General features: G+C 41.2%; 1 protein-coding gene across 2 annotated transcripts; it reads left to right on the top strand.

Annotated features, from left to right (window-relative positions):
- The first annotated feature begins 18,422 nt into the window (after window positions 1-18,422).
- On the top strand, window positions 18,423-68,603 carry GCGR (glucagon receptor). Of its 2 annotated transcripts, XM_075216814.1 has the most exons (14): window positions 18,423-18,667; window positions 42,267-42,404; window positions 44,997-45,093; window positions 45,453-45,560; window positions 45,635-45,738; window positions 46,587-46,693; window positions 46,859-47,012; window positions 49,228-49,390; window positions 52,045-52,105; window positions 57,273-57,342; window positions 57,659-57,747; window positions 57,876-58,014; window positions 58,110-58,151; window positions 62,728-68,603. In XM_075216814.1, exons 2-14 carry the CDS (start codon window positions 42,351-42,353, stop codon window positions 63,010-63,012), a joined length of 1,473 nt encoding a protein of 490 aa, XP_075072915.1. In that variant the 5' UTR covers window positions 18,423-18,667; window positions 42,267-42,350; the 3' UTR covers window positions 63,013-68,603. The 2 variants fall into 2 exon arrangements, with proteins under 2 accessions (XP_075072915.1, XP_075072917.1); XM_075216816.1 differs by lacking the exons at window positions 18,423-18,667; window positions 42,267-42,404 and having other exon boundaries at window positions 45,006-45,093; window positions 45,640-45,738.
- Window positions 68,604-72,089: the final 3,486 nt, after the last annotated feature.

The following is a 72,089-nucleotide window of genomic DNA, read 5'->3' as shown; positions in this document are numbered from 1 at the left end:
ACACACTGGCATTTACTTTTGTCCAAGACTTTACTTCTCTTTATGCCGGTAGAGTGAGCTGGTGCAGCTGCACTACGTTACAAATAGCAGATTGGTGACATTTTTGCATAGCTCCACCCCCACTATAAAATGATGAAATGCACGGCACTGAATATTGGGGCGGAGCTTAATGACACAATTAAGCCCTGCCCCATATATTCAATATGTGAATATTTTTTAGGATCCGGGAGGTTTGCCTACTCTTCCGGGAGTCCAGGAGTACTCCCCGAAATTCTGGAGCCTCACGGAAATCCTGGGAGAGTAGGCAAGTATGACACTCTTGTCTTAGAATAAAGAAGTGCTCTGATGTTAAATCCGTCTCGAAAGTAAACAAGAAAAGGTCGGGGCAACTAGAATTCTGGCATAAGCAAAAACTGGAGCCCAATATATACAAAGTCAGGGTTCTCAGCCTAGTCCACGTCACTCAGGCAAAGAACTGATGGAAGTAACATGTCTAAATTGATCATGTTGCTGAGGATGAGACCAGGACATCCTAAACATGCAATAAAATAATATGCAATACACAGGTAGGTGTTTAGATTTCATGCTGAGCATTGTGAAAGTAAATGCCCTAAATGAATACATGTGCGCCCCCACCATAGATCTATCTTCACCCCTTTCAACATTGTTTTTCATCATCATCAATTTATATAGCACCACTAATTCCACAGCGCTGTACAGAGAACTCACTCACATCAGTCCCTGCCCCATTGGGTCTCACAGACAGAGAGAGACTTCATAGCAGCCAAGTAACCTACAAGTATGTTTTTGGAGTGTGGGAGGAAACCGGAGCACCTGGAGGAAACCTACACAAATATATATATATATATATATATATATATAGAAGGAAAAAGGAAATAACATGAATCCGTTTCTGGGTTACTTCCCTCTAGTTTGTCTATATGGTAATACAGCCCTGCACCTACTAGTATTATCAGTCTGCTCATACCTCTGCGATCAGAACTATCTATGTAAGAATCACTTACATATAGTGTATTAGTTGCCATAACCACACACTACTGAATGCATACAACACAATATGATGTGCTGCACATAACTAGGAAACTTGCTGAGACTATTTTACCTAGTGTCATTCTTTATCATCAGCTAATTTGAGAGTAAATGGGAACTACAACAATGTTACAGATGGGCAAGTAATAAGGCTGCACTGCACAATATAAGAACACCATCCCACCTTTCCCCATGCGTTCTCTACATACAAACATGACAGTCTATGCTCTGTCAGTCACAACACTGTATGTTCTCTGCAGGGCTTGCTGCTGCAGATAATGGCTTTTGTATATGATCTTAGTCTGCTGTAGTCCATTCTATGGACACTGGAGCCTGAGCAACTTAGGTCTGCACCAGGGGGCGCTACTAGCAGTCTTCGGGCCCCATAGCAATGATTGTGGGGAGCCACTTACCACTCTGCGGTAGCCATGTCCCTGTTCTGTACCAACCATCAGGATTAACACACTAGGACCTATTTACTAATATTGCATTTAGGTGGAAAAATGTCCCCTTAACCACAACATCATTTCTTAAATATCTAGCACTATAATATATATAGATAAGAACAAATTCATACTTGCCTACTTGTCATACCTGGCTTCAGGGTATCCAGTGGTAAATTGGGCAGAGCTTGCTGACACGATTCGGTGGTATGGCAATTGCATCATCAAGCCTAGTTCACACTGAGTGGCAGGGATCAACCCTGTCACTAGGTGTTTACTGTGGTGGGCTTGGTAATATGGTTCGTGTCATGCCCCCCCCCCCCCCCCACCTTGAGGAAGGTAAGAATTTGGAATTGAAGATCTGGGACCAGATTAGACAAAGTTTTACTCAGTAGAGGAGATTTAGTGCTTTAGTTGGGAAGGCAAATGCAGCAACTCTTTTCCTAATAATCCTGTTAAGGGTTCTCCCCTAATGGATGACATTCCCCCACCCTGTGTAACAAATAGAGAGGTCTTCTCTTAAGGAACCCCCCTTTTCAGTGATTTTCAGTTCATAGCTGAGTGTTACAATCCATCCAGTGTTCTTCAATAGAGCACCATGAGCGTTGACATGATCTAGCTCCCATTTGATATAAAGTGGGAGCAGAATATAAACTAATAGAGGTTGTTGAGACGTGGATCACCCTTGTACTCTAGATACATCCGGGCTCTGATTTCTAGTATTTCTAGTATCATCACCATTTTGAGGTAAAGTTTTGAATTCAAGTGTTGTCCTGTGAAAACCAGCAAACACCAGCCCCCACCAGGAGCAGCCGCCCATGTGTGCAGATATTCATCACAGATACCTATGACATCTTCCATTCTTTAAGTAAAACATTTTGCTTACCAGCACAGCTTCCAGTCATCTGCAGTGCTAGACATTAACTTTCAATGTGTGTTGTGAGCTAGGAAATTGAATTCCTACATACAGGAAGCACAAATCACAGTCATAGTTTCCTCAGATCACGTACTACATTTGACCACCAACACTGTTACTTAAAGGGGATCTAGGGTATGGATCGGCTTCTGAGAAAAAGTCACATTTGTACACTGATACAGATCTTAAATGCGGAACATAGTTTAGTCCACAACAGGAATTTTGCAAAGTGCCTGGTTCGGGACTGTTCAGACTGATATTGCAAGATTCTTGCCTTTGGTTAAACTGCTGTATAGGCTAAATGAGAAAACTTATCACAAAAGAACTTCAAAAGAACACGGTGAGGGCAGACATTTTCTAGGCTTAACCAATATTCATGAAAGTGCATCTAATTTACTAGGAACCAATGACAACACTTCATGACCTATGCAATGTGATGATTTTTTTTTCCAATGGTGTCAAAGTGTTTTTCTCCCTATTAGATACTATTGTGGAGCTACACTTTCCAGTAGTACCTGGCTGCTATGGCATGGTGGTGCTTTTAGTTCCTCGAGGGCCCACATTCCCAGGTTATCAATGACTGTCAAACATTGCTGGGACCTTAATTTTCACAGCAATGTTTGACTCTAAGAGGACGTTCCTAAGTCTTATGTTTTTAACATCTTTTCCCTATGAACTACTAAAAAGGTTTTCATTTTAATTAAAAAGACACTATTGTGAATCTACATGTTCCTGTGGAACCTGGCTGCCAGTGCATGCTAGTGCTTGTAGTTCCACAAGATCCAACATGTTCAAGCAGTCAATGGCTGGCAAGACTTGCTGGGAATTAGTTCCACAACAATTTTTAATCTGTTTTTACATGATGTGATGACATATTCACTGACATGAGGCTGGCAGCGGCTGATTTGAAAAAAGCGGTTCAAGTGGAAGAAGCAGCGCTACGTTGAGGAGCGACAGTGTACCAAAAGAAAAAGTAAACCTTACTCTCCCCTTGTCTCTGGTGGTTGTCCATGCTCCTTTAGCAGTGCGCCCTCACAAAGAATCAGCAACCACGCGCTCTTTCATGGGCCTCTACAATTGCATTTTGCCAGTGGTACCTGGCAAAATGACAATTGTAGTAGGACAAGTGGTGCCGTGGCGGTGTAGCATACCACCGTATACACCCCTACTATGACCATTGATTTCAGGAATAAAAAGCTGTCAGTCATTTGTTATTTTGGAACAATTGACTGACAGAGAAAGTTTTGATGGACAATACAATTCTTTCTGGCAAACAGACGAGATGAACATCCATGGCAGAGATCATCTTACTTTTCCATTTCCAGTACCATGCTTCAATATTTAGGGGCCTGCCACACCCCTCCCAATCATACTGCCTGGTGAATGGTCTATAAAGCTTGAAGTGAAAAATGATTAGTGGAGTTCTGAATTGTGTGAAGGAATTGAAGACTATATGAAGATAACATTGGAGTAACAGCTGACTGCGGGGCAGGTGACATAGGGGACTACTTTGGGCTACCTGCATTTTTTATACCTTTAAAATGTTCCTAGTAGGCTGCTGATCCGTGTCTCACCCCACCACCCAGTAGTCAGCCCCTGCTCCTAGTCTCCCATGTGTCCTTCTCATAAAACCTGAAGATTTATAGACACAAGACCGACATTTATGTAACTTCAGATTAGAGTTTTAGCAGCTCGCACAGAAGTATGAAGCAAGTGAGTCAGTTGGTGGTCAGTTGTTGAGTAGGTATGGCCAAGCAACCATGGGTTAATTTGTTGTTCTGCCTGTGTAAACACACCAAGCTGGTGCTCTGATGTCAGAACTGCTTGTGTAGAGAAATCTATTCTGTTTAGAGTAGGGATGAGCGCGCTCGGATTTCTGAAATCCGAGCCCACCCGAACGTTGCGGATCCGAGTCGGATCCGAGACAGATCCGGGTATTGGCGCCAAATTCAAAAGTGAAACTGAGGCTCTGACTCATAATCCCGTTGTCGGATCTCGCGATACTCGGATCCTATAAATTCCCCGCTAGTCGCCGCCATCTTCACTCGGGCATTGATCAGGGTAGAGGGAGGGTGTGTTAGGTGGTCCTCTGTGCTGTTTAGTTCTGTGCTGTTTAGTTCTGTGCTGTTTAGTTCTGTGCTGTTTAGTGCTGTGCTGTTTAGTGCTGTGCTGTGCTGTGCTGTGCTGTGTTCTGCAGTATCAGTCCAGTGGTGCTGTGTGCTGTGCTCTGTCCTTCTGAGGTCAGTGGTGCTGCTGGGTCCTGTGCTGTGTCCTGTTCAGTCCAGTGGTGCTGTGTCCTGTGCTCTGTGCTTCTAAGGGCATAGTTATTTCCCCAATATTCCCCTGTGTTTAAAAAAATAAAAAAAAGTTTTTTTTATAAAATACCAAAAACTACTTTAATATTTTTTAATTACCACAAAATTTTCACAACCAATCCTGCAGTATAAGCCCATTGGTACTGCAATATTACCAAGTTCACACATTCAGCAGTAAAAGTCCAGTGGTACTGCAATATTACAAAGTTTACACATTCTGCAGTATCAGTCCAGTGGTGCTGTGTCCTGTGCTCTGTCCTGCTGAGTTCCGTAGTGCTGCTGGGTCCTGTGCCGTGTCCTGTTCAGTCCAGTGGTGCTGTGTCCTGTGCTCTGTGCTTCTAAGGGCATAGTTATTTCCCCATTATTCCCAAGTTTGTAAAAAATAAAAAAAAAGTAAAAAAAAATAAAAAATTTAAAAAAAAAAAAATATATATAATAATTATAACCAAATTTGCAAAACCAATCCAGCATTATAAGTCCATTGGTACTGCAATATTACCAAGTTCACACATTCTGCAGTATCTTGTGCTACATATAATGGAGACCAAAAATTTGGAGGATAAAGTAGGGAAAGATCAAGACCCACTTCCTCCTAATGCTGAAGCTGCTGCCACTAGTCATGACATAGACGATGAAATGCCATCAACGTCGTCTTCCAAGCCCGATGCCCAATCTCGTAGTACCGGGCATGTAAAATCCAAAAAGCCCAAGTTAAGAAAAAGTAGCAAAAAGAGAAACTTAAAATCATCTGAGGAGAAACGTAAAGTTGCCAATATGCCATTTACGACACGGAGTGGCAAGGAACGGCTTAGGCCCTGGCCCGTGTTCATGACTAGTGGTTCAGCTTCACCCACGGATCTTAGCCCTCCTCCTCCTCCCCCCCCCTACAAAAAATTGAAGAGAGTTATGCTGTCAGCAACAAAACAGCAAACAACTCTGCCTTCTAAAGAGAAATTATCACAAATCCCCAAGGCGAGTCCAAGCGTGTTGGTGGTTGTCAAGCCTGACCTTCCCATCACTGTACGGGAAGAGGTGGCTCGGGAGGAGGCTATTGATGATGTAGCTGGCGCTGTGGAGGAACTTGATGATGAGGATGGTGATGTGGTTATTGTAAATGAGGCACCAGGGGGGGAAACAGCTGATGTCCATGGGATGAAAAAGCCCATCGTCATGCCTGGTCAGAAGACCAAAAAATGCACCTCTTCGGTCTGGAGTTATTTTTATCCAAATCCAGACAACCAATGTATGGCAATATGTAGCTTATGTAAAGCTCAAATAAGCAGGGGTAAGGATCTTGCCCACCTAGGAACATCCTCCCTTATACGTCACCTGAATAACCTTCATAGTTCAGTGGTTAGTTCAGGAACTGGGGCTAGGACCCTCATCGGTACAGGGACACCTAAATCCCGTGGTCCAGTTGGATACACACCAGCAACACCCTCCTCGTCAACTTCCTCCACAATCTCCATCAGATTCAGTCCTGCAGCCCAAGTCACCAGCCAGACTGAGTCCTCCTCAATACGGGATTCATCCGAGGAATCCTGCAGCGGTACGCCTACTACTGCCACTGCTGCTGTTGCTGCTGTTAGTCGGTCATCTTCCCAGAGGGGAAGTCGTAAGACCGCTAAGTCTTTCACCAAACAATTGACCGTCCAACAGTCGTTTGCCATGACCACCAAATACGATAGTAGTCACCCTATTGCAAAGCGTATAACTGCGGCTGTAACTGCAATGTTGGTGTTAGACGTGCGCCCGGTGTCCGCCATCAGTGGAGTGGGATTTAGAGGGTTGATGGAGGTATTGTGTCCCCGGTACCAAATCCCCTCGAGATTCCACTTCACTAGGCAGGCGATACCAAAAATGTACAGAGAAGTACGATCAAGTGTCCTCAGTGCTCTTAAAAATGCGGTTGTACCCACTGTCCACTTAACCACGGACATGTGGACAAGTGGTTCTGGGCAAACGAAGGACTATATGACTGTGACAGCCCACTGGGTAGATGCATCCCCTTCCGCAGCAACAGCAACAGCTGCATCAGTAGCAGCATCTACAAAATGGCTGCTCATGCAAAGGCAGGCAACATTGTGCATTACAGGCTTTAATAAGAGGCACAACGCTGCCAACATATTAGAGAAAATGAGGGAAATTATCTCCCAGTGGCTTACCCCACTTAGACTCTCATGGGGATTTGTGGTGTCAGACAATGCCAGTAACATTGTGCGGGCATTAAATATGGGCAATTTCCAGCACGTCCCATGTTTTGCCCACACCATTAATTTGGTGGTGCAGCATTACCTCAAGAGTGACAGGGGTGTGCAGGAGATGCTTGCGGTGGCCCGCAAAATTGCTGGACACTTTCGGCATTCAGCCAGTGCCTACCGCAGACTAGAGGCACATCAGAAAAGCTTGAACCTGCCCTGCCATCACCTCAAACAAGAGGTTGTGACGCGCTGGAACTCCACCCTCTATATGCTGCAGAGGATGGAGGAGCAGCAAAAGGCCATTCAGGCCTACACAGCCACCTACGACATAGGCAAAGGAGTGGGGATGCGCCTGAGTCAAGCGCAGTGGAGACTGATTTCCGTGTTGTGCAAGGTTCTGCAGCCATTTGAACTTGCCACACGAGAAGTCAGTTCCGACACTGCCAGCTTGAGTCAGGTCATTCCCCTGATCAGGCTGTTGCAGAAGCAGCTGGAGAAAGTGAGGGAGGAGCTGGTAAGCCATTGCGATTACAGCAAGCATGTAGCTCTTGTGGATGTAGCCCTTCGTACGCTTTGCCAGGATCCGAGGGTGGTCACTCTTTTAAAGTCAGAGGAATACATTCTGGCCACCGTGCTCGATCCTCGGTTTAAAGCGTATGTTGTGTCTCTGTTTCCGGCGGACACAAATCTACAGCGGTGCAAAGACCTGCTGGTCAGGAGATTGTCCTCTGAAGAGGACCGTGACATGCCAACAGCTCCACCCTCATTTTCTTCCACATCTATGGCTGCGAGGAAAAAGCTCAGTTTTCCCAAAAGAGGCACTGGCGGGGATGCTGATAACATCTGGTCCGGACTGAAGGACCTGCCAACCATTGCAGACATGTCTACTCTCGCTGCATTGGATGCTGTCACAATAGAAAAAATTGTGGATGATTACTTTGCTGACACCATCCAAGTAGACATGTCAGACAGTCCATATTGTTACTGGCAGGAAAAAAAGGCAGTTTGGAAGCCCCTGTACAAACTGGCTCTATTTTACCTGAGTTGTCCCCCCTCCAGTGTGTACTCGGAAAGAGTTTTTAGTGCAGCGGGGAACCTGGTCAGTGAGCGGCGAAGGAGGTTGCTTCCTCACAACGTTGAAAAAATGATGTTTATAAAAATGAATAATCAATTCCTCAATGAAGTACAGCACTGCCCTCCAGATACTACAGAGGGACCTGTGGTTGTGGAGTCCAGCGGGGACGAATTGATAATGTGTGATGAGGAGGAAGTAGACACTGTAGGGGGAGAGGAATCAGAGGTTGAGGATGAGGACGACATCTTGCCTCAGTAGAGCCTGTTTAGTCTGTACAGGGAGAGATGAATAGCTTTTTTGGTGTGGGGGCCCAAACAAACCAATCATTTCAGTCAAAGTTGTTTGGTAGGCCCTGTCGCTGAAATGATTGGTTTGTTAAAGTGTGCATGTCCTATTTCAACAGCAGACCTCTCAACTGCAGCTCATCCCTCCTCTGCGGGGATAATGTCTCCTGTGCTCTGACACGTCACTCTGTGTACTCTCAGCCTCAGGATCTGACACTACAGCTACCATGCCTCTTGTAGCAGCCCTCACTCCAGGGCCTCTTCCATGTGCAGTGTCCCCCTCTCTCTTGGGTTCACTATAGTGGCATGGAGTTCTCCCCCTCATCCAGGGCACACATTCCTTGCCCTGGCTCAGTCACCACGCTCAGACTTCCAGGCAATGCTGGGGGAGCCTGGGAGCTTCCACCCCAGGTCCCCAGCTACAACTCTCCTCTCCTGTGTCTTCTCTCTCTTTCTGACACTTGAAAGATCGTGCCTTTAAATGAAAAAGTCAGTCTTGATTGCACGACTATGTGCAAGTGCAACAGGGACATTTTTTTGGGTTTACAAAGTCAAACAGTAACACTACGACCCTGTCTGTCTGGGGTCTGTCAATGACGAATTGTCTGGAGCATGTTTTGAGGAGGTATTGTGGCCCCGGTATCAAGTTGGGTACCGGGGCCACCCCACTACGCAGTCCAGATACTTGTTTGGTGGAATTCTGACACGTGGAGGGTGTATTTATTTTATTGTGGCCCCGGTATCAAGTTGGGTACCGGGGCCACCCCACTACGCAGTCCAGATACTTGTTTGGTGGAATTCTGACACGTGGAGGGTGTATTTATTTTATTGTGGCCCCGGTATCAAGTTGGGTACCGGGGCCACCCCACTACGCAGTCCAGATACTTGTTTGGTGGAATTCTGACACGTGGAGGGTGTATTTATTTTATTGTGGCCCCGGTATCAAGTTGGGTACCGGGGCCACCCCACTACGCAGTCCAGATACTTGTTTGGTGGAATTCTGACACGTGGAGGGTGTATTTATTTTATTGTGGCCCCGGTATCAAGTTGGGTACCGGGGCCACCCCACTACGCAGTCCAGATACTTGTTTGGTGGAATTCTGACACGTGGAGGGTGTATTTATTTTATTGTGGCCCCGGTACCAAATTGTGTACCGGGGCCACCACACTACGCAGTCAAGATAGATAGATGCGTATCATAGATAAAGTACATTCAGTGGTGTGGGGCAAATTGAAAAATATTCAAAATGCACTGACATTATCAAAAACAAGAGGTTGTCACATGCTAAAACTCCAACATGTATATGATGGAGAGGATGGAGGAGCAGCCGTATGTGTAGTGTAATGCAGACCTGTTGAAGGTTTTTTATATATTTTATTGTGGTGCCCAGTGCCCACTCCTCTACGCAGTCCAGGTACATTTATTGGTGCGAATCAAACAAGTTGATGGTTTTCTTATTATATATATTGTGGTGACCCACTCCTCTACGCAGTCCAGGTACATTTATTGGTGCGAATCAAACAAGTTGATGGTTTTCTTATTATATATATTGTGGTGACCCACTCCTCTACGCAGTCCAGGTACATTTATTGGTGCGATTCATAAAAGTTCAGGGTTTTTAAGATATTGTGGTGACCCACTCCTCTACGCAGTCCAGGTACATTTATTGGTGCGATTCATAAAAGTTCAGGGTTTTTAATATATTGTGGTGACCCACTCCTCTACGCAGTCCAGGTACATTTATTGGTGCGAATCAAACAAGTTGATGGTTTTCTTATTATATATATTGTGGTGACCCACTCCTCTACGCAGTCCAGGTACATTTATTGGTGCGATTCATAAAAGTTCAGGGTTTTTAAGATATTGTGGTGACCCACTCCTCTACGCAGTCCAGGTACATTTATTGGTGCGAATCAAACAAGTTGATGGTTTTCTTATTATATATATTGTGGTGACCCACTCCTCTACGCAGTCCAGGTACATTTATTGGTGCGATTCATAAAAGTTCAGGGTTTTTAATATATTGTGGTGACCCACTCCTCTACGCAGTCCAGGTACATTTATTGGTGCGAATCAAACCAGTTGATGGTTTTCTTATTATATATATTGTGGTGACCCACTCCTCTACGCAGTCCAGGTACATTTATTGGTGCGATTCATAAAAGTTCAGGGTTTTTAATATATTGTGGTGACCCACTCCTCTACGCAGTCCAGGTACATTTATTGGTGCGAATCAAACAAGTTGATGGTTTTCTTATTATATATATTGTGGTGACCCACTCCTCTACGCAGTCCAGGTACATTTATTGGTGCGATTCATAAAAGTTCAGGGTTTTTAAGATATTGTGGTGACCCACTCCTCTACGCAGTCCAGGTACATTTATTGGTGCGAATCAAACAAGTTGATGGTTTTCTTATTATATATATTGTGGTGACCCACTCCTCTACGCAGTCCAGGTACATTTATTGGTGCGATTCATAAAAGTTCAGGGTTTTTAATATATTGTGGTGACCCACTCCTCTACGCAGTCCAGGTACATTTATTGGTGCGAATCAAACCAGTTGATGGTTTTCTTATTATATATATTGTGGTGACCCACTCCTCTACGCAGTCCAGGTACATTTATTGGTGCGATTCATAAAAGTTCAGGGTTTTTAATATATTGTGGTGACCCACTCCTCTACGCAGTCCAGGTACAATTATTGGTGCGAATCATAAAAGTTCAGGGTTTTTAATATATATTGTGGTGACCCACTCCTCTACGCAGTCCAGAAAGATACCTTGTTGCAACGTTTTGGACTAATAACTATATTGTGAGGTGTTCAGAATACACTGTAAATTAGTGGAAATGCTTGTTATTGAATGTTATTGAGGTTAATAATAGCCTAGGAGTGAAAATAAGCCCAAAAACTTGATTTTTAAACTTTTTATGTTTTTTTCAAAAAAAATCCGAATCCAATACCTTAAATCCGAACCGAGACCTTTCGTCAAGTGTTTTGCGAGACAAATCCGAACCTCAAAAATAACGAAAATCCGGATCCAAAACACAAAACACGAGACCTCAAAAGTCGCCGGTGCACATCCCTAGTTTAGAGTAGTTCAATGTGGCCTGTATGCGCAAGAGACATTATTTGTATATACCTGGCATGTTGTTAATAATATCTTCAGTGAATAATACCTTGCACCAAGAAATAGTGTTTATTATAACAAAACATTATTTGATCAATGTGTTCTACCAGCCTGTATGAATAAGTCTGCCAGACAATGTGAAGAAAACTTTCATTAAAACTTGCATTCAAGAAGACTTCATACAGTAAGATGGTTTTGTGCACTTCATATGTTTATAAAGCAGCATGATCAGACACTTAAAAGAAAATGTAACATCTGTGAATGTCGTCCAACGGTGATGTCATGGCTTCAAATAGATCCAAGGGTGTTTGGACTTTTTCTTTGGCAGAAGAAAATGACAAATGTGTAGGATGTGCAGGATGAGCTTAAGTGCAATTTGTAATAAAGATATATAGCGTGTTGGTCCTGGGTCCCAGATTCCACTCTGTGCACTCTATGGTGTTAGGATTTGTTTTAGCAACCAGTACAGAACAACCCCTGGCACGCTGGTAAATAGAAGAGTCTCCTATTGGCTTCTGAAATCCAGTCACAATACTGAGGGAGAAACCATTAGTCTACTACAGGCAGGGATGTCACCAGAACTTGCAGGGGTCAGTACAAATGTGACAGGTGGGGCCCACCTCCATCCTTCTCTCACACCACCCCCATTTTTAATTTAGAGACACTCCAACCAACCAACCCTTGTTCTCTCAAGCCACCCCCATTTCTGTCTCTATCATACCCCTGCATTAGTTTTCTCTGCTGCTCTTCTTCTTCTCTACTTGTTCTTGCTGGATCCTGTCATCTGCTCTCCTGTGACAGCATTGTGACGTAGTGAGCTGGGCGCCTCTCTCGGGAAGATGTGCACCTGGGGGGCTGGGACTGGAGCCAATGGCAGCAGCCGTGGCACCCCCCATATCTTGGGTGTGTAGGAGGAAATGCTGCCTACAGAGTGGCCCACTGATATATCCCTTATTTCAGAGCGGAGGCCCCCACCTACCCCTGACAGCTCAGGAGCAGCTGCAGCCTAGAACGGAAGCCATATCCCTTAATTCACTGTGGCCTCTGCCTAATAAATCTTGGCCCAGAGCTAGTCAGTCCCATTAGTGCAGTTCCCCCTCTACCCCCCTGATGGTGGCCCTGATTACAGGTCATTTGACCGGCACTAGTACATGGTACAAACCAAAGTTTAAAACAATAATAAGTCATTGGATACATGATAGAGATTATTTTATGTCATTTTTGTGCTGCTGTGTTGTGTGTCCAATGTCAAATGTTCTTCCCTACAATTTCAAACTCCTGCTTATCATAATGACATTTGTTGGACCCAAGCCAATGCAAATCTTACTCACTATAGCCACAACTATCATATCTGTGGAGTTTCACCTATAACAAATATCCAAAAGGTTCTTTCTATATGCAGAGCTATTTTTAGACTGGATTGGGCAACTGGCATAACTGAATGTTTCGGTCCTGATGTTTCTGCTGTGAGATGAGCTGAGCACTGTGTCTCAGCGGCTTCAGATTCTAAAGTGTGGTAGGGGGAGATATACCTTAAGAAGCCATAAAAAGACAACTGATGTTTAAGCAATGCTTGGCTCACGTTCATGCAACCGTGCCCTTAACCATTCCTCCAGCACATCTCGCCACCTTTTCCTCATTCATTCCCTGGGTACATGCAGGGGCAGGCTGGGCTGGGGGGCATCGGGGCAACTGCCCCCCAGTCCACTCCCATAGTGGGCTACCTTGGGCCTGGGTCACCTGCATTTTTTTCCTCTAAAATGTTCCTAATAGGCTGCTGAGTGGAGTCCCCCCAGGCTAATATGTGCCAGCCCTGCCCTGGGTACATGTCACCAATGCCCCTGGCAGATAGAAGTATTGGTATTGGTGATAGGTCATACATGCCCACTTTTAAGATTTCTCCCCTCCGGGGGAGAAGTCATGTGACATGGGGTAGAAGGAGGGCGTGGTGACATTTTGCGTCACCATAGCCCCGTCCCCGACCAATACTGCTGCTGAGCACTTTCAAGGGCCCCCTGGATGCCCGAGGCCCCTGGGCTGTAGCCCAGTTAGCCCTAGGGTTAATCCGGCCCTGCTAACATGAAATAAGGAACCGCCCCTCCATTTGCTGCCGTGAATTTCGCCAAATTTCGGGAGTTTTGCCTACTCTTCCAGGAATTTGCCTACTCTCTAATTCGGGAATTCCGGGAGAGTAGGCAGGTATGTGTTCCCATATCAGTGTTTCATATTTGTGCTCTCTTACGTTTCTATTATATATGTTATTTCTGCCCCTTGCAGGAAAAGTGAATGGCGAGGTGAGGTGAGGGAATTGTTATAGGTGATTTGAGAAGGCTCAAATCACCTATAACAACATTCACTACAAATATGACTAATGAACACATATTAACTACTCCTCTTTAGTAAATCTTACATCACACGGCCTACACTATAAGATCTCAGTATCCAGCATACAAAACAAGATAAAAATATAAATATATATGTAGAAATATTGACAGCTGCATACAGAGCAGACAATTGGAGCGTTGCAAAAGAAAACTAAAACCTAAATATTTGCAAATATGAATAATAATAATTTCTATAGCGCTTTTCTCCCAATAGGGCTCAAAACACTACATTTTGATAATGACATAACATATTAAGAAGCGATTAATATAATACATATATATAGAAATACTGAAGAAAATGCCATTATTGGTGTGCTACGCTAATGCAAAGTTTTTTTTGTACAGGTTATTTCCCCCCCCAAATCAACATTGTTGCAAAAAGAGCAACAAACTGGAGATTATGATATGTGACTTGAGTTAGAAAAGTGAACAATAGGGTTATGTTGGCTTTTGAAGCAGATGACTGATTTAAAGCACACCTGTAACCTGTAACCTTAAAGACAGGTATTCTGCAAGTTGATCTAATATTCAGGAGCAAACGCAGGATTTCTGTAGGGGGGTTTCCATGCCACGCTGCCAGAGTGTATGTAAGGGGCATGGCTATAATTTGAGACAGTTCTAGGCTGCTCTACAACTATTACCATCCCCTTCAAGAACACAGGCAGTGATAGCTAACTATCCTGATTCTGGTGGGGCAGTCCCAATTTTATGTAACTGCCCTGTTCAGTCAGCACTTTACAAGCAGTACAGTGTGAAGCAGGACATACATCCAACTAGCATTACAGTCTGAACAACGTCCTGACTGAGCGGGACAGTCACATATAATTGGGTCTACCCCACCAGGATCAAGACAGTTGGCAGACTGTACTTTTCTCTCCTACCTGTTCTTGTGGCATTTACTACCTGCAACTACTGCAACCCAACCAGACCTGATGTAAAATCATTACCGCCTATGTTTAATAATTAGGCCTCCAACTTTAAATTATTAGCATTCACATTTAATAAATTAACTATTTATTTACTTGTTATAGCATATGGATAATTATATCTTGACAAAACAATAAGCCAGTTTAGGCACTTTAAGAGCAATTATTTCAATCCAACTATAGTAGGGTGCAAATGCCTATTCAAGACTGTGCTCATTATATCCTTGATTACTCTCTATTGGACTTATAAATAGAAGTAAAGACTGGCCAGATATCAGCTTTGAAAAAGTCCCAGTGCATACGGGACGAAACGCGTCAGCTGTCATTCTTTTGGTTTTAGTGCCGTCTGTTGTGGAGTTTGGTGTGGAGCCTCTAATTCATTCTACACAATCTCTCAGAGGACAAAGATTTTTTTATACCTGCCCATTCATTCATTCCGCGTCTGGCGGAACTGAATAACATCAACTTATGTGTCCTACCACTGACGGAAGAAAATTCACACAGGATACCTTGAGCGCAAGTGGAGTAAGATAGTCCACGGTACCTACGGGATGGCTGGAGACAGTCGGAAGAGCTGTAAGGAGTATCCCTCCGGAGGATCATCAAAGTGGTAAGAGATATTTGGCTTGTACATCATACATTGTCCACAAACTAACGGAGATAATTGCCATTTCAAATAGGCTACACATCGGCTACAATCAGTAGCAAGGAGACTACATTATTGACATTTCCTTTTCAAAGAGACGAGATCATTATTGAAAAATATTTTGTGCTTCAGAGTTGAGAATATTGTTTCTGTACTCAGGAGGATATTTTTGATCGATACCTTTCTGCCGAGGATATATTAATACAAATAACATTTCCATCGTGCAATTTTTATAATTGGCCATGATTTTAGGGTTTTGTCTGGATCCATATTGATACATTTGTTGCCCGGGCATGTTACAATATTATGATGTATTAGTAGTGTATTATCTATATATGAGCTCATGTTTAAAATAGCGTGATACCACATAAACTACATGGTTGTTTTTATACATGGTTGCAATCTTATAATATTTGTGGTATGACCTATATTTTACTTATTCTGTGTTTATTTGGTTCCTATGTTATATAAATAAACCATCATCTATTATATCAACACTATATGATCTACTTGCCAATATTAGAACATTTTGTGTCACATCATAACGGATGTGGTTCCGACATATGTCTATGATTTGGCTATAACTGCATTTTGGGTACAGGCTATACCCAGCGCTCATTATATTTTTTATCACAGTTAACAAATAGATCTATTTACTCCAATTAGCCTCAACATTATATTAATAGCATTCAGAATTTATAGACCTATCTCCTCAACTCCATGCCCTGACATTAAATTAATGGTACTCACATTTAATAATTACACCTATTTGCCCCCAAACAGCCCCAATATTAAATAATTATTCCATTTAATAATTAAACCTATTTCCCCCAAAATTGCAGCAATATTAAATAATTGGTATTCGCAATTAATAAATAGGTCTATTTCTCCCTAAACTCAGCCCCACATTAAATTAATAATCTCCAAACCACCCTAGCATTAATTAAATAATGCCATCACAGCACCTTAAATTAATAGTCATTACTATGACCTACATTATTAAATTAAATAGTCCCTAACACGAAATAAATTGCCCCCACCAGTAAATTAATATTTCCCACCCACTGTTAAATGATTATCACGGACCCTCATCATTAAATTAATACCCACAGCGTCCACCCCTATTACAGTAAGAGCCCCCCCCCCACTTACCTTCTTCCATCTGGCTCTGTAGATTTCGGCCTCTCTTCTATCTCCTGCACACTGCACTATGATATGCCCCCCCCCCCTCAAGAAAGAGGGGACGGGACGTACAATTTAGAAGCGAGGGGCAGAACAGCACAGCACTAAGGTGGCTGATCTCAGGGAAGGGACCAGCCTGTCAATGAGTCCTGGACAGAGGGGGTGTTTCAGGGCAAATAGAAACCTACTCTAAGTACACGCCTGCATAAGAATGCAACCTATGCTTTCGCTAGGAACTAATGACATCACTGAAGCACTTCCTGAATAAATATTCATAACGTATAATAAAATGATATTATGCTCATATCCAGTGGTTAGGTCATGTTGTGGGGTGTAGTCTTCTATGTCTGTATAGAGTTATATTATGATCATGTCCAACGGTCAGGTCACGTTGGGGGTGTAGTGACCTATATATGTAGAGAGGATAATGAATTATATTTTGATCATGTCCATTGGTCAGGCTGTATAGTGAGGTTACTGTCTTATATCAATAAAGTTGGTATTAAAATATAATAACCTAGCCCAGTGGTCATGTAATGGTATTGTAGTGTCCTATGTTTGCAATTTTAAAGTGTTACATTTTAATTCAGCAGCAATTGCCAGCACTACCTTTTATTTATTGCCATCCTGTCACCTTCCTGAATCAGGTTATTTTTATCTCACCCACATCTCATAAAATCAAAGTTTTACATTTAATGTAGGTAGCATTGAACTGCAGATTTGAGAAGTCTTTGACCCGTGTTATGTTATTTTTACTGTTTTGGTCTCTGTGATGAGCCATAAGGGTGATCCATAGAAGCCAGAATTGACTATGGTGAACTATGAGTCTTTAAAAGCCAAATGTGCAGACAGATTTCCACCAAGGCAAATGAAAAACATTTATGTATAAATATTGAAATAAATGTAATGAACGCCATCAGATAAATCATCTGCAAAGTTGTTATACTTTGTAAGGGCTTCAAGCACTACTATGTCAGAGGACCTAGAAACACTAAAATATCAAAATTTATACCATAGTAATTTTTTTTTTTTTTGCATTTTAAATACTCATCTTCCATGAACACCAATTTCTAAAGTCCTGAAAATAGGAATTAATGGTAAGAATTGCATCTAAAAGAAAATAGGAATTTTATTGTGCAGTAGGTCATTATTGAAAAACAGTTATATCCTGGGTGAAAGATGTTTATGGATGAATTAAATTATGGACATTTGGTAACTATGAGTATGGGAAAGCATTTAAAATGTCAGTGTAAATATAAAATCAATAGTTGTCATGCCATGCCTTTAATGTAAACGATGTTAATGTATTTCGCAATGTTAAGCTAGGGAGATCTAGCTGATTGAATTGCAGGGTAAATATATGGGGTTACGCTAACTCTGTAAAACTAACTAAGGGAAGAATAAATGTTAAGGGTTTTTTCATAAAAACATCTATCTATTCCAATATGCTACCAAAAGATAGATACGTCCCATAGTTGTATGTATCGTTTACTTAGTACAGATATAGGGAAAGAACATGAAACAAATCACCATACATTGCTTGCAGGATTAACACATTTCAAAGTCATTCCTGGAAAAAAAAGATAAAAAGATAAAAGAAGGCTTAAATAATAATTAGCCAGACACGTGTAGGGTTTTATGCGGAACATCGACTTGAGCCAGTTTCAGAACGGATAAGAACACAAATATAAAGTAGAGGAAGTATTTGTATATGGTAAAGATTAAAAACACCTTCTGTCTGTCTCAGAGTATTCATCAGTGCATTAATGCTGGATTAGTGCTTCTAGGACCCAGTAGCAGAGTTTGTTCATCAGTCTGGGTGAATGACAGCTGGTAACCCCGCCCACCGGGGAGGCTGCTTACAGAACCTGTCAAGTTACAGACTTTGGTAAAGCACCGGCTCCTGGTGAGACATCTACCCTGGTCTGGCTGTAAAAGGATAGTATAAAGTGTTCCTCACCCCACTGCTCTATATGCAGAATGTGACATGATTAGTGCTGGGTCCAGCCAGGATGCTGAAGGCTGAGTTCCTTACAACAAAAGAAAAACTAAAGACTTGGTATATAACTCCAAAAGTGAATCTTGCAAACTATTCCTAGTTTGCCAACAACTTTGTGAGTGCCAGCAACTGTATGTGTGTATGTCTCCTATATCTAGTGCTATAACAAAATGTATCAATGTTTTCTTTGGCTTTGTCTTGTATTAGCGACACTGTGAAGTGTCTATATATGTGATTAGCATTAGGAATATTGTGTGTGCTTGACATAATGGTGTTTTATTTGAAATTTTATTTGGTTTTCTAATAAGTATTTTCTGTGTATTTAAATCCCCTGAGTACATTCTGATTCTGTTCTGTGGATTATTGTATATCATCACTCACACACTTACAGTAGTAACCAATGATCTCTATACTTTAGCACAATCTTGGTCACCCCGTGGCTTTGTTGAACTACAAATCCCAGGTTGCCCTGTCTGCTTCGTTTGGGACTTGTAATTCTACAATGGCTGGAGAGCTGCAGGTGTCCTATCCGTGCATTATACTGTGCCAAATTTAACAGAGTAGGTTGTCCTCAAGTTAAATATAAATCTGTCCAAACTCTGGTATTTATAAGTATGTAATAAATTATTTGTTTTAACGTCGTTTAGTCTTGGGGCAGTGCCCTGTAACATTTTATACCAATTACACTTTGGAAATATGTATGCTCAGCTTCCATTCTTCTTGCAGATTTGTGTATTATTTACTTGTCCCCATAGCAGTTTGGGTTATAGTTCATATACCCCTGTGTGGGAGCAGCTACTGTGCAGATCTCTGATCAATGAGTGATGGACCCGAGTTTCACAGGATTTATACAAACTTTAGGGGTCAGAGTCTTGGGTCCTTTTGTCATGGTGGCCCCCAAGGCTACAGACATGGTTTATATCACTGTCAGGTCCAGCAATCACTGATGATGTGTGGAGCTGTGATGTCTATCTCAGGCTGCTGCCTGGACATTCTCTGTGTAACTGGCCGCTTGTGTGCACAATTTATAGACGTACTTGTACATAACACAGTTTAGTTACCAGGGGCTGTGACTGGCATGAGCCATAAGAACTGACTTTTGGTCAAGTCAACTTCGAAACATTGTCACAAGTCCAACAAGTCTGCTGCTTTGGAGCAACTGTGTTTGTGTTCAAGCATTTGTTTGGACTTTGGTAATTTATAATGTATCTTGTTAGTAGTACACTTCCTGAGTTGTGTAATGAGTGGCTGGTTACTAATCATCTAATGGCTGTTAATATAGTGCGGGTATAAACTGATATCCACCACCAGATCAGTGTTTGTACAATACATGTAGGTGTACAAAGCTATGTCCATATTGATTTCTAGGCTGTATATATGCTGTAATACCTTGCGTATTTATGTATGTAAAAGGACAATATATATAAATGCTGTTTCATAAGGCACTGCTCTCCTTGCTAGAAAAAGCAAGTGGGACGCCTGTGTCTGTACTCTGTGCATCGGAATTATTCAGCCACTAGGAGGCGCTCTTCTGTTGCTGTTTAAAGATGACAGTTCACGTTTAAGAGGCATATTTATCAAACAATCTGGCACCGGCTATTTTATAAAGTAGCGGAAAGGTATTTGTGAAAACAAAGTGTGAAAAAAGTGTTAAAAGAAATAGAGGGGAAAACAATAGTGTAATGGAAATATTCAGTACAAAATGTAAAAGAATCAAAATAGCTGAAGCAAAGTTTCACAGAAAATAAACTGTTCAGTTGAAATAATGTATGTGGCTGGTCTCATTTACAAAATATGTGCATATCTATCTATCTATCTATCTATCTATATCTATATCTATATCTATATCTATATATCTATCTATCTATCTATCTATCTATCTATATATTATATATATCTATATATATCTATATATATATATCTATATATATATATATAAATATATATGCATATATATATATATATATATATATATATATATATATATAAATGTATATATACATAAATATGTTGAGGCCATGTTTTCCTTGGGGAAAATTAAGATGGATGTGCAACTAAATAATGATATATATGGGCAAAATAGATGGGCACAAATATTTGATGACCAAAATAGGGGAATAGACAGTTCAAAGTTTGAAAAATATGCTCCTATAGTGAAAAAAGTAGGTGCCATCTGGCAAAAAATGTAATTATGCAGAATATATATATCCCTCAGTGAACACCTTATGCCTGCACACTTTAACATTTTTTGTAGAAAAAAAAAGGTGAAGAGGTTTACAACTTTGGGTGGATGTATGAATTACTGTAAGCATGTGGAGTGTGTTAAACAGTAATATAACTCTTCCCTTGATACAAGTCTCTGAAATCTTATGTGCGATGTTCTCTCAGTGTGAAATCCATCTTCCTCTGTATAACACAGTTGCTGAAGAACTTTTTGATACTGGGGAGAAGAGAGGACTCTCTCCTGACGCTTGCGTTTCTAAGAGCCTAGAAGCACTAGGCATTTATAACGTGCAAGGTGGTGTTAGGAACAAAGGACCCAGTGGCAGACAAGACCTGAAATTTAGCTTGATTAAAATGTCAGCGAAAAATAAATAGTCATGGATCAAGGATATTTATAATTACTTGCACAATTGATATAAATGGACCTTGCTGCCATGTAGGTGTATCTTAGCATGTTACTTGTGGTACTGTCTAAATGGACTTATGTATATAACAATCCCTAACATTATGTTTATTGAACTTATGGGTCTATTTATTAAAGGATAAAAGCCCTATCTCCATGTTTTCACCCTATAAATAAAGGGGTCACTGCCGGCAATAGCAGCAAATTCACCAGGTTCCGCAGGCGATAATTTTCCCAATTGAATCATGATGAAGCCTATTTAACATATATAAGTTGTGCTGCAATCCTGCTTCTGTTATTTCTATCTCAGGATGGCAATAACAGAAGAAAATTAATGGCAAAATCATTTGAAGTCTTAGAATAAAACATTTTTTTCAACAGCCAATATTTTAAAAAATACTTTGTCATTTTGTTTTATATTTTTGTCTGTTTACAATTGAGTTTTTATTATTATGATTTTTTTAATTAGTGGAAGTGAAAGTCTGGGCTTCCAGTTCCAGTGATCCAGCTATCCGGGTCACACATGCACATATACCCTCAGACTGGACTTTCTAGGTGGTGGCTTAACTCTAGTATCACTGAGGTGCCACAGAGGCATTTAAAATTAATTATGGCTATGGCTAATTTCCTATCTATGAGTGTGGATAGAGAAGCAGCCCTATCACCATATATTAATAAATGGACCCCTTAGTTGTAATGTAATACACAGCGATACTTGTTAAATAAGCTTCCCCATGGAAAGGCATGGGGAGCCCTCGCTGGCTGTGTTGAGTCAAATGAAAACTCCTGTGGCAACTCCCACCTTTTTGCCCTTTGATAAATCAGCCCCTTATTTTTCACAATCTCATCTCAGACAGATGGCAAAAAGGGCAAAACTATATATTGTGTAGATGGGCACATAAGTACATCATTTTCTTGTATGTATCCTGAATGCGGTATCATTGATGCCCAGTTACCTGGTGGTTTTTCCACATTACAGAGTATGAGCCCATGGGTAGTGGACCCATACTCAGTGTGGGAGGTGGAGGTGTGCAATCATCAGTACATTGGAATCTAATGTGGGTATCTCTGGGATCTGACGTGTGTAATGCATAAAAAGTTCTCAAAATTAAATAGGGGGCATATAAGAAATTCAATTAAAGCTAATATTTACTTATTCAAAATGAGATTGTGTAATGTATGGTACATGTTAATCACAGAATAAAATATGACTTGCAGAAAAAAATCTTATTAAGGGTCATTTCCGAACCACAAAAAGAGCTTATTTATGTTTGCAATTGTAACCATTTGTCTAACTAGTGCACATTGAGGTGTCCTTGGAACTGACAACAAATAGTAAATCTGCACCTACTTTTGCAGGTTTTTATATACACCTTAAATCCTATTGTGGAACATTGCTACAACTGTGTGCATTAATAACAATCTACGTGTGCTATGTGCGAGGTGTAACTCTGTAGATGAATGTGGTTTGATAACCTTATAGTTAGAACAAACATGACTGATTCTTTAGATATGTTGCAGTTTTTATGGTAGTGCATATATTCTGTGTTTATGTGGTTTTCCTGCATTTGTTGACCTATAAAATGTCTGTTTCTCAGTAAACTGAAGTCTAAATTGGAAAGAGTCTACTTAGACTTGAGATTTTGCAGCTTATCTAATAGAGTGATGCAAATAGCAATTATATGTTGTGACCCACAGCAACCAATGAGATATCAGCTTTACACAGAATCTATTCTGTCCATTTTTTTAAGCTATGGTAACCTTCAACCCTAAGTAATCCTTATTTCTAATTAAGGATATCCTTATGTCTATCCCTAACATGTTTAAATTGCTCTACTGTATTAGCCTCTACCACCTCTGATGGGAGGCTATTCTACTTATCCACTACCCTTTCTGTGAAGTAATTGTTTCTCAAATTTCCTCTGAACCTTCTTCCCTCCAGTATCAGTGCATGTCTTCGTGTTCTAATATTTTTCTTCCTTTGAAGAATGTTTCCCTCCTGTACCTTGTTAAAGTTTCTATCATATCCTATCCCCTTTCCCTTCTCTGGTCCAAACTATACAAATGGACAAAAAGACCGAAGTACAGTTTAAGTATATGGACAGAAGGCCCTCCAGTCCACTAATTAACAATTAACAAATACATTTTCGTATACATAATCAACATTGAAATTCTCATTATTTGTCAAAATATGCCTTTATTCCAGAGATCACATGTTGGCGAAATATTAAAAACAATAGAAGGTAAGTGTAGATGAAAAGAAAAGTGAATTAAAAACCAAATCAGACCTTTCAGTGTATAGACCGATAGGGATACATTGTATTGGCTCCTTTCATATATGTGTAATTAGTGCCTGGGACTATGGAATTTTGATGATATATCTATATTTAAGTGGGCACCATTTAGTTCAATTAAGTCTAAATAAGATCTAATACTTAGCCATCTGACATCTCACATCTCCATACAATGTATCCCTGTCGGTCTATACACTAAAAAGTCTGATTTGGTTTTTAATTCACTTCTCTTTTCATCTACACTTAACTTCTATTGTTTTCAATATTTCGCCAACATGTGATCTCTGGAATAAAGACATATTTTGCCAAATAATGAGAATTTCAATGTTGATTATGCATAAAAAACTGTATTTATAAATTGTTAATTAGTGGACTGGAGGGCCTTCAGTCTATATACTTAGACCGGACTTCGGTCTTTTTGTCCATACGGTTAAATCTATATTGGAAGAGCCCCCTCAATGATATAACCAGTATAATATTGGAACATACAGTCTAATGAGGTCAGTCCCATTCCTTGTGCGATAATCACTCCTTCGTTTGTCCAAACTATACATATTAAGATAGAGCTTTCATTAGTCTACCGCCAGCGGGAGTTTCGCTAGACTGCTAAAAGCTGTTATGTTATTGGTTACAGCACATCATTGCTCTCTGCACTCTGTTTCCCTTATCCTATCTGCTCTGGGAAGGTTGACAGCATTATTTTAAACATTCCACTATGCTCCTGAAATTTCCATGCTCTTTTTATAAATAGTTATTCCTTCTCCTAGACATGCAAACAGCAGATTTACCCCTTACGTTTCGCAAAGTTCAATGGAAAACAATTATAAGTGAGAGTGAAGTTATAAGTAAGTCTTACAGACAAGTAAATGGAATTTAAAAGTCCTGCACTTGGGATTGACAAATATTAAAAAAAAAAAAAAAAAAAAAAATAGTCTTGTACATGTGACGTTAGTTTGGGGGCACTAGAGGCATGAGCAAAGAGAAACATATAAGCCTTTGGGTGCCGTCATGCTGCAGCAATCACTTGCTGCACCTAATACAATTATACCCATTAGTAATTCAAGAAGATGTGTCAGATTGCTGAAGGTGTATTTAGTGTGTTGTGATGTTGGTTATTGGTTTTAGATTAAGCAGCACGTGGTGGGCGTGACTTTATGGATAGCAAAATAGATGGTATCAGGGCCATTGGCTTTCTGATCTGCTATACTAAAGGTGCCAATTTATTGACCTCCACAGCCTCTTTTGGTTACTTGGACATGAAACAGCGCTGGTGAGTTACAATCGGCAAACCATCTCCAACTGCCTGGCTTATGTGATCATTTATTCACTAACATGAACCAGGCAGGGGGAGATTTGGCTCATCTGTCGGTAGGCGTGGAACGCTACTTGTAGTAGGTAGCCGTGGTGTTGTTGTACAAGAGCTGGCTCTGTCCTCGTTTGGTTCTCCTCTTTCCTCGCCAACCACTCCTTCTCTGTATCCATTTCTGGTTCAACCTCTTTCCCTGCCGCTCTCCCTGTAGGAGTTCCTCAGGGCTCTGTTGGCCCTCTAATCTTCTCGTTGTACACTACCTCCCTGGGTGATCTCATCACCTCCTTCGGTCTCCAATATCATCTGTACGCTGACGACATTCAACTCTACATCTTCTCTCCCGATCTTTCCCCCTCCCTTCTCTCTTGTGTATCTGACTGCCTTTTTGCCATCTCCTCCTGGATGTCTTCACGTTTTCTCTAAATTAACATTGTCAAAACTGAACTCATCGTCTTCCCTCCTTCTAGATCTTCATCCCATCTCAATCTCTCTATCACTGTCAACAACACCACCATCTCATTTGTTCTCCAACTCCGCTGCCTGGGCGTCACCCTCAACTCCTCCCTCTCTTTTACCCCCAGCATTTAATCTCTAGCCCAATCCTGTCATTTCCAACTCCAAAATATCACCAGCATCCGGCCCTTCCTATCCCAGGATGCCACCAAAATCATCATCCATGCTTTCATCATTTCACGTATTGACTACTGTAACCTTCTTCTCACAGGCTGTCCCCTCTCCCACCTCGGCCTCCTCAGGTCTATACTCAATGTGGCTGCGAGACTCATCTTTCTTTCCCGCCGCTCCTCTTCTGCCTCGCCCTTCATTTTCTCCCCTTGCCCTACAGAATCCTTTTCAAACTCCTCACACTCACCTACAAGGCCCTCTCCCACTCCATTGCCCTTACATTTCTAACCTTCCCTCCATTCACACTCCATCCTGTTCCCTGCTGTCAGACAATATCCGTCGCCTCTCCTCCACCCTGATCACCTTATCCCTCTCCAAAATCCAAGACTTCTCCAGGGCTGCTCCTTTTCATTGGAACGACCTCCATCGCTCCATCCAACTGTCCTCTAATTTGGGCTCCTTCAGACGGGCACTCAAAACTCATCTTTTCCTCAAAGCCTACCAGCCATCCACCCAATCTTCTATCCATACGTGATTACCTTACCCTCTCTCACCCCCCTCTCTTGCGCTTCATCCCCTCCTCTAACTCCCTTTGTGCCTTCTGTCTGTTTACCTCCCTCTAGGATGTAAGCTCTTATGAGCCGGGCCCTCTTCCCTATTGTTTCTCTACCTATTCTTCTGCTCCTACGTCAATATGCAAGCTCTGTTTGGAGTGTACTTGGTAGTATTTGTTTAATGTTCGGTATTGTATCTACCCTGTATGGTATTATGTCTGTCTCTGTACGTCGCTGCAGAAATTTTGTGGCGTCCTATAAATAAAGGCTTGTAATAATAATAATAAGAGCTGTGGTTTGTAGAAATTGGATACAGAGATACGATCAAGGTGCGTAGAAGGTGGATGAGTGAGCTGAGTGGAAGTAGGCAGTTCCTGGTATGAAAAGCTACGTGGTGCAAAAGGTAGTAATGCGAGTAATCGAATGAGCACTATTAGGGTTAAAAATACTGGAGTAACAAAAAATAGTAGAAAATATGCTGAGATATGTGGATTCTGGTAGAGTGGAATGAGTGGAGTTCAGTGATAATTTAAGTGTACTGGTGGATGAAGTTATTGTTGTTGGAACGGATGGGAGTGAAGATGTTAGGTAGGAGTGTATAGGAGTGGAGAAGGTAGGGAGGGAATATGGGGGTCAGGTTATCGGGAGGGAGGTATGGGCAAGGCAGAGAATGGGGAGGCAGTTTGAGGGAATGTGTGTAAAAGATTAGCAGAGTATAAGTGGATGGGATAAGGTAAGGGTACGGTAGAATAGGGGAATAAATGTTGAAGGTTGAATTAAATAGATAATATGTGATAATACAGTATGAAGTATGCCAGAGTTATAATAAATACATAAAGATGTTTATTTAGTTTATCGATATGACAGAATTAGAGAAGTGGAGTGAAATCCAGTAGGGATATGTCAGTGGTTATCATATATCTGTGTGTGTGTGTATCTTAGGGAATTTAGACTGTAAGCTCCAATGGGGCAGGGACTGATGTGAGTGAGTTCTCTGTACAGCGCTGCGGAATTAGTGGCGCTATATAAATAAAATGTGATGATGATGATGATCATAGTAATTTAAATGATAATTAATATATTTGAAACAAGGTTGGAATAGCTTATAGAAGAGGAGATCATAGTGGAGATAGTAGATATGGACAACAGTAAGGGCATAAAATAAGTCAGTAACAAGAACAAAGTGAAATAGGTTTAATATAAATAAGGAGTGTAGAGTTTGTCCCCAAAAAAGTTTTGCTACGTTGTGTGACTCAGAATTGGAGGCCATTTTGTAACACAGTTTATTATGTTTTTAGGCCGTATTGGCACCAAAAAGAAGCATTTTCATTGGTTCATAAAAATTTTTTGGGTGGTATAGTGGTTGATTGGCTGCTGGTGCCATGATGTTGTGCAAGAGGTCTGCAATCCTCAACCAAAACAAACTGTAACAAGAGATATATATACACCAGTGAAAATATAACCATAAAAAGATGAATGATTTGTGAACTGCGGATCTAATTGGTCATTTACTGAACAAAACTAAAAAGCAACACACAAATGTGTAAACATTAAAAAAATCACATATAGAATAATCGTAAATAACAATTAAAAAAACAACAACACTCTGTACATAATATATGGAGATAAAATGGCAGGCAAACCGCCTGAATTAAATCATTTGAATTGCATATATGGAGTATACTCCTGAAGGTTCCTGGTGCATCCAATGATAAATAGCCATGATCACTGTGTGAACAGATGTAGAACTTTCCAGTGTATAAGACAGTCACATAATATTTAGTGGAAGAATAAATAGTCTGATATATCCCAGATTCTAATGTTCAAGCAGTGCTCAGTAACAAGCATTAGAATGTATTGAAATGTGCAAAAGTCATGAGTAGTATCCAGCTGTGTGGGAGGAATAACTGGTATCTTACTAGACTGATGGAGAGCGGCACCTGTACATGTCTTGTGGAGCCCGTGTTTGTCATAACAACTACCTCCGTGGAGCTCGTGGAGGCGGTGGCGTAACGGTGAAGCGCTCCCTCTCAGCACAGGGCCGAAAATAATAGTTCCTGGTACATAGACGCTGGTACGATCTGCAGGGACTGATCTCCTATTGTGTGCACACAAACAGCCAAAGTGAACCTGAGCAGATGAGTAGCCAGGAATATTCATCAATCCAGAGTGGTAAACGAATCTCAAAGGAGTGTAAAGCATCCTGACGCGTTTCGTTGCTGCAGGGCAACTTCCTCAAACACAACCAAGCCCACAAAAGAATCATAAAATCCCTCATCAATTTTTATGTCTGAAATGTACTAGTTAAGGAAATTTACTACTAAATCTGACTTCTAACTTGCCAGTGTTCTTCCTCTCTACCACTATGATGTGTTTGTTACCCTACACATATTTTTCAATGTGGTGAAACGTGGTTTCACTCTATACGTCAAGGGGTCAACATCTGCGATTACAGTGCAGGGCTTCACCATCGGTAAGATTCTAAGAATAGCATGAGGAAGTCTATTGAACAAGGATCTAAGGATGGCGATAAGAGAAGAGAATGAATGGGAAAAAAATATTCATAGAATTCTTGGAATGTCCAGTATTTTTAAATATTTGTTTATATTTTAATCTATTTTTTACTATTACAGGTTTTCTTTATTTATTTATTTTCAATTGATAGAAGTAAATGTCCAAGTCTGTGCTTTCAGTCCACTGTGTGAACCAGCTAGCCAGGTCACACAAGTACATATTCCAGGAGAGGGGCATGACTAATGGGCAGAGGGGGCGCGTCATTTGGGCCAAAATGACGTGATTCTCGGTGAAGCGCGTCATTTTAACAACGGAATTTCGGGATGAGGGAGGAATGCCAGCTCTCGCGGGAGTCCGGGAGACTGAGCCGAATTTTGGGAGTCTCCCGGACTTTCAGGGAGAGTTGGCAAGTATGACATATGCCCAAAGACTAGCCTGACCAAGAGGTAAGTTATCTCTTACCACTTTGGGCTAGTGTCGCTCAGTTGTCTCACCGGGACTTTAATATTAAATTATGGAGCTAGGTGCCTTAATGGCATATATTAATCATGCCTCTAGGGGTGTGTCTAGAGGGCAGGGTGGGACGGGGCCAATCACGTCATTTTAACCCCGCCCCCACTACAAATATGCAGTTTTGTCGCGGGGGGCAGGGGCAAAATGACACGAATTGCGTCATTTTAGCCCCGCAATTGTGGGATGCGGGAGACTTGCCAGCTCTCTCGGGAGTCCATGAGACCGACCCAAATTTCAGGAGTCTCCCGGACATTCCAGGAAAGTTGGCAAGTATGATATTAATAAAAAGATTCATATATATATGATAGAGTTTTGGGTTATAGTATGAGGTCTTCATGCAGTCAGGTAGCATACTAAAAATTCCTGCTTGACCTTATTGGCTCTGTGTGGTTCATTTGCTGTTAGCGGTCACTGACCTCCGCCCTTCTCTCCAGCTTCTGAAACAACTGTCTGTATTCTAGTGCCAGAAGCCATATTTTCACTTAACAAACATACAAGGTGCAGGTAGAGGACAGGGGCGCTAGTAGGGGATGTGTTTTGTTGGATCGGCAGTAGGAAGCTGTTGTTTTCCCCATAATCTGCTTGGAATGTGCTCTGAACTTGGACCCTTACTCCTAGTGGCTCTCTACAGGTGTCCTAGCTTCATGTTTTGGTTTTTGGGAGCTAAAGTTATGGAGAGGTCACAGGTCACATCAAGCTCTGAAAACTCATGAGCAATTATTTAGCAATTAAGAATGTTTCCTGTGTGCTTAGGAAGGTAATGGCTCACACCATGACCTCATAGTGAGCCTAGAGACTGGATATAAAACATACTCGTTCTGTTTAATACATCCTATCTGGCTGGAGGTACTTGCAGTGTAAACTGGCTTGAGCTGGCCCAGGAATGCTGCTGAATGATGGTGTATTAGAACAATCTTACGTGTGTCTATGTTCAGCCAACATGGCAAATCTTTTCTCTAGCCGGATTAAACATAGAAATGCGAAAGGGTTTAAGCTACCCAATGAACAAGTCTTTTGTTTTAGCAAAATCTAAGTCTCTGTCATGTGGTGTGTGGAACAGGTATATAATTTAAACACAAACCAAATACACAAATCAGATTAAAATACACACTTCTCTTACAGCCACATGTGCCACATGATTTGTATAGTCCTGACCGACGTACTCATGACCTCCTGCGGACCTACACGGCTCTGACTGTCAGTCATCTCATTCCTTGGTCCATTATTCAACGTTCTTCACTGTCTTTCTGTTTGTAGCATAATTTATTCTGAGTTATTACATATATTGGTAGCTATCTGCACATTGGTAGTTTTCATACATAATTCACAATGTTTGATTCACTTGTGTCAAGTTTCTTTTATGCAAACATTTATCATAGTGTTATGAGCAATTTGGTTTGTAAATATATGTTTGTATTGTTACAATAATATGTAATAGAGAAGCTTAAAATAAATTAAAACAAAGAGACTAGTGTAGGTGTAGGAGCATTCACAAAACATTACACATATTAAACTCCTCAGTTCTTAACAGATGAGGCAAGAATGCATCAGCTTGGCCTATAGGACTCAATGTCACCAGCTGTTTATCTGTTTAATGCAAGCATATTATACATGATCTTTCTCTTAAGATTTACATTGTTATGCCACAAACTTATTTTGATACTCATTATTATGAAGACATCTGAGTAAAAGTAACAAGGTGTAATAGAAGCTATTGTAGGTGCTGCAGAACCAGGTTATACAGTATTCTGGTGACGTAGCTGTAAGTGTTGGCCAGATGGTGATATTTTCTATGGCAGTCAGTTGCAAGGGAGCAACCTAAATTGGAGCAAGTTAAGCTACTATTTGACATTAATATATACCTCCCAACTGTCCCGATTTTGTTGGAACATCCCGATTCACAGGCCGAAAAAATGGAAGAGCTTCATTTAAAAGTGGACGGAGCTTATTTGTGAGTGGAGTTTGTGTGATTGGCGGACCTTACATAAAATGTTCCCATTTGTGGGTGGAATGTGTGTGATGGGCGGAGCTTACATAAAACATTCCCATTTGTGAGTGGAGTTTGTGTGATGGGCGGAGCTTACATAAATGGTCCCATTTGTGGGCGGAGTTTGTCCTGATTTTGTGATTTTAAATATTGCGAGGTATCCATGTGTGATGAGGTGCAACTGTCTGTAGTGGAGTGGGGGGAGGTAATATTTTATGTTTTAACAGAACGTCAGTAGATTACAGGTTAACTCTGAACCTTCATAGTATAGGAAAACATAAATTTTGGGGTTCAGTGGTTTTTTAAATAGATCAGATACAGGAACAAGCAATATATAAATAACATGTTACATTTACTATGCATGTTAAAGCTAGTTTCTTGTGTTATATCTACTGACAGGAACTTGCTCATTGTGCTCCTGAGAATAAAGGTAGTATTTGCACTAGACGTACAGCAGGCGTAACAAGTGAGTGTACTTACACCCCACAATAGCGGATGGCTTGTCAGTGTTATTAGTACTTCCTAAAGTTCTACCCTATTTGTACACAATACAATAATGTAATGAAGTGTCAAATACAAAAGAGAGGTTAGTGTTTTGACAGTGTTATTAATAAAGTCACATTTTACATATGAAATGTAATTAAATTTAAACACCACCACATCTGTATCTTACCCCTTTCCTACAGTTATGTAATGTGAATAGACAGGTGTGACATGATATAATACAGCTGTGACTTTAATGATGTAAGTATTATGAGCTGGAGAGGTCATCAGTCAGCCAATCAGATGTGGCTAGTGCTGCTCATAGTCATCATTATCACTGTGTATCTTTGTACAGCCCTGAGGGGCTCCCAGGGGCTGGCTGGTAAATTTTAGCCCGAGGGGGCGAGACAGGAACTGCACCAGCTTATGAGGAACATTTTAAAGGAAATAAGAAATGCAGGTGACTCTGTAACCCAGACCAAGGTAGCCCAATATAGGACCAGCCCAGGGGGGCAGATGCCCTATTGCCCAGTCAGCCCCTGAGCCCTCCAGTAGCCTAAAAGGTATATCTGCGGATGCGTCCACTTCTAATTGTGTCACCATTACATGAGAGCACCATTACAGTATTCAGCTCGCCAGCATTTCAACATGGGTAAGGGGATGCAAGTCAATGATAGACAGAAATCTATATATGGAAGAAAAAACTCTGTACATCCGACTCACTCTGAGGTTTCTTGTTTCTCTGAACACTTGACTTTGTGTCTAACAACACACTTATCAGCACTTATCATTATTACTGATGCTACAGTAATTTTGTGTATACACCTAAATGTTCTGATTATAATTATTGTGCAGTAAAGTAACAAAATATGTTGTAGACTAATTAAATAGAATTGAACCCACAGTGTTAAATTGAAAAACCACAGTGTCTGCATAGATTCTGATCTACTGACATCTTGGGTTTGTGTTAAAAAGTATGTGCGTCATATATATATATATATATATATATATATATATATATACAGTATTTGTGAGATAACTGGAGGAGAGATGGATGAGAGTTAGAGACAGAGCAGTCCATGGGAGAAAGTAAAACATGTTCTATACATTATACAATACATTATCCTGTGCTTGCTCCAACTTCCACTTCCGTAAACCACCCTATTACCTGACCATTACTCCATAGACATTGGTGATCTCTACATAACTACCTGTCTCTCCCCTGTTTTATAGCCAAAAATGGAAAGCAAGGGAGAAAAAGAACAGCTGTGTTCTTACTAAATTGTGTGAATGAGCAGGGACGGAGAATAGCAGCAAATGCTCTACTTTCCGGTGTCCCTGTTTTTGTTATTTGCTTTGGTCACTACTGCACCAGAATCTCTGTAAACAGATTTTGGCTTGCAGGTAAAATACTGGCTGCTTGTGTCAGCGCTTAACCTTTAAACTGCATATCTGTGTGTGTCTAGCAAAATGAAAACATGAGGTATTAGTTCATATTTTGATCAAAAGACTTAAACCTGCATCCCAACATCAAGGGTACCTCATTATATGCAGGTCCTACACTGACCTATATGCTTTAAACACTATTAAAATGCAGGTAAAATCATATATATATATATATATATATATATATATATATATATACAAAGCTGTATTTAAATGAGGCCATATGGGAGCATCTGCCTCCCCTCTGTTCACCAGTCTACAAGCCCTGTTCACATATTCTTAGTGTCTTAGGAAAGGGTAAACTAGCCCTGATCCCTGGGCCATAACTAGGACTGTGTGAAAGCAACAACCGATCAGGGTGCAATGCTGAATATTTTGGGTGAATTTGGTTAAAATCTAGAGGATGGCAAAACAGCACATTGACAGCTGCCAATCTAGTTAAATTCCTCGGATCACTCACACCATAATGTCCTTAACTAATTATATTTACAGATACAATTTCATGTAAGAAAGGCATCAAATACATTTTTAGATTGTTAATGAATTTGTGATCACCACCTCGTGTGGTAAGCCACATCCTTAACCACCCTTACCCCATTCTATACTGATGGTGAAACCTCTTTTTTCTGTTCGCAACTGAAGACTCTTTTATGGTATTTGGAATGAAGGGGTAAATTTACTAAAACTTCTAAAAGGAAAAGTGAAGTTGTTGCCCATAGCAACCAATTACATTCATCATAATCATTTATTTATTTATATAGCGTCACTAATGCCGCAGCGCTGTACAGAGAACTCATTCACATCAGTCCCTGCCTCATTGGAGCTTACAATCTAAATCCCCTAACATACATTCACAGAGATCGAAAGAGACTAAGGGCAATTTAATACCAGCTAATTAACCTACCAGTATGTTTTTGGAGTGTGGGAGGAAACTGGAGCACCCGTAGGAATCCCACGCAAACACATTCTAACTAACATTTATCTAGTACATTCTAGGAAATGAAAGCTAGAATGTGATTGGTTGCTATGGGCAGCACCTCCCCTTTTTAGTTTAGAAGTTTTAACACATCTACCCCGAAAAGTTTATTTGACAAATATTTGCATTTACCACAAATGTACTTATACATATGAATTAGGTCACCTCTAAGGTGTCTTTTTCCAAAGTATACAAACCTATTTTTTTCTCTTTACAATTTAACCATTCCATTCCCTTTTTTAAGGATACCGCCTGCCTCTGAACACTCTCTAGTTTTAAAGTCCCTCTTACAGTCAGGGTCTCAGTACTACATAAAACGACACTGGGCAGCCATCTCATGGGTGTGTTGTTATATCTGCTAAGCTGCTGATTATTTTTAAAAGGTTGACAGTAACATCCAACTTATTGATAACTTAATAACTTGGGGCCTGATTCATTAAGGATCTTAAATGCAGAGGATTCTTATTTCAGTCTCCTGGACAAAACCATGTTACATTGCAAGGGGTGCAAATGAGTGTTCTGTTTTGCACATAAGTTAAATACTGGCTGTTTTTCCATGTAGCACACAGATACTTGATAGCTTATTTGTACACTGAAATGTAAAGTTGATATTTGTGTGCTACATGAAAAAACAGTCAGTATTTTTTTATGTGCAAAACAGAACACTCATTTGCACCCCTTGCAATGTAACATGGTTTTGTCCAGGAGACTGAAATAAGATACCTCTCTGCATTTAAGATCCTTAATGAATCAGGCCCTTGAAGATTTAAACCCGGGCAATGTTGAGTACTTCAGCTAGTATGTCATACTTAACTCAAAATTTTTCTTGTAAAAAATCTGATTTTATTTAAAACTGACAAGTAGTTATGATAAGAGGAAGGCTGTCTGTCACAGGAACTGACTATGCCATCTTTCATGTATCTACCGTACTTATTATACTGAATTCATAACCAGGGTCTGCAGCTCAGGAACAATTGAATTTACAGAGATGGGCGTCCCACAATAGTTAGGGGAAGTAGTACTTACTAATGGCTAATTCATGTTACTTTTATGACTCTTAGTAATATAAAGGCCTCTAAAAACAAAACAAAAACACTATTTCTGATGTTACAACTTTACAATGCATAATCCTTAACATTTAAGTGTGGTGGAATCATTCTGAAAATACCTTGATTGTTTATTATATGAAACATTAACAAAGAATACACAACTGTATATTACCCACATTTCTGAAATTACAAATAAGCTAGGCACTGCTTCTCAACAGTTATTAACTTATAGAGGCAATGATGGAAAAAAAAAGTCAATTATAATTAGCTGTCCATACATTACAATCTTGTGCTGTGACCACACATTTTGTAATTAAATAATCTCTTAAATGTATATTTTCTGGAGTAAACAACCCTAACTTGGACATCCTCATAGCTGAAAGCTTCCATACCTCTTATTAATCTGTTTGCTCACTTATACACCTGTCTCATAGAGAGCCCTGTTATATTTTCATCCTATAACTATACCTCCCTGAAAATATGATCAAACTTTGTTTTGGTTTTGTTACCACTCAGTAGCATTATTTACTTTTAGACCATCTGTTGTTTACTATTACTTTCTGTTCTTTCTTTGTCAAGTAATTGCTGACTATCATCTAGTACTGTTTAGTATGGCTGCAACACAAATGGTTAGCATTAGATTTGAATTTCACCTGTCACAAAGCAGCCCAGCCATCTCTATTGTCCAAATGTTTGCAGAAAAGATATCGTACACCATGAACTTTGTGTCGCCTGTAAACACTGAAATACCACCTTCAAATCTGCTAATAACTCATTAATAAACCAGAGAAAGGGGAGACAAAGTATAGTATAGCGAAAGTTAGATATTTGTTTATTGTGAGATATTCTATGTAAATAAATGTGTGATTGATGTCAAAATCTAAAATAAATCTGTTTACACTGAATACATTAAACGGGTGTATTTTTGGATAATGTAGAGATAGTTTCTAACTTTTGCATTCAGAAAGATGTTGGTGAGTTATAAAAGGCACAAATACTTTATTTTAGATGTCAGGACTTGATGCTGTAGCCCGTGGAAGGGACTGGCAAAAGACAAGGGGTGCAATTCCCACCAAGGTCATCATCATCATCACCATTTATTTATATAGCGTCACTAATTCCGCAGCGCTGTACAGAGAACTCACTCACATCAGTCCCTGCCCCATTGGGGCAGGGACTGAACATACAAACTGACAGACAGATATACAGACTAGGGTCAATTTGATAGCAGCCAATTAACCTACCAGTATGTTTTTGGAGTGTGGGAGGAAACCGGAGTGCCCGGAGGATTCCCGCGCAAGCATTTATTTTGTAACTTCTACAAAATGATAGCTAGAATCTGATTGGTTGCTATAGGCAACAGCCCCACTTTTTCAAACTCGCAGCTTAGTAAATCTAGCCCATAAACTCTTCACAGATAAGGCCATGGTCGAAAATTGAACTCATGACCCCAGTGCTGTAAGACAGAAGTGCTAACAAGTTTACTCTTGTTTTAAAAGATGAGCACTGGATCTGAAAGTCGCCTAGTGCTGATATTAGTGCAAGAGAGAGAATAGAGCCAGGACTGTTCAGTAAAGGGTTGCTACCTTTTCATACTTTACCATAATAGTTTGTTATTGTAAACACATGTTCTCATCATGGTCCATTTCCATTTCCTTTTTTTCCACTCCCACTGTCCCTCCCACAAACGAAATGTCGCCAGCCGTCCCCTAACCATAGAACAGTTTTTAAGCCATTTGCCAACATGCATGCCAGATGTATAAATACAACTTGTTAGACGTGCTTCACAGCAGTTGTGTTTATAACATATAAAAGGTTTTTGTACAAGTCGGATGTAAGTGTCTGAGGGGTGTGTCTGTTTAATACTAGTTTCTACAGCAGTGGTAGACCATACGTACCACTGTGCTATTGTTCTAGGACCTCAATTGGGCCAATTCCCAATAGAATGTATTACATATCTGACAATCAGGGGCCTGGGACATGGGTTGCCCAACACTCTGCTTTACAGGATGGGTACACTTACACATAGATTGTCATGCACATAGACTCATATTCAGCATGGTGAAATGTATAAATACTGATGCAATTGTCAACTTTTATCTCATCTATTTATTAAGAGTCCCACAACTAGATTTGCTATTGCTTTAATAGAATCTCAGCTCCCCAGTGATACTGGTAAGACTCGTCTTACTGCTCGCCAAGCCAGTCCAGAGACCGAATCGGGCATGTGAACTGGGACTGGAAGCGATGGCTTTGGCTTCCAGTTCCGAATACTACATATTTTAATGGAAACCATAGGGACCTCCTGTGATGCTTTGCATGGGAAAGCATCACAAGAGGCCCCCAGCGATGGCTGACACAGGCAATCCCCCTATTTACCAAAGCGAGCAGGGGGTAAATGCTAAGCCCTAAATCCTTGGAAAAATCCCCTTTTCACAGGATTTAGGGCTTATCTCTCTTTAATAAATAGACCACCAAATATTTTATCAAACATCTTCACTATTTTAAATGTAACATTTTAGTTCTTCATTGAAGTAAATATTCACCAAGTTAACTTAACTTAAAGTGTTTAACACACATTTTTAAAGGCTATTAAATGTGCTTTGACACTATCCCACAAAAAAAGAATGGACCTGTACATACTTTCTGACCATAATTCAATTTGCATCGATTTCAGCCCTTCCTGCAACATTAAGAAACGGTTGTGCTCAGAAAAACACAATGGAGTTCTATTGGAAAACACTGATTATGTACATAGTACACTGTGCTGCAGGGAAACTTTGAAATGTGTTAATGAACACGCTCTCAAAGCTCTGTTAAAGTGAGGACAAATTACAAAGTTCTGTCTACACTTTTTGTGTGAAGCCTTAGTGGACCCATTACAAAGCAATTAGAATGTGCATCACAAATCGTTTGAGGTACCAGGATGGTCCACCCACCACACTTCACGGTATGCCTGCTGCTGAGTGTCTCTGGATGGTCCGCCCACCACACTTCACGGTATGCCTGCTGCTGAGTGTCTCTAGATGGTCCACCCACCACACTTCATGGTATGCCTGCTGCTGAGTGTCTCTGGATGGTCCACCCACCACACTTCATGGTATGCCTGCTGCTGAGTGTCTCTGGATGGTCCACCCACCACACTTCATGGTATGTCTGCTGCTGAGTGTCTCTAGATGGTCCACCCACCACACTTCACAGTATGCCTGCTGCTGAGTGTCTCTAGATGGTCCACCCACCACACTTCATGGTATGTCTGCTGCTGAGTGTCTCTAGATGGTCCACCCACCACACTTCACGGTATGCCTGCTGCTGAGTGTCTCTAGATGGTCCACCCACCACACTTCATGGTATGTCTGCTGCTGAGTGTCTCTAGATGGTTCACCCACCACACTTCATGGTATGTCTGCTGCTGAGTGTCTCTAGATGGTTCACCCACCACACTTCACGGTATGTCTGCTGCTGAGTGTCTCTGGATGGTCCACCCACCACACTTCACGGTATGCCTGCTGCTGAGTGTCTCTGGATGGTCCACCCACCACACTTCATGGTATGCCTGCTGCTGAGTGTCTCTGGATGGTCCACCCACCACACTTCACGGTATGCCTGCTGCTGAGTGTCTCTAGATGGTCCACCCACCACACTTCATGGTATGCCTGCTGCTGAGTGTCTCTGGATGGTCCACCCACCACACTTCATGGTATGCCTGCTGCTGAGTGTCTCTGGATGGTCCACCCACCACACTTCACGGTATGCCTGCTGCTGAGTGTCTCTGGATGGTCCGCCCACCACACTTCACTGTATGCCTGCTGCTGAGTGTCTCTGGATGGTCCACCCACCACACTTCATGGTATGCCTGCTGCTGAGTGTCTCTGGATGGTCCACCCACCACACTTCATGGTATGCCTGCTGCTGAGTGTCTCTGGATGGTCCACCCACCACACTTCATGGTATGTCTGCTGCTGAGTGTCTCTAGATGGTCCACCCACCACACTTCATGGTATGCCTGCTGCTGAGTGTCTCTGGATGGTCCACCCACCACACTTCATGGTATGTCTGCTGCTGAGTGTCTCTAGATGGTCCACCCACCACACTTCACGGTATGCCTGCTGCTGAGTGTCTCTAGATGGTCCACCCACCACACTTCATGGTATGTCTGCTGCTGAGTGTCTCTAGATGGTTCACCCACCACACTTCATGGTATGTCTGCTGCTGAGTGTCTCTAGATGGTTCACCCACCACACTTCACGGTATGTCTGCTGCTGAGTGTCTCTGGATGGTCCACCCACCACACTTCACGGTATGCCTGCTGCTGAGTGTCTCTGGATGGTCCACCCACCACACTTCATGGTATGTCTGCTGCTGAGTGTCTCTAGATGGTCCACCCACCACACTTCATGGTATTCCTGCTGCTGAATGTTTCTTTGGAGACATTTATGCAAACTGTATGCGTGCTGAGTGTGCTGATCTAAGGAAGGATCAAGCTACAATGAAGTAGATAATCACTGCAGTGAAGTAATCTTTCTGTTTTGAGATTACCTATGCACTTGTTTGGGTATAAGCACATATTCTAAATTGGTTTCCTTTTGAGGCAACGGGTGCACTGCTTGGGACTAACCTCCTAATCATCTGACTTCTAGGTGCAGAGTTCTGGGCAACACACAGTACACATTTAAAGAACATTTCTGCCTGGTATATGTTTTGACTGATCTTTGTACATTGGTTTCAGGACTTGTGGTTTGATCAGTATTTTACAGATTAGACACATCTCTAGGCACATTGTGGACCTATAGAAACGAGTTTTGGGATAGTACTTTAGATCTTTAATCTGGACATATCTAACAGAATCAGCATTATCTCTTTAGACAGATCAGTGCAATTGCTGACAACTTTGTACAGTAACATGTAAACTGTGTAGCGCTAAGTATTAACCCCCCTCTTTTCTACACACTGTAAGTGCGCCTACGTTTGAAGGCAGCAGAAAACAAATCTAAAGTGGAGCACTGTGCAAAGGTGTATATGTCAAAGTCCAACCACCTATTGCTTTAGTACAACCCTTTCATTGAAATAAACTTTTCTGTTTTTTCTCCTAAAACTTTGTTTGAGTTATACTCATTTATGACATGAATTAAGGATGAGACACAATCTACCCCAGAACAAACCTGGTGGGTGCACAATTCAGGTTATTTGTAGAGTGAAAATGGCCTTCCCACAAAGGGAGAAGGCCAAGTGTGTTGTATGCTTGTACAATTAGCTAATGATAATGTCAAAGTCTCGTGGACGTTTTACACTTCTGCATATACAAACATGTACTGTTTTATTTTCACACATATAAGCACAAAACCATAATATTTTTTGCTTCCTCTTTCCAGGAACACTTTTCTAAACGGATTGGGGAGGGAGAGATCTGGTTTTTTTTTAAATATATGTTGAACCACAGATGAATCTAGAAAATACAATTGTTGTTTTGTAAAGGTTTATTAAAAGCAAACGCCCCCCCAAAAGGAAAAGAAATAAAAACACATCATCATGTATTGTTTTATGTGCATTCTATAGTAACAAACTAATTGAGTAAACTCAAATTGTGCAGCGGTGGGTTCATTGCTCATCGATTGCTACATCCTAGTCTGGGACCAGGGTGTAAGATAACGATTTAACAAAGACGGTTGCCATGTTGATTCTGGATCTGCTCTGTTCATTATCTTTTTCCATTGAAAAGTACTGTTAAATTTAGCAAGATAATTTAGCTTACTGAGTTTAAAGAGAAGTTATTGAAAAATGTTGATAATGATACATGTTTGGTATACATGTAATACTTGGGTGACCCAGATCTCAGAGACTGGACCTACTCTGCCCTTTAATGCAGTTCCCTGCCTCTACGAACCTATGTACGGTAATACATTGTACATTGAAAATCATCCATGCACTCATTATCTCCAGCCTGGACTACTGCATCCTCCTCCTCTCCGGCCTCCCCCTCTCCCATCTTGCCCCCCTCCGCTCTATTCTTAACGCGGCTGCTAGACTCATCTTCCTATCTCGCCGCTCCTCCTCCACATCCCCTCTCTGCCTTGCCCTACACTGGCTCCCCATACCCTACAGAATCCTTTTCAAACTCCTGACCACAACGTACAAGGCGCTCTCCCAGTCCACTGCCCCATATATCACTGACCTCCTTTCCATTCACACTCCTGCCCGCTCTCTGCGCTCGGCCAATGACAGTCGCCTCTCCTCCACTCTGATTACCTCTTCCCACTCCAGAATCCAAGACTTCTCCCGCGCTGCCCCCCTTCACTGGAATGACCTGCCTCGCTCCATCCGTCTCTCTCCCACTCTTAGCTCCTTCAAACGGGCACTAAAAATCCACCTGTTCCTCAAAGCCTACCCACCTTCCATCTAACCCCGCCTCCCCTTCTTTATACGCCAACTCACTCTCTCTGTACCTGTGTTTTGTTCACCCTCCCTTAGGATGTAAGCTCATTGAGCAGGGCCCTCCTCCCTCTTGTGTCCTTACCAGCTCTTCTGCTCCATCTCTACCGCATTAGCCTGCTTGGAGCTCCTGAAGTGTCAGTATTTTTTGTTTACTGTTCAGTAATGTAATACCCTGTACTGTCTACTGTTTGTGCATTGTACGGCGCTGCAGAACTCTTGTGGCGCCTAACAAATAAAGGATAATAATAATAATAATAATTGAAAAGACGATTCCAGCCTTGGTCAGGTGAAGACGGGCATGATGTCGCTGAGGAGGGAGCTGGGTTTCATTACAGACTGAAAATTACCACAATCAGTTGAGGGCTGGCAAAAGTTTAGCCCGGGGGCAAGACTCAATTCAGCAGCCGTTTAGGAACATTTTAAAGGAAAAAAATGCCCAATGACCCAGCTCAAGGTAGCCCACTATGGGACCCCCTGACCCCCAGCCCAGCCTGCCCCTGGCCAGATTGCCCAGCAGATCGCAGCTATTGAAAGCAAGATCCTCAATTCATATGGATTTGTAACTATTGATGTTATGTACATTGTTTTGCACTATTTTCAAGCTGCTTTACTTTCTATTTGTTTCTATGCTAATTGGTGCATTGATGAATTGTCTTTCTGGTGTCTATGGCTCACATTTAATTCTACTGTGGTAACATGAAATGCAAATGTTATAAAAACATTTTGTTAATAAAAAAAAGAAAAATAAAGAAAAAGAAGAAGTGAGATTCCCTGTACGGAAAACAGTCATAACATATTTCTGGACAACAACAAAATAAAATAAATAAACCTGTGGAATCTGTGTGATTGTGGGGGATATGTCATATTGTATGACCTGACTGTGAAGTTGTGTCTTCCTTTTCCTCAGCACCGGTTCCCGTCTTGAAAACGTCTGAAAGCTCCATCGCAAGAGAGCATAAAATCCTCCAGATGAGGTTGTCAGTGCCCAGTGATGCCCCGGCCTTACCTCCTCCGTGTCTTGTTGGTGCTGATAGTGCTGTGCCAGGTACATGAGCAAAAGAATAGTAATCCTTCTGTTTCTCTCAGCATGTACCCACTGATCATCTGCACACACTGGATGTCCGGCGCTTCCTGGAACCCCTCCAAGTGTGCACAAGAGGGAATGACCAAGTGTGCAGGTCACATTCTCTATTCCAGAGTGCAACGTGCACACAGAACAACATGTGTTATATATGTATGTAACTAAGAATGACAGTTCCCAGAGAACATCTTTCCAACGCTCCGTTTGGCTTAAACAGCTTAATACACATGGAAAAATGCTGCTGTAACTGTGACAAATCAGACAAAATGAAAACCATTTCCATGAGAACCCCAGCGAAGCCCCTACAGTGAATTGTTATCCCGTATTGGTATTATTATATATATATGGCATTACAAGGATAACTGTAAGCTGCAAGGCCCTAGTGCAAAACCTGAGCCAGGATCTATTTATTCTAAACACGGGGCAACAGCACAGCCAACTCCACATTACTACTGTACAGAGACCGCCGCTTGTCACAGAAACCCACATGCACATAGATAGCCCTGTCACAGAAACCCACATGCACATAGATAGCCCTGTCACAGAAACTCACATGCACATAGATAGCCCTCTCACAGAAACCCACATGCACATAGATAGCCCTGTCACAGAAACCCACATGCACATAGATAGCCCTGTCACAGAACCCCACATGCACATAGATAGCCCTGTCACAGAAACCCACATGCACATAGATAGCCCTGTCACAGAAACCCACATGCACATAGATAGCCCTGTCACAGAAACCCACATGCACATAGATAGCCCTGTCACAGAAACCCACATGCACATAGATAGCCCTGTCACAGAGACCCACATGCACATAGATAGCCCTGTCACAGAAACCCACATGCACATAGATAGCCCTGTCACAGAAACCCACATGCACATAGATAGCCCTGTCACAGAAACCCACATGCATATAGATAGCCCTGTCACAGAAACCCACATGCACATAGATAGCCCTGTCACAGAAACTCACATGCACATAGATAGCCCTGTCACAGAAACCCACATGCACATATATAGCCCTGTCACAGAAACCCACATGCACATAGATAGCCCTGTCACAGAAACCCACATGCACATAGATAGCCATGTCACAGAACCCCACATGCACATAGATAGCCCTGTCACAGAAACCCACATGCACATAGATAGCCCTGTCACAGAAACCCACATGCACATAGATAGCCCTGTCACAGAAACCCACATGCACATAGATAGCCCTGTCACAGAAACCCACATGCATATAGATAGCCCTGTCACAGAAACCCACATGCACATAGATAGCCCTGTCACAGAAACTCACATGCACATATATAGCCCTGTCACAGAAACCCACATGCACATATATAGCCCTGTCACAGAAACCCACATGCACATAGATAGCCCTGTCACAGAAACCCACATGCACATAGATAGCCCTGTCACAGAAACCCACATGCACATAGATAGCCCTGTCACAGAAACCCACATGCACATAGATAGCCCTGTCACAGAAACCCACATGCACATATATAGCCCTGTCACAGAAACCCACATGCACATAGATAGCCCTGTCACAGAAACCCACATGCACATAGATAGCCCTGTCACAGAAACCCACATGCACATAGATAGCCCTGTCGCAGAAACTCACATGCACATAGATAGCCCTGTCGCAGAAACTCTACCAATGCACATAGATAGCCCTGTCACAGAAACCCACATGCACATAGATAGCCATGTCACAGAAACTCTACCAATGCACAAAGACCCCCTCAATGCACAGAATGTATTTCCAGATGTCCCCTTAATCAAATCCCTACTTTGCACAGAGCCCCTTCCCCCCTTTGTGACAGATAGAACCTTCCTAATGGCAGATCAGAGACCTTCCCTTACCACACTGCTGTTCCCCACTTGCTTTGTTTCCCCGCGGTGTCCTATGTTGCCGCATATTTATGGTCACCTTTGTGATCACAGAGACACTCAAGCAGAAATGGATATCACACCAGTGGGGGCTTTCAATGTAAGAGTAATTCATCTAGCGGTGAGTGACGGTAGACTTACCAGCAGGGACACTCAGCGCCTCTGTTTTTACAAGTTTGAAGGTGGCTGCAGGTGGGGTCATAAAAATAATTCCTTTAATCGAAGAATCACACACTTATCTGTAATAACAGCAGACAATTTAAACAAGTGTTACCAGCTATAATAAAGAAATCTGACAATAGAGCAGGAAGGAGCTGGGGGCCGAAGGTGATGGCTCGGAGGGCCGCCTGTTGCCCGTCACTGCAGTGGAAGCCCCTCTATAAGCAGTAATAAAATGTAGCCCCACCTTTAGACTAAACTGTATCATATTCTGATTCAGCTGAAGCTCGTTGAAACAAAGCATTAAAAATGCACATTCTTGCTACATCAATAAAGCTGCAACTAAAGAAGGCCGCCACAATCAGTGTGTGTAACCTGTTTTCCATGTCACTGTAATGACTGCTATTTAGAAAGTAATGAAGTGCTTAAGTACGGCATACACCCACGTTTCTGCATGTCTGGTTCTCATGTATGTTCCCCCCACAGCCTGCCTCTGCTCAGATCATGGATTACCTGTATGACAGCTGGCAGAAGTATGAGAAGGAGTGTCAAATGAACATGTCCATGGAGCCCCCACCAGCAGGTGAATATACCCATGTTTCATCTTCCTGTTATGTCACATCCCCAGGGCCTGCTTGGATCGCCCCCATGTTATAAAGCAGCCATCTGAAGGGGTCTAAATTATACTTTATTTTCAGTCAGCTGGTAAAATCTCTGTTAAGCCGACATAACGGTACACACCTACTATAATTGCAGTCACTTACATGAAGACTGTCAAAAACGCATCCAAGTTAATTATGTACGTGCAGCAATATAAACATTGCCCAGCACTACCTTAGTTTAATGTGGTGCCAGCAATGTGTCTGGCTCATTGTGACGTGGAAGTTCAGACATTCTCCCACCTCCATTATATGACACAGGGTCAATAAAATGTTTCCGCAGGACTGGTCTGCAACCGGACGTTTGATAGATATTCCTGTTGGCCAGATGCTCAACCTAATACCACAGTCAATGTGTCTTGTCCCTGGTACCTACCTTGGCACAAGAAAGGTAAGACATCTTCAATAGGTTCAACAACCTGTGATTGAGTCCTACTGTACAATAACAAGCTTGTCCCCTCTTAGTGCAGCATGGCTTTGTCTATAAGCACTGCGGGCCAGACGGGCAATGGGCACCCAATGTGAATGGCCAGGAATGTCAACGTGACCCAGAGGATGTGGAAAAGCAGGTAGAATTTAGGAGCAGACCCAGATCTGAAGTTTTGTATTTTTGATATCCATATCAATATAAATAAAATATTGTTTATGTTATATATGTATTATAGTGCCAGGTTCTGTCCCAAGACATTCTTGTTGATCAGGGGCCTTTAGGGGTTGCCAGCCCAATACATGTATTGTCCCCCTAACTCCTGATAAGTTATCAGTCCCTTGGGGCTTACTGTTCCCGGAACTGGCAGTTTCTAATGGTTGGTGGGCTTTGTGCCATTACATTCCTCGACCGATTCTTACCCGAGAGCCTTAGGTTGGGTCCTGAATCTGCCAAAAATCTAAGTACTTGAGTTATTACTTCCTGTTGCTGTTAAACCAGAAAATTCTGATATAAACAAGCAAACCTTTAAGAAATACTGGCTGCATTTTGTTAGAGTATAGTAAAGGTTGGATTAAAGGACTGGATGAAAGGATTGTGCATAGAAGAGTCCATAAGGGCAGGGCAGAACAGAGAAGTTGTGTGCACTGATTTCCTTATGGAAATCTGTTCACAGAGATAAGGACTGATGGCGCAATGCTGCTCTAGGTGGTCCTTGATAGGTCAGGTTATTTATTGATCCAAGTCAAAGACTTGGGATGTGGAATGAACTCTTGCAGGAATATGGCTCTCGGCAAAAAGCAACAGATGAATGATATTAAAAACTGAATCTCCATACCCCACTCTAAAAATATGTATTGTATATAGGCAGGAACATGTTTCTAAGTCCCATTGCTTACAATATAACTTCCATTATAGCATTTGTTAGACATTAATGTTGTACTTGTATCTGAATTATCCATAAGTGATATGTTTTCCTTTTATTTGCAGGAATGGTTTGAAAAGATTTATGAAAGCTTTAAGATCATGTACACTGTAGGGTACTCCATGTCTGTGGGGGCCCTCATACTGGCTCTTGCCATCCTTGTGGGTTTCAGGTATGTGGGTGTCCTAGTGAGGCTAGGGGACATTTCTAGTCATTTATTGTCTCCACCATTTCATACCTGTTTTCAGTCCTTTTTACTCCCAGTTTCTCTCTTCTCCTACAATATACGAGTTACAGAACACTCTCTCTGACTTCACACTGCTGCTGTGTCTTTCAGTAAACTCCACTGTATGCGGAATTATATTCATATCAACCTGTTCACCTCGTTCATACTAAGGGGAGTGTCTGTGCTAGTGATTGACACCTTGCTGAAGAGTCGTTACAGTGAGAAATTTGACAAGGGAGACGTGCGTCCCTTGCCCAGCAGTGAGGTGAGAAAGTTACGTGGCTGCATGTAGTCATCATTGAAAGATCAAGTAATAAGAAATTAGGATCTGAGTTAGAAAATACTTGTTTCAAAGCAACTGCCTCCTAAAAGTGGCTTGGTCTTTAGAAGTTAACAAGCACCAGCAAGACCTGTATTCTCCGCCACTACTACAGAGAGGGGATCGGTTCCACCTTTAAAATGACAATAATAATAGTTTAACATTTTAGAATGCTGCACAATATATTTTTCATGCATTAATACAGACTAACAATACAATAGTTTGTATTGGTAAAAGTGCGACACATGAAATGTATATGGAAAATTAAAATGCACCACTGAAACACATCTAACGTGCTCTTGTCTTCATGCATTTTCCCCAGCGCATATGTGTAAATGAGCTATTAAGGTACAATCACATGGTGGTTTTAGCAAAGAGGGTGAAACTCCCTGCAGTAACAGTAGATCCTACACTTCTGGCTCCTCCTGTTAGAAGGTCCAAAACCACCAAGAACTCATCCAGGCAGTCTGCATACCAAGTGGTAGCTTTATATCATTTTATGAACACACTTCCACCATTATATTATTTAACTAGTCTTATTAAGGCACAATCCTGAGTAATATGTGTAAATTCATGCAGCTGAAACCAGGTGCACAAAATGCTGTCCAGCATATTCTTCTCCTTCTTCAACTGATCACTAAAACTGCTGTCACATGTCTGTCACATACGGCCTATAGAAGTAGACGAGTAATAGGAATGTAGACCTGGCAAAGGACAGATGCAGGGGCTGGAAATGCATCAGGATTAACACAGGGGTGATTCCACTTTTACCTTTTAGCAATATATATATATATATATATATATATATATATATAGTTATCTGGGATGGAGCTGCTTACAATTTTTGATGCCTGTTACCTGAAGAAAGTTAGACACTGACTGAAATAGGCTGACCCTGTAACATTTAGTATGTATTTGTAATAATTGTATATTTTATTGAAACTCTACAAACTCTGGTGTTGGTCTGATCTAAGAACCTGGAGAAATTATATATAGCTATACATATGTAAACATATATATATATATATGTAGAAAAAAGATGGAGGAGGAGGCGCACAGTAGTGTAGTACAATAATATAAATGGAGTCATACACGAATCCACAGTGGGACTTTAGCACCAGTGATGAGGAAACCAGAGACCAAAAAATATATACCACCCACGTGCAATTTATAGGGGTGTATATGTATCAAACATGGAGATTTCACAGCATAGGACAAGAGTATATTCAATAACAAGTCCCTCAGCATAAATTAAGGGTCACCCAATCCACATGTATACGGGTGTGTGCGTACCAGAAATAAAAACTTTTTCGCTTATCTGTAATGATGTTCCATAGACAGCACGATCAGGTCACATTCTCTTTATTGCCCAATCATAAGGCAAAGAAGTCCTCAAATGACAAAGATAAACAAAGGACCAACGGCGTAATATCTCAAAAATACACTTTATTAAAAAAGGTAGCCACTTACATGTCTAGTAGCAGATATTAAGCCTCTCTGGACAGGACCACCTTTCAATAAGTTAAGAACAGCAACAGCACAGCAAGTACTCTCAACGCGTTTCGTCTACAATAGCAGACTTCATCAGGAGAAGATAAATTATATATATATATATGATAACAAAAACAACCGGAGAGCATTAATAGTGTAGTAAGTTTTAAATATCAATAATATAGATATGGGAAAATGAAATCTGTATGCATCAAGGATAATAAAAATCTACTTATATCAAATTCTGTTGTTTTGCTGTAGCATCTTGAACTAACAGGATAGTTGAGACCAGGATATATTTTCCAGTTAAATGTATAATAAAGCACAGACTGAAATACCTAAACATGTGCAATATCACCAATAAAATATGGCTTATGTGTCATAAAACAAATTAAAAACTTGTGTGTGTGTGTGTGTGTGTATATATATATATATATATATATATATATATATATATATGTATAAAAATGATGTATGTCAATAAATGTTGAACAAGGGGAAAAACCGTCTGTCTTGATTATTTTTGGTCTAACCCTGTTCTAATGAATGGCCTCTGTTACAACAATGCACTCATTCTCATGTGTTTTCCTCAATTACAATGTATACCCCATTTCACCTTGTAAAGTATCCTTCCGTGACTCCCTCTGTATCCACTCATTGTGCTCTCCAGTTCTCCCAGGCTGGGTGCCGCGCTGCCACCGTGCTTATGCAGTACGGAATCATCGCTAATTACTGCTGGCTGCTGGTGGAGGGGATCTACCTGCACAATCTGCTGGTCTTAGCTGTCTTCTCAGAAAGAAGTTACTTTGCGCTTTATATCTGCATAGGATGGGGTGAGTAGAGCTGGTTTAAGTACCTTGCACCTTCGGTCAATGTTTGACCAACCACTACAACAGAGCTGTGGAGATTTGGAAACCAGTTCTACTAATTTCCAAATTTCTCTAGTTCTCTGTTAGACAGGAAACAAATATGTTGTTTGTGGTTGGATTGTTTTTTGGATAGAAACAATGTTTAAGATTATCTACGTTTGTGTGACCAAACAATTGGCTAACCAAGGCTCTAGTCCATTCTAGAGCCTAACCAAGGCTTCAGTCCATATATTCTATGATGACAGACCTCCACCCAAACTTAGACTTTTCTCCTAATAGCTGCTGTATTCAGCAATTAGGCACTATGCTGAGAGTGGTTGGAATATATTATTAGAGATCCAGAAAAACCATTCTCTTTTCTCTTCACCTTTCGACACTGCAGATATCAAGTTACTCACCCCCAATACAGCCCCGCTTCATCTTTTCTACAGGTAGCTACACCTGGAGAATTTTGAAAGGAAGCAGGATTGGCACAGATTACACAGCTGATTGGTCAGCTGTCATTTTGCATTTCTGCCAATCAGATGAATTTCTACAACGTATACAAGCAGACAGGGGCGGATCCAGACTATTGCTATACCCCGGGCGATTTTGGGGGGGGGGGGGGGATTTAGGCCCCGCCCCCTTTCTAATTTCTAAGGCTGCCGGCGGCTGCACAGTATGTGCAGGTCCGCTCGGCAGTGACAGTGTGCTGCCCCGCTGCTCTAATTGTGTTTAAAACACAATCAGAGCAGCCGGGCAGAACACTGTCACTGCTGAACGGACCTGCACAGTGTGCAGCCGCCGGCAGCAAGCCCCTGCTAGGGGGGGGGCGATCGCCCCCCCCCTGGATCCGCCACTGCAAGCAGAGCACATTTTAACATTCTTCTGCCACCAATCAATTAAGTGGGGCTGCACCTGGGGGATATAAGTTGAGGGGGTGCCCAAGGGAAGGGGTTCCCTTGGAACTACCAGCTGGGAGGTGGACACATTAAGTAGCCAGGACACTATGGTCAAAGTAAGATACACACACACGTGACTGATACAGAAGCAGATACAGCCATTTAATTTTTTACCAGAGCTGATTATTATGTTTCAATCCTCTATTATAATTCTTCCTGTGTTATGAGCAGAGAAGCCCTTTTAATAACATTTCATCCTGTTATATGCTGTTCGGTTTAAGAATTGCTAATTACCCTTTCATTGTTAAAGGAAGTAAGATTGTATTATAATAATGTATAACTTCAGACTGCACCATCTAAACTGACCAGTGACAAGAACCAATGCATCCTCCCTTGCACCCTCTTACAAAAACAATATTCAGTGTGAACTCTATTAACTTTGCTTGTTGCCATGGAAAGTGGATGTGACAATGTGTTTGATACATTACAAGTGATGCACCACTATATAGAAATGACTGAAAGAAGTTATATAATGGTTTATTTACACCAGAGTGTGAATATATCACCCAGCTGCCGGCATGTTTACAATGCTGAGGGTGAATAAGACGAGGGTGGTCAATTTTCTGACATTAATGTGGCAGCTAGTGCCTGTCTGTTTTTAGTGAACTCAAATTAAATGCAGTATTAGATGTCACCTCCTAAAGGAGATGCCCAAACTCAGCCCCCAGGAGCTACCAACAGTTCATGTTTTCAGGATTTCTTTAATGATGCACTGGTGATCATCATCATCATCCTGAGTTATTTATATAGCGCCACTAATTCCGCAGCGCTGTACAGAGAACTCACTCACATCAGTCCCTGCCCCATTGGAGCTTACAGTCTAAATTCCCTATCATACATACACACACACACAAACAGTGAGAGAGACTTGGATCAATTTTGATTGCAGCCAATTAACCTGCCAGTATGTTTTTGGAGTGTGGGAGGAAACCCACACAAACACAGGGAGAACATACAAACTCCACACAGATAAGGCCATGGTCGGGAATCGAACTCATGACCCCAGTGCTGTGAGGCAGAAGTGCTAACCACTGAGCCACCGTGCTGCCAACCTGATTCTACAGACAGAAATCCTGAAGACATGACCTGTTGGTAGCTCTTGAGGACTGGATTTGAGCACATCTGGCCTAAGGTAGGAGGCCACATAGGAAATGTGGCTATAGTCACATTACTGGTAAAGGTGGTGATTTTTTTTACAATAAAATTTGTCACAGGAATAACTATAGGGATCTAATTTGGAAATAGTATATGGTGGGTTTCAATCATACTGCTGATATTTCCTGCAGGTAAGTGTTTGTCTTGGTATCCTTACAGCAATTGGATACTGTGTGCATTTGATATACATATACAAAGCTGGACTTTGTGCACAGGATTCTATAAACGCACATCCTTATGCACCACCCCTTTCCCACCAAACCTAATATATTTTCCATTTTTCCAAAGTGCACAATATGGCAGAAGTACCCTATACAGTTCATGCCCTCCTGAGCTCTCTCCACCCTAGTACATTGTATAATTTCTATATTTTTATTATACTTTTTTATCTTTTATTGATTTTTCTTTTTTTATCATATTCCCGTTTCATCTCAATATACTGATGAAAAAAAAATTGCTTTGTATCATATCTTGCAATAGGTCTTTTTTAGTGATTATATTGTTTTGTTGTTTATTTTACAGGGACCCCCATTTTATTTATCATCCCGTGGGTGGCTGTCAAATACACTTTTGAAAATGTAGTGTAAGTATTTGTAAGAGGTATTAAGATTTCTACGTCAGTGCATTTTGATCCAGACATGTGACAAATTATTTGACCATTCTTCCGGACAGTTGTCTAATGTTACAACATTGTAGATTTTTTCTGTTTTGCCAATCTCCATGTTTGATTACCTCACGTCTGTCTTCCCCTGTCCCTGTACGAGCTGCTCTTGTGCTTAATCCCCTCCTCTGACTCCCCATGTGCCTGCTGGCTGTGTGCCTTCCCTTTAGTATGTAAGCTCTTACGATCAGGACCCTCTTCCTCCTGTCTCTATACCATTTCTTCTCCTCCAGCCTCACTGTACTAGCTATGCTTGGAGCTCTTGGGGCTAGATTTACTAAGCTGCGGGTTTGAAAAAGTGGGGATGTTGCCTATAGCAACCAATCAGATTCTAGCTGTCATTTTGTAGAAAGCACTAAATAAATGAAAGCTAGCATCTGATTGGTTGCTATAAGCAATATCCCCACTTTTTCAAACCCGCAACTTAGTAAATCTAGCCCTTGGAGTCTTGGTTTTACTCATTTATTGTTCTGTTCTGTTTTATCCTGTGTGCTATACTGTTTGTATTGTTTACTGCGCTGTGGAAATCATGTGGCGCCTTATAAATAAAGGATGATAATAATTCTGGAACACAACAGAAATGATATAGACATTCTTAATATAATAAAAGTTCACCAACCCCCCCTTCCTTTTTAGGGACTGTGAATTCATTATTGGATACATAATAGTTCTTTAGGAACCTCTGTTAGCGGCTGTTAATATAATCTTATAAGCGTCATGTGATAAAATAAACCTTTGATGAGCTGACAGATTCATTGCTTAGTATATATTATACTAATTTTGTCTCTAAGAAAAAACACTATAACCCGACCGCATTCAGATACCCCAAATAGGAATGATGACATTTGCATTAGTGTTATATGTGAGCTGTGAGAGCACAGTTTTCTTTTAATACACAAATCTATTTTTCCTACACATCTTCTCTCTTGATTTTAAAATATTTTGCTCATTTTTGGTTTTAATTGTTTATTAAATGAATAAAAATTAAATACTTATTAAAAATTAATTTGGAAAAACTAAGAGTGCTTCCAATTTGAGGGAAACCTTTTTCTCTTAATCTTTGTAAAGTAAAATTTGTCTTTCTGAAAGCATCTCCTGAAACGAGTATATATATTTATATAAAGCACAAATAATCTTGGAATAACCAAGTGTTTTTTTGACACATCAGGTTCTGTGTGGTGCTATTTTTATGTTCAAGAGTTCATCAACATTCTGATCTTGCATTGCTCTCTAGTCTATTACTCCCTTTCTGAAAACGAAAAGGAATCATGCTGTAATAACACAGTGAATTTTAGACCATTGTTATTATGTTCTCTGTTGCAATATTGCAGAAAAACAGGATGTTAAATGTGCAAACTATACTGTAAAGCTCTAATTTGCAAATATAACCCCTAGATGTAAGCATTATCTATATGCATTTTCTGGCAAAGTTTGTGTGCTACTCATTTCAAATTAGATGACCTAAGGTTTGTCCCACGGCTGTGGACAGCGTAGTCACTACGGCTGGCTCCTCCAACATAAAGAAGCTGAAGAACAGATAAGTGCTGTACTGTATACACGCTACAGGGATTGTATATAGATCACACATGGAATAGGGACTGTATAGCCTTAGGCTCTATTTTGCACATTTAACCCCTAAAAGTAAAACCTCCACAATGGAGGAAGCCTTTAGATTTACCACCTCCTCTGCAGCACTAAGTAAGTACTCATTTCCTAAAGGCTGGACAGGGAAGTTGAGCCCCCTGTAACTGGTAAACCCCATAGCTACATCACTCCGTGCTACTATGGTAGTTGTGCCTTTGATAATAACCCCACAAAAATCAGACTGTGGTATTTTCCCAGTATTTCATATTTCCCAACATTTAGACATGCAGAATTGGGACATACTGACCCACCCATACCGGAAAGGCCCACTTTGATGTGAAGTCCACCTCTTTTGAGGTCAGTGGGCAAGTATGGTATTCTGTTCACATGATAGCAGTCTAAAAGCTGCCTTGACAGGAGCATGGAAGGCAATTGTTTAACTAATTTTTTTGTAATAGCTACCCCCTCTTCACACTTCAAGCCTGATTCATCTTCAGGCGTACTGTATCTTGCGTGACATTGCACGTGCTCTGAAACGAACCTTACACCAGTGAACACAATTGCATGCAATTCATGTCTAAACGCAAAAGACACTTCCTACAACATGAAGGGCAGAATGGGGAGGCAAGGGGCAGTGGCGGATCCAGGAGGGGGCGATTGAGGCACCTGCCCCCTCTAGCAGCACAAGCCTATCTTTAAATTGCGTCCAAGACGCCGTTCAAACCGAGGAGGGGGTGGGGCCAATCGACCGTGTGGGGCAGGGCCAACATGGGCCAGCCACTCAGAATGAAGGAGAGGCGAAATTATGCTAAATCACCCCCCTCCCCATTAAAAAAGGATAGGTCCGCAGACGCAAGTTAGCAATGTACAGTATGGTGCGTGCCGAGGTTGTCTGATTCAAGCTCTTGGTACGTGCCTTTTAGCTGTATCACTTGCACCAGCTAGTGATATGGCTAGTGATAGGCAGGTGTAAGTGCTGATTGATAGCGATGACTACACATTTGTGTCCTTGAACATGTGTTTGCAAGTTAGAGAAACTATAAAAATACTTGTTATGTATAAGAACATCCTGATCATGTATTTCATGTAAAAACAAAAACAAAATTAAAAATTTATTTTTGTTAAGAATTATACTATTAAGAGTTGGTCATTTATTTAATAGATTTATTTTATTTGGCATGTGTTCTCATGGGACTTTATTATTGCACACATGTATGTGTGTATGCTGTAGCCTGTTCTGTCAGTCAGCATACAGCAAGTTAGATATAGCCAAACGGTACTTATACCTATATTCAAATGGAAACGTTTCTTGAGTCTCCCTTGTACTTGAATACATGCGGACGTGGGTGCAATTAGTGTCCGAATTTTTTAAACGAAAATTGCGTTCACATTGCATTCCAATATGAATCAGGCCCTTCATGTTAAAAAATACATTTCGAGTGTAGAACCCTTTAAGACCAACTTTTTTGTATGCTTTCTAACCACAAGAAGGCAGCAGAAAATGGGTAAGAATAAAATGCAAAACATTTCATATTTAATTAAGGGGAAAATTTGTGGAGTTAAAAATGTTACTCTGTCTGCAAAGCTAAACAATTGTTTCACTTCATTTATGTTCAGTTTTCTGCTGTCTACCCAGCCACTGTACAGTGTTATGTTTAAAATCTAACTAAAAGATGAAAAAACGCTTATAATGAAGTCCTTTCCAAGTGCACAAAAAAAAACACAATCACGATTCGCTTCCTGGCTCATTTGCAGGATGGTAAGCCCAGCGGATTAATGCTGCCTCTACAGAATACTGTATACATTTTAGGTTCTCTCCAGCTGCCAATCAGAGAGCTGCGATGGCCTGTGTCCCAGGGATGTCTATAGAGTGGCCCGCAGCTGCTCTCTTGAGAAGACAACAACCTGTGTTGTCTGTAAGAGCAGGATGTGTTTTGTGAAAGTGCGTTTTTCACTTTCCTCTTGGCTTTCTCTTGGATGGAACATGAACGTATTATAACATCAAGAGCCAGTAAAGAGATCACTGGTGACACTCACTCTGTTTGTGTAGAAACTGTTGTAGCTGATAAAACTCATTACTGCTTGTCACAGAGACAGGCCAATTTCCCGGAGCTCTGGAGCAGAGCAAGCTGTCAACAAATCACCTCTTAAACACATGAACAGTACTGAAACTCCTCTTGGACAGCTGTTATCTGACACTTCTCTCTATTGTGCTCCTCTGTTTAATATCCTTAACTAACTCCACTTTTCCATGCCCCAGCATCCTCCACTATTTTTTATTTTGCTCAGTCACGTGTATGCTAACTTGCAGATGGAGTAGAATTTGTTTCAGTATTCAGTGGAGAATTTACATAATAGTTAGCATGGCAGGTACCTCATGTGCCCATAGGCAACAATGAATATTCCTGAAAAATTACTTCCAGATTTACCTGCATTTAGTGCCAGACTGCAATATAGGCTGCCATTAGTAATGTTGCTTAAGTTTGGTGAAAATGTTTAGTTTGTGCCGCCCGGCACACATGGGGTATGAGTGCAGTTAGTGCTGTCTGATGACCACACATGGGGTTAAGAGTGCAGTTAGTGCTGTCTGATGACCACACATGGGGTTAAGAGTGCAGTTAGTGCTGTCTGATGACCACACATGGGGTTAAGAGTGCAGTTAGTGCTGTCTGATGACCACACATGGGGTTAAGAGTGCAGTTAGTGCTGTCTGATGACCACACATGTGGGTTAAGAGTGCAGTTAGTGCTGTCTGATGACCACACATGGGGTTAAGAGTGCAGTTAGTGCTGTCTGATGACCACACATGGGGTTAAGAGTGCAGTTAGTGCTGTCTGATGACCACACATGGGGTTAAGAGTGCAGTTAGTGCTGTCTGATGACCACACTTGGGGTTAAGAGTGCAGTTAGTGCTGTCTGTTGACCACACTTGGGGTTAAGAGTGCAGTTAGTGCTGTCTGATGACCACACATGTGGGTTAAGAGTGCAGTTAGTGCTGTCTGATGACCACACATGGGGTTAAGAGTGCAGTTAGTGCTGTCTGATGACCACACATGGGGTTAAGAGTGCAGTTAGTGCTGTCTGATGACCACACATGGGGTTAAGAGTGCAGTTAGTGCTGTCTGATGACCACACTTGGGGTTAAGAGTGCAGTTAGTGCTGTCTGTTGACCACACTTGGGGTTAAGAGTGCAGTTAGTGCTGTCTGATGACCACACATGGGGTTAAGAGTGCAGTTAGTGCTGTCTGTTGACCACACTTGGGGTTAAGAGTGCAGTTAGTGCTGTCTGATGACCACACATGGGGTTAAGAGTGCAGTTAGTGCTGTCTGATGACCAAACACGTGGTCATTTTTACGCTGCATTTTCCACCAATCCTGATCCCATAAACCCAATATAAAATAACCTAATTGTCTGTCATAGTAAGACAGTGTATGTGCACCTAAACTGGTTGATCTTGCATTGTGTAATGCAGCCCTTAACTGTGGATTTCATTTCTACTCTCAGGTGCTGGACCATAAACAACAACATGGCATATTGGTGGATCTTACGCTCTCCTGTGTTCCTTGCTATATTGGTAATAACACAGTGCTTATGGATTTACCCAACATTGCATTATCACATTTGAAAATATAGCATATATATTACAGTCACATTTTCGGTACCTAGGATATGGGGACACAAAGTAACTAGATCACAAAATGATAACATTGGGGATCAAACTGGGATCTACAGCAAGTCTCTCCTTCATTGCCTTATATTCAGTGCTCTTTACCACTGAGCCAACTTATTGTATGCCAAAGACACATAGAGAGTCCTGTCAGAATGCAGGGACCAGGTTTGCTTTTGTTTACAGTTGAACTATGAACAATTTTCTTTTCTTTAACTTTTAGATCAACTTCTTAATTTTTATGCGGATTATTCAGATTCTTTTGTCCAAGATGCGAGCTCATCAGATGAGGTACACAGACTATAAACTCAGGTGAGAGACATATGAGAGCAGATAGCAGTGCACTGAGACTGCAGAACATTGAAACCGTAGTTGACCAGGAAAGTCACCTGGATGGAAACGGTGTAGCTTCACCTGCTTGTTACATTGTCTCTCCTCAGATTGGCCAGGTCCACGCTCACCCTAATTCCTCTGCTTGGAATACACGAGGTGGTATTTGCGCTAATCACAGACGAAACCGCACAAGGAACTCTGCGACTGGTCAAACTTTTCTTTGACCTCTTCTTTAGCTCCTTCCAGGTAACCTTCTCCTCTTTCCCCCACCACAAACCCACCATGTCATTGCTCAATGTCTCATTATCAGAAGTGATTTTGACTCCAGCTCTCCTCCACAGGGTATGCTGGTAGCTGTACTGTATTGTTTTGTCAACAAAGAGGTAAGTGACTTGTGGTGTACTGGTGACATTGTAAACTGTTTAGACTAAAATAACTACAGCAACAAAGAACAATCTCAGCACATTGTGTAGTCAACAATATTATGCAGTGCAAGAACTTTTAAAGGAAGTGTAGGGAGCGATTTCATGTGTGTGGCGTCTCCCTTTAGACCAGACAAGCTGAATGGACTGTTTCCATTATGGAAATAAAACTATTGCATTAGCAGTTTTAGCACTGCAGATGTGTTTTTAGTATACGTATACATAATGTATGTACTGTGTGTGTGTCATTTGGCTGGATCTGTGTAGAATTTGTCCCAACGTGTACAGAACACTGGAGGTGTACATTTAGTACATCCTGCTGTGTGACCGGATCCCAGTGGATCCTACTAGTGTGGATTAGGGATAACCTCACACTAACAATGATCATAGTCACGGGCTGCCGTGGGTTGTTTCTTCCAGGGATGACTAAAATCCAAAGTGATTGTTTTCGTGGACACTGTTGGCAGCCGACACACAGTAATTTTAACCCCGTTTGGAAGTACTGAGCTTTATTTCTAGTCATATGATGATGATGGTGACTACACACTCCCGGGTTAATCTGGACACATGCAGCCACACTATCACTGACCTACTCCAGGATACAGTCATAAAAATAAATAAAAAAAAACAGAAAATTAGGAATTAAAAAAAAGTTAGAGCCTAAACTACAGTAAACTATACATTTTGGGTAGATAAAAAGACAGGACATATTTTATGACATATTAGTGGGGTTTAATAATTAATATTTAATCATTATGGAAAAATTAACTTTTTTACTATTTGTCTAACTTGGTCTATTCAAATTAAGTAAAAAAAAAATGCCTGTTGCTCACATAAAAGCTAAATTCACAAGTAAATTAATAAGTAATTATTCTTGTTTAATCAGCACATACCAAAAATGCTAAAAGTGCTCTGGCAATGAAAGCCACAAGTACTCCCAATCATTAATGGGCTAAATTAAGTTGGCCTATTTCACTATTGTCTTTGTAAAAAACAATATTGTTATTTAGGGGTATATTTACTAAATTGTGGAGAATGTTGCCTATAGCAACCAATCAGATTCTAGTTATGTATTTAGTACATTCTACAAAATGACAGCAAAAATCTGATTGGTTGCTATAGGCAACATCTCCACTTTTTTAAACCCGCAGTTTAGTAAATATACCCCTTAGTGTTTCTGGCTGCTGTAAGACATCAGTGATTATGGGATATTATACTGCAACTACTCTTGTTATTGAATAAAAAAGCACAATTTGATGTCAGACACCATGGGCCTCATTTAGATTTATGGCAAAGAATTGAAAAAAAAAAAAGGGGCTGTATTGCACCTTGGCTAAACCATGCTGCAGTGTGGGGGTGGGGGGCAAGATTATATTGTGCAAACAAATTTAGAGTTGGGAGGGGGCAGGTACTAACATGTGTGTGCCTGCATGCAGAAAAATAAAAAAATTGCACCCCTTGCATCACAACATGCTGGTCCAGGAGCAAACTTGCTCAATTTTTTTGCCTTGCTTCTAACTCTGAAGGATGTCGTATGTATTCAAATGCCAAGTACTCTTCTTTTACAAGAATCATTTGGCCAACTGGAGTGCTGTTCTATTGGAGTCCGGGGCCTCATTTACTAAGTGCAAATTGGCTAAAGCTCCTCAATTCACACAAGTGTACTAGTTTTTGCCACAGAACATGGATGATGATGGTGTTTATGTAAGAGCAGGAGGCTGCACTGGCCGATGTATTGGGCACAGTGAGGACGTTCCCTGCAAAGTACAGAATATTTCGTCATTCATTTTGTGGAACAGCTGTTGACATTAGACAAAAGGTTAGAGAGGCCACATTCTTAACGGAGTTCTTTGCTGTGTACAGCCATTTACACTCTGTAAAAAAGAAATTGGAGTGTAAGCTCCAATGGGACAGGGACTGATGTGAATAATTAAATATTCTCTGTAAAGTGCTGCGTAATATAGTGGCGCTATATAAACAAATGATGATAATAATGTTTTATTTTTCCTTCCTATTTATATTGTCAAATGGCAGTTTAGTATATAGTGCACTTCCCTCTTATACACAGTGGAAGCAGCTATACTGAGGGCTGAACCAGTATTCACAAGAATACAGCCTTATCAGAGGAGCTGGTAATGGGGTTGGATTGCGAGCAAGCCCCAGAGGGACTGTGGGCCTGGCTGTCATCCCATAAGAAGCCATCTGCCTACCTGTGAGGGCAGGGTACTTTCTAGACACTCTGATACCACACACTACACCACTACTGTGAGGGCCCAAAGGATGGAGATCCAGCCTTGCAGTGTCCTCCATTTTCACCAGGAACCTAATGATAGAGATGATACATGGGCTTACAAGCAGAGTTAGATGTACCACAACGCTGGAGTGGATCACAAAGAAATGAGATCTCCATTGCCCAGTATATCATAATTATTATTAACCTTTATTTGTAGATCGCCACAAATGGTCCTCAGAGACGTACAGATGGCAAACAACAAAACATGGTACAGGACAATACAGTACAACTCTCCACACAGCTAATAATAGCCTTAATGGGCAATGGGGTTCAAGGGGCACAATCTGAAACCTGTGTCTAGGAGTCTGGGCACAACTAACAGGATCACAGCCACTGATAGAGGTGTGAAGACCATGGAGGAGGAACAGGAGAGAAGAGGGTCTTGCTCACTAGTGCTTACAATCTAAAGGGAAAGGGAGACACGGTTGACACTGGGGAATGAATATATTTTACAACAATATATAGTACAAGTCCACTCGATGCTGCATTATACAGTGGGCATAGCTAAGATTTTGCATAAAGGCCCAGTAAAGCCTCTGAGTTCACCATCGACAGGGGAGGGCTGGCAAATTTTAGCCCAGAGGGTAAGACTCGACTATTAGAAACATTTTAAAGGGAAAAAAATGCAGGTGGCCAAGTGACCCAAGGTAGTCGACTATGGACAGGCCTGTGGGGTAGATGCCCCCCTGCCCCCCATTCCAGCCAGCCCCTGACTATCAACCAATAACTTCACTGAGACACTTCATCTACACCCAGCACAGAGATACCAAAAAAGTACTTTTTCCCATTTTGAAGTCTGTTATGATATTTTGTGTATATACTGCTGTTCTCAGCAGCTGTCTTCATGCCACATGTATACATTTAAGGGTGTATCATTTATTTGTATTTATTCTTTCCCCCGGAATCATTTCTTCTAATGTTTTCAATCAGTGATACATTCCCTGTCATAACTGTCATATATGATATACACCATTCTTTTGCTGCCACTTGTCCAGTTTCCTGCTGAGAACATCTGCATCATTATTTATAGTGAAGTGTGTAAACCAATGTCTATCTGTAAACAAAAATCTGCAGCCAAGTTTTAATGGAAGTTTTGTAAAGGGCTGGGGGCTGGAGGACAGTGCCTGATTAACAGAGAAAATGTGCAGATTTGTGTGATGTGAAGCGGATGGAGGGGATAGTGACCAGACCGGTCGTGTTATTCTGCACACGCACACGTATGCTGCATGGCTGCACTGCAATTGCTTCACATGCATGATACGTGGGTGTTTTTTCCAATGAAGACATGCTGCAGACATGTACATTAATAGCAATGGAAGTCCTGTAACATGCATTTCATAGGTGTTTGCATTTTCATGCAAGAAGATGAACTGAGGCAGTGTAGAAATATGCAGAGAGCTTACTATGGGGTAACAGTGTGATATGAAGACAGACGGATATTGCAGAAAACAAGACTTAGGGCCGGATTCATTAAGGATCTTAACTTGAGAAACTTCTTATTTCCGTCTCCTGGACAAAACCATGTTACAAAGCAAGGGGTGCAAATTAGTATTCTGTTTTGCACATAAGTTAAATACTGACTGTTTTTTCATGTAGCCACAAATATCAACTTTAAATTTCAGTGTACAAATAAGCTATCAAGTATTTGTGTGTTACATGAAAAAACAGTATTTAACTTCTGTGCAAAACAGAATGCTAATTTGCACCCCATGCATTGTAACATGGTTTTGTCCAGGAGAATGAAATAAGAAGTTTCTCAAGTTAAGATCCTTAATGAATCAGGCCCGGTGTCTCTAGAAGTGAGCAGGTACAATGATTAGTCAGTGGGTCTTGGACTCCGGTGGAGTTAGAGTTGCCTCATTGGTTTGGGACTTTTCCATAAAAATGCTGCCCCCCTTCCCCATAACTCTTCTTCCGTTACATAAATCTTCCCTTCATATCTGCCATCACTTTCTCCTCTCCCCTGTCTCCCCGCAAGATGAATGAAGTGAGACAGTAGGAAGGAAACTGGAAATCGGCAAGACACAGAATTGCATTTTGAGACTAGAAATAAACAGGGATTAGCATGACAAGTATTTAGCAGAGGAAAATAGCAAGGAAAATATGAAGTGGGTGAAGATCTAGCAGACTAGGAAAACATTTGCTATATTATTTTGTGTACATTGAACTTGACTGATTTGTGAGGAGACTACAATGTAGTACGTCACAGAAGTTATTTTACCAACAATCTGTTCGCCCCCACAGGTCCAGTCTGAGCTGCTGAAGAAGTGGAAACGGTGGAAACTTGGGAAAGACATTGAAGATGAATATAAACATACCTACAGCCAACCTCCCCGAGCTGGACTCGGCAATGTCTGTGAAAAGCATAAACTGGTCGATAGCTGCAACAATGGAGCAAGCAAATCACGGCACAGTGATGGCATGTGGTACCATGAGAAGATGGGCAGCAGTACTACAGAGAACATCACGCTGAGTGAGCGGCAGCATAGCTTTGAGTATCCTGAGAGCAGCTCCGAGCATGTCCTCTAAACCACTTCGTTTAAGGCCATTGGTCATAGCAGGAAGAAGGATCTATGTGACTGACTAGAGGGCTGCCTGTGACGTGCTGTAATAATGGTGTCTGAACAATGGAATGAACACACGTCCAGGGTGTAACACAGATGTTTTATTGTAATGAAAGAAGATTTTCCAGGAGATGTGGTCTCTAAACACACCGACAAAGAACAGTACAGGAGAAAAGAAATTATTGAAATATGCTTTGACCCAAACTTTAATGCCTATGATTGTCATAGTGTTTCAGAACATTTTAGAACATATTCTATTAAAGAATACTGGATATTCCAAAAATAACAAATCAGCAGTATTAAATAAGTAAACCGATGCTCAGAGACATGTTTTTCATAGGTAAACCTTGTTCTGGATAATCTCCAACACACACAATTACACAGACGCATACCGCTGCCACTTGTAACATATTAAGCCCAATGTGAACAATCCTCATAGAGATTGTCTCCACCGTGGGGTGGTAGGTCATCATCATCCTACTTGTGAGTTGTCAACTGTATAGACTGGTAAACATAGAGAAGACATTGATTGTGCTGTGGGTATGATTCATGGATTAACTTTCAAATACATAAAGCATGAACATATACAAACAACGAAAGGTGGAATGAAATAGCTGCCCCAAAGATCATGTAAAGTTTCAAGGTATTTTTAACTTAAAAATAGAATAATGTTTCTTGAATATTAGCAACCCGGATGTTGGGTTCTAGAACAATTTAGTTAAAGAGTAACTCCACTCAAATAACTACAAAAATATGTTCCTTTTTAAAGAAGTTTTGTTGGGTTCTACATGTCAGTGGAATAATTCCTGATACTTGAAATAGGACTTCTTATATTTTACTTATAAAGCTCCAACACATGTGAGGTTCATTTGATACATTAGGTAGTGGAACAGGAATTGTAGCTGTAGGAGGGAATGCATGTTCATGGACACAGGTACAGCACGCGGTTCCTGACGCCAGGCAGCCGATAACAGGAGGCACAAAACTAGTGCCTTGCTCTGGGCAACTGGTGTCTACAGGCACTGTGCTAGGTTCACAGTCCACACAGTAGATAGCCAGAGACAGGTACAGAGCTAGTTCTTGGCTCCAAGCAGGTGATGATTACAGGCACTGCGCTAGCTCCTGGCTCCAGGAACCTGGTGACTATAGGCACTGTTCAAGTTCCTTGCTAAAGGCAGTTGGTGATAACAGGCACTGTACTAGTTCCTGCCTCTAAGCAGTTGGTGATAACAGGCACTGTACTAGTTCCTGTCTCTAAGCAGTTGGTGATTACAGGCACTGTACTAGTTCCTGTCTCTAAGCAGTTGGTGATTACAGGCACTGTACTAGTTCCAGCCTCTAAGCAGTTGGTGATTACAGGCACTGTACTAGTTCCTGCCTCTAAGCAGTTGGTGATAACAGGCACTGTACTAGTTCCTGTCTCTAAGCAGTTGGTGATTACAGGCACTGTACTAGTTCCTGCCTCTAAGCAGTTGGTGATTACAGGCTCTGTACTAGTTCCAGCCTCTAAGCAGTTGGTGATAACAGGCTCTGTACTAGTTCCAGCCTCTAAGCAGTTGGTGATAACAGGCACTGTACTAGTTCCTGTCTCTAAGCAGTTGGTGATTACAGGCACTGTACTAGTTCCAGCCTCTAAGCAGTTGGTGATTACAGGCACTGTACTAGTTCCATCCTCTAAGCAGTTGGTGATTACAGGCACTGTACTAGTTCCAGCCTCTAAGTAGTTGGTGATTACAGGCACTGTACTAGTTCCAGCCTCTAAGCAGTTGGTGATTACAGGCACTGTACTAGTTGCTGTCTCTAAGCAGTTGGTGATTACAGGCACTGTACTAGTTCCAGCCTCTAAGCAGTTGGTGATTACAGGCACTGTACTAGTTCCAGCCTCTAAGCAGTTGGTGATTACAGGCACTGTACTAGTTCCATCCTCTAAGCAGTTGGTGATTACAGGCACTGTACTAGTTCCTGTCTCTAAGCAGTTGGTGATTACAGGCACCGTACTAGTTCCAGCCTCTAAGCAGTTGGTGATTACAGGCACTGTACTAGTTCCTGTCTCTAAGCAGTTGGTGATTACAGGCACCGTACTAGTTCCAGCCTCTAAGCAGTTGGTGATTACAGGCACTGTACTAGTTCCAGCCTCTAAGCAGTTGGTGATTACAGGCACTGTACTAGTTCCAGCCTCTAAGCAGTTGGTGATTACAGGCACTGTGCTAGTACCTGCCTCTAAGCAGTTGGTGATTACAGGCACTGTGCTAGTTCATAACTCCAGACTTATGGTTTAAATAAACAATTAAGATCTTAGAAATACTGTGTTGCTGCAAATTCACAGATTTGTGAATCAATGACCCTTCCTTAGCAGCATCTGTAACCATAAACTCTTTGGGCTACACTGTTTCCATGGTTACACCTGTACCTAAGGATGTATAGTTATTCACAACTAATCTTTCAAATTGGAGCAACACAGTGTTTCTGGGGTTATAACGTCAAGTATCAGAAGTTGTAGTACCTAACACAAAGAGTTTATGTTAGCCAAAAACAAACATTGTTCAGCATTTTTGAGTGGAGTTACCCTTTAAGCTCTTCAGGAAGTTACAGCAGCCATCTCTTCTAAACTGCAAAATGTAATTTACTGCTTCCTGTCCCTGCTTAAGCTGTATGTCCAATGCACCCACTCGGTTACTAGCCAAACCCAAACCTCTGAAGGGAAGATTCAGAATGCTGGCCACCCATCAATTCCACAATGAATACCCATGGATACTGGCATGTGCTGCCACTAATGCACAGACGATGTCCGCCAGAAACACGTTAGTGGCCCAAAAAATTCTAAAAATAAAAAGTTGACATTGTGAAAGTGGCTTCCAATTACCTAAATATGTAAAATTATAAATTATTCTGATAGAGCCCTTTAAATCGACATGTACACCGTTTTATCTACTCAGGCAGAGCATATCAGCCTCTATCTTTGGGCTGACTCTATTTTATATATAGAACAGGATTAGGTACATGCACTCAGGGTCATTAGCCATTGTCAATGTTTAATGAATATTTGCACTGGTCGTTTTGTACTCTCTCATTTACATTCTCAAAAATCCTAATCAGATTTAATACCCCCTTGTAGCAAGTAGGCTTGCATTAGATCCATATTTCCAGAATGAAGCCATATAGCAACGTAAATTATGACCAAATAATGAAGTGATTCAAAATAGACATTTAAGCATAATATACTGACTGGCTAAATAGAAATCTTAACAAAACTTAGTCTGCAATTGTCATATCTACGTCTGCATCCAGGTCTACATTGGTCGCATTTACATGAACGTGCCCTTATTGTACTTTGCCTACCCTTGCACGCCCCTTGCCTTCCACGATCTGCCCCAATAAGCATAAGGAGTCGTATACACAAGATATGCTTGCGTCTGTATGCAGAGTCTATCACAAGTCTTTTTTGTGGGCATGAGCAGTAGTGAAATATGCAGTTTACGCTACACAAGGGGACTTGCATCCAGCTCTTCACAAGGCTCTACCAAATTGTCAAGCACTGTCCCAGTTCTCAGACCCTGAAAGTAGAATGTCTTAGAAGAAGGTAGGGCATAATTTTGCTGCGTGTGTATGGTTTAAGCAGGTTGGCGCTGGGCAATTTGTCCCAGATTACTTTTGTATACTTATATACATACTCAGTTTACTGAGGATCTAAAATAAGTAAGGGAAGATGTAGAAAACAAACAAATAATATGCTCTTAAACAAATGCTCCACAGAACACAACCATTCCAATCTAAATTGGCAAATACTAGCTTCATGACTGCAATTCCTTAAGGGGGACTTTCACAGAGGAATCAGCCATTTGGTGGGCTGACCTAATATTTATAGGAATGTAACCTATCGATTAAATAGGAAAGAGAAACTCATGAATATTAGTCAGGCCTCATGAATATTAGTCAGGCAGTGTGTCATTGTTGACACTGGTTCCAAGTCTGGTTATTTCAAAGGGGACGTAAGGGCAGGGGGGAGTAGAGAAATAAATCCTGGGTGAATTAAATCATGTAGGCAGTTATGGAACAAGTTCAACAACACCCTGTATTGACTGGAGTCGTAGGGTCATGAAGACATTTACAAAGTGCTCCTGCCTTTCCAACCAAGAGAAAAGCTTGTGGGTACATGATGATGATGATGATGATCAAGAGTGCTAGCTGCCACTCAATGTCATATCCCCCACATTTTTTGGCAGATTTCTATTACTACTTATACAAACCCAGTCCAAATGGCAAAAATTGCTAAACAGGATGGGTTTAACTATATTATATCTAGGGACCCTATGCTTTTGCAAGCCAGTGGGGCATACCTTACTTCTTGACTGTCCCTCTATTTATTTCTAAATCCTATTCCTTTTCCCAATTGTCAGATGTCAGGTACCAATCTCTATGAATAAGCTCACGTGCTGTCTCCCAAAGGCATCTACATCGCAATTGTGTGTTCTGCCCACTTTTAGGCCTGTTATCCACTGGTGTTTAAAGTCATGCCATTTTTAACAATAATAAAAACATGTAAACAGGTATATGGGGATGGAATCTATTGGTTCCAATAACCCAATACCCACATACACTTGTGCCTGTGGCCAAGAGCCATAGAGGTATTTTTTGGATGCTGCTGGCTGTATTCACTGCAATTTGAATGTCCATTAACCCTCGCTTCTCCCCAAATGCAGGTGAAATCAATCGTATTGGACACGTGATATCACTGGCATTTTCTTGTATGTAGCCACACCGATATTCTTCTGTATGGGTGAAGGGGTAACAGACACTAGGGAGATATGTGTTGTAGAATCAGGGAGAGTGGTGTATTTTATTTGTGCATTTATTTTATAATGTATCTCTCTCTGCATTGCCTTGAACGTGCACAGATCTAATAAGTTTCTGCAGACAGAAGAGTTGATCTGTCCGTCTACCCTGCATGCACCCCACACTGCCTGTCTGCTCTTCCTCTCCACACAGCCCACTCAACTTGTCTGAGATAATCTCTGCTTTTTCCATCAACCCCTGCATCCCAGTGCTGGCTTCTCTCAGAGATGAGCCCCCAACTCAGCCCTCTTTCTAGTCTCCTAAATTTAATTTCTGTCACCAGTGCACCAGCTTCTGTAGAGACTTCTTTGAGCGGTGTCCAAGTTCTCTACCACACCCCCTCCCCTTGTGACCCTGACCCTTTTCTGCTACATTTTTTTTTAAAGCCACAATCTATTACATGATTAACCCTTTCCCTGGCAGCAATAGCAAAGCGGCGGAACAGACGAATGCTAAATATGTGGGCTCATTGTGTAATGTCAGCAGAGGTGAACCCTGATGTGTGTAGTATGCATACTGATAGTCTGTTTCATTGTGCTGGGTTGTTTTATTTGTTTGTTTCTTCATGTTGAGTTGCCAAGAGTCACCATTGATGTTTACTTGTTCTTATGCCAGTGCTAAAACTGTACATATGTGTATATGTAAAGTATATGATGTGCTGTTTTCTATGTGTCTAATATAGTAATCCTGCAAAATAATGTCAATAAATATGTCTGTGCAGAATGTTCTGTAGCATTGTGTGTGCTACATGCATATTACAGTTGTACACTCATCCTACACACAGGGCTAGATTTACTAAACTGCGGGTTTGAAAAAGTGGGGATGTTGCCTATAGCAATCAATCAGATTCTAGCTGTCATTTTGTAGAATGTACTAAATAAATGACAGCTAGAATCTGATTGGTTGCTATAGGCAACATCTCCACTTTTTCAAACCCGCAGTTTAGTAAATCTAGCCAACAGACTCATACATGTCACATCTCTGATCTCTCCATGTTAAAAAAAATATTTCTCAATTGCTGTCCTTAGTCCTTAACATATGGTTAGAAACAATTATTCGGTGTCAACAGTGTATTTAGTATACAGATCCTATTCTCCCCCATACAACTACTACTGTCTGTATAATTAATTTCAAGTTAAATAAAGTTCAGAAGGTCAGACTTATGCATTTTCTAATTGACAGTTCCTCCCAGTAAACAGTCACAATGTATTCCTGAGAATGTACTGTACATTCCTCCAATGTTAGCCCTCGTTCAGTGGCCAGAGATTGGAACCTAGCTGGGCAGTTAGAATGGATTAGAGGCAGAGAGCTATGCCCATCTCTCCTCTGATGTAATGATCCTGCGTGCCAAGCAAGGTCAATGAATGGGGGAATGGCTGTCTCTCTATAGGCAACTTCCAGGAGCATCATGTGAAAGTAGGGACTTCAGTATATTTATATATGACAGGATTAGCCTCAAAATTTAGCAGCCTGTTTGTTCAGTGATTAGCGTTTAGGTGCAAAACACTTGTGTCCATCAGGTAATTCAGCGTTTGGAACATAAATTAGCTTTATTTATCAGCAACCATAAAGCACAATAACTCTGGCTTAAAAACAAATCTAGCACCCATGGGGGAGCTGATTGCCCCTATAAAGTAGGCAGCTAGGCTGGTTACCACTTTCACTGTAGTGGTGTAACCCACAAATACAGTTATTGTACAGCTGCGGTTCCCTCCTCAGTCACCTGTCTCCAACTGGCCACTATAACAGACTCGGGTCTCTCTCACAAACACAGGACACTTCTGAGCTCCTGCTCACTGAATCCGGCTCTCTGGGACAGGACACTCTCCAGACTTCACATGGCCCTAGGTCTGGGCCTGCTACTTCTCTATCTGTAATACAGGACTTTCCTGAGCTTCTGTCTGGTGGAATCCAGCTGCCATGGGACAGACTTCTGGTCGGCTACAACTGGTCCTGACTCCCAGCTCTCATACCTCCAGCAGGAGATACCACAGCTTCACACTGAGCTGAGTCCTGAGCTTTTTACTGAGATGCAGATAGGTGTAATCTCACATCTTTTCATTTCTGTTGGGGAGGAGTTATACAATTTGATACAAAAAAACATTGTGCATTGCTTATGTAATCTGCATGTGATATACTATATATACTAGCAATACAAAATATAATTTTCCCTGTAAGAGAAAATAAGTTTGTTTTTTTTATAAAATATATTTTATTTATTAACGCCTAAAAAATAGGGAGGATCGCCAACTTTAGTCTTTGGCGACATACTTCCCTGATACATCCCTGTGTGTAATAAAACATTTACTGCACAGTGGAAGGTACCGCCACTTATCTTGTTTGCTACTCTAATAGGTGAAGGTTAATTTGCAAGTGTAATAACTGGAGATAGCATTTAATAGCCCACCACAAAACTCTGCTGTCTTAAGATTTCCAACATTGGGCTTCCCTAGTCTTCTTTATAGTTTGATCAGCCAATAAGGAGTGCCCTGCAGTAAAGTCTTCAGGTGCCACAAGACACAGACCCTGCTGAATAGTTAGGCCAGGTATGTTATATTTGTTTTGTTTAATATTATTGGCTGGCATTTACTTTACTTTACTTGATAAGGTGTGCGTTGACATGCAAAACAGCTGTCGGAAAAATATACTGTGTCCCCTGTATTTTGTCATGGTGTCAAGCTTGATCTCCGTAAAGGACTGTAATCAGTGGTACTGTGTTGAGTACCTATGATCTGTGAATAATATGTAACAATGTGCCTACTGGAATATGCATTTACATTTCAGCATAAATGGTAGTTGTGGGCTTTTAATATGTAATTATAAATATATTGGACAGTCTACAATTATATAATTATGTTTTCTACTCTTGTCATATTGACATGGGGAACTCTATGTTTTAAAATATGTTTTAGTGAAATGTGCATTGTTGAGATTTGCAATAAAAGTCACTCTATTGTAGTTTTTGTTATGTTGTTTTACACTACTCTTATTTTGGTATAGTTTGTTTATGTGGCAACACATGATGTTACTTGATGTATGATGTATGAACCTGCTTTATAAACTAGCAACCAAAGTGGAGGCCTGCTTTAAGCCACCCAATGAGAGGTCTGGTGTTAATACTGTCCACCACGTTGGAGGCAGTCTGCTATATATATTAGCCACCAGACTGGAAGTCTGCTTATGCACTGGTTAACAGATCTTTACTTCATATACTAGGCACCAGATTGGGAGTATGTTTATGCGCTAGCCACTAGATTACAATATTTGTACACTAAACTCAACAGTGGACTGTGCATTGTATGGAATATAATAGGTTCTGCTTTATATATTATTCTCCACAATGGACCCTGCTTTGTATACTATTCAAAATAATTTGCTCAGATTTGTATGGTTCCCACTACAATGGTCCTGTATACTATCAACCAGAGAAGACACAGTCTTACAGTCATCAGAATAAGGAACAAAGCCGGTGAGGACTGTGTTATAATTAGGATGCAGGGGACATTTCTCATGACTTCTTTGACAAAGTGTTTCTCCTTGAATTTTTAGTATTTATCTCTCTTTTCTTCAGACATACCATAAAGAAGTTGTGTATGTGTCATATTGTTCTGTCCAAACGGCCATGCAGATGTAGATGTGTGTAAAACAATATCTCCTACAAGGACACATTTCCTGTCTTGCCCCAAATACCAATGGTACATCTTCTGCTCACAGTTAATTATTGACAAACCATGACATATTGTATCTATAGTGGACAGTCCACATTCAACCTTTATAATAACAATAGGTGCCTCTGCATGCATGGATTCAAGGTAAATAAAATGCTTGATAAAGAATGTATACGATCGATTCCATTAGATCTGCCCTTCAGGTGGCATGTTATCACCCTCTCCATTGTCTAACAAATAGAGATTAACTATTAATTCTTCAGAGGAGCAGGTATAGTTCTTGTTGTTTCAGACTTATATCAACCTATTTTTTCAGTCAATGATGTAACTGGTCTAACGCTAAGGTCTTTACTTTTTAGTTTAAGCATAATAAAGGTGTTTTCACATGTGGAATGTTCAGAATCATTTTCTTCTGCAGTCAATCAATTCTCCAATATAACACCTGAAATTCACATTCACTCCAAGGTTACTGGTCTGACAAACCTGCTGCTATGCTCAGAATTAGTAAACATAATTGATCTTTTACTTTCAGTCTTTTTAT

Source organism: Mixophyes fleayi, chromosome 6 (genome assembly GCF_038048845.1).
Source record: "Mixophyes fleayi isolate aMixFle1 chromosome 6, aMixFle1.hap1, whole genome shotgun sequence".
Taxonomy (NCBI): domain Eukaryota; kingdom Metazoa; phylum Chordata; class Amphibia; order Anura; family Limnodynastidae; genus Mixophyes; species Mixophyes fleayi.
This window is presented reverse-complemented; position numbering and strand designations above follow the sequence as displayed.

Coding starts and splice junctions, on each gene's coding strand:
- GCGR (XM_075216814.1), top strand. CDS start 42,351: ATGCCCCGGCCTTACCTCCTCCGTGTCTTGTTGGTGCTGATAGTGCTG. Junction 57,748..57,875: donor TACACAGACTATAAACTCAG/GTGAGAGACATA, acceptor GTCTCTCCTCAG/ATTGGCCAGGTCCACGCTCA. Junction 58,152..62,727: donor ATTGTTTTGTCAACAAAGAG/GTAAGTGACTTG, acceptor TCGCCCCCACAG/GTCCAGTCTGAGCTGCTGAA.